The sequence below is a fragment of the Amblyraja radiata genome, chromosome 1 (assembly GCF_010909765.2).
Source record: "Amblyraja radiata isolate CabotCenter1 chromosome 1, sAmbRad1.1.pri, whole genome shotgun sequence".
NCBI classification, from domain to species: domain Eukaryota; kingdom Metazoa; phylum Chordata; class Chondrichthyes; order Rajiformes; family Rajidae; genus Amblyraja; species Amblyraja radiata.
The window spans coordinates 44,695,619-44,767,707 of record NC_045956.1 but is presented as its reverse complement, the minus strand read 5'-3'; the positions used below and the strand labels follow the sequence as shown (position 1 = coordinate 44,767,707).

The window sequence follows — 72,089 nt, the reverse complement described above, 5'->3', positions numbered from 1 at the left end:
AACCATGAGGAAATTGGCCAAGGCACATCCATTGCCCATGAAGATGAGCATAGGGATGAGGTGAGAACAAGACAAAGAATCATAGAGTGATACAGGCCCTTCGGCCCAACTTGCCCACACTTCCCAATATGTCCCAGCTACACTCGTCCCACCTGCCTGTGCTTGGTCCATATCCCTCCAAATCTATCCTATCCATGTACCTGTCTGACTGTTTCTTAAATGTTGGGATAGTTCCTGCCTCAACTACCTCCTCTGGCAGCTTGTTCCATGCACCCACCACCCTTTGTGTGAAAATGTTACCCCTCAGATTCCTGTTAAATGTTTTCCCCTTCACCTTGAACCTATGTCCTCTGGACACAAAGACAATTTTTGGCTGCATGAGGCATCAAAACACCATGGCAGGGAGAGAAGAAGCCAACGGCTGGAGGTATACATTGTACAAAGGAAGGCAGTTGTGTTTGTTGCAGATCAGTCATCCTGGTCTGAAGAAGGGTCCCGACCCGAAACGTCACCCATCCATGTTCTCCAGAAGTGTTGCCTGTTACTTCAGCACTTTGTGGGGTTGTTTAAAACAGCATCTGCAGTTCCTTGTTTCCACATCCCAGGTCGCAGTGTCCTGTTTATCATATTCCACTTTGTTAGCTGACAACCCAACAATATGAACATTGAACTCTCAATCTTTCCACCCCTCCTTTTTCCTGTCCACACCATTTCTCTTAGTATCCCACCCCTCTCCCCCTCCCACTACCTCCTCTTCCACCTACTGTATATCCCTCCCTGTCTTTCCATTTCACTCTTTTTCTTTCTTTTTCTCTCCTTATCTGACACCCTTTCTTCCCTTTACCCTTTGTCCACTCATTCTGCCAATCAAATCTCTCACCTGCATTCACCTATCACTTGCCATGCTTTGTCCCATCTCTTTTCCAGCTAACCCCCCCCCCCCCCCACCACCTCCCAATACAGTCCCTGAAGAAGGGTCCCGACCCGTAAAGTAGCCTGTCCATTCCCTCCACAGGTGTTGCCTGACCCCCTGGGTTACAACAGCACTTTGTGTTTTATTCAAGATTGCAGTATTTGCAGGTATTTGTGTCTTCCCTGGTCATGGGAATTCTTCAGGGCACTATGCTAGCTTCCATCTCCTTCGTATGTTTCATCATGTGACCTTACTTCCATTCTAAGGTCAGAATGATGGTATTTGCTGTTGATTTCACCATCTTCATTTCTAGTTGTAGCTCCTCAGCCAACAAAGTAGTCCATGCCTGCATTTGTCCTAAATACTGTCTATATCTCTCTTTCCCCGGACTCTCAGTCTGAAGAACGGTTCAATCCAAAACATTACCTATTTTTTTTCTCCAGAGATGCTGCCTGACCCACTGAGCTACTCCAGCTTTTTTGTCTATCTAGGGTTGTGAAGGTTGGTTCAAGAACCAAAAAGTCGCAGGAAAGTAGCTCGTTTCTGAACCTGACTTCAGACTTCTGTACTTCCTGCCTGAGCATAATGTGATTAGTGAGGAAACTTTCTACTTTCAAAAAAGACTCAAAGTGCTGGAGTAATTCAGTGAATCAAGCAGCATCTCTAGAAAACATGGATAGATGATGTTTCGGGTGTGAACCCTTCTGCAAATCTGTATCTGCAGTTCCTTGTATCTACTTTGCACAGTACATCAGTACAGGCTTGTTACTGTATTCAGAGACATACTGAATCTCTTTAGACTTCTAAGGCAAAGCGGAGAAGGATATGGTCCTACTGTGATCAAATGGGGTGGTCATCTGTCAAAGTATTGGAAATGAATTGGGACAATCGTGGATTACTAACAAAAGTACCAGACCCTTTAGCTAGCAACTCAGTGATGAATTATTCAAATTATATCAAAGATAACCTAATCAAGGCAATTGTGGTTGAGATTAGCTCGTCTTTCAATGAAGAATTCCTGTTGTGAGACTGTTGTTATTTTGTGCCTTGTATATCATTACAATTGTGATTGGGAACAATCAATTGCTTCCTTGTATTGTGTTAATTCTATAGATGAATCGTCTTCTATGCATCTCGTCTACCCATGAAGTAACTTGTAGTTCACTTGTGCTACACTCTTTGCATAACGAAGACATTGCTGTATTGAAACTACGGCAACTGCGGACTTGATTGACTCACTTCAATTCATGTCACGCGTTCTGACAATGTTTTTTTTCCTTGTCTTTGAAATCTATGGCGCTTTTAAGTCCTGGATAATAGCCAGATTAGGTGCGGAGTTCAACGGTAGTGAAATCATATCATTAACTCCTTACTCAAGGAAATGCTTTAAAAAAAAAAAACCAATAAAATGAACTGCGATGAAAAAAATCTCATATTAATGTTTCGAAGTCTTAAATTACATTGTAGCTTAAATGTGATGGGGTGGAGAGATATTAGAGTTGATAAACCTTGATGTTTTCGTTTTATTTATGGCGGCACGGTGGCGCAGCGTAAGTTGCCTTGTCCAACCATCTGTCTATCAAAACCACCCTTGCCTGTGTTCAACTATTACCTATGATAGACACAAAATGCTGGAGTAACTTAGCAAGACAGGCAGCAACTCTGGAGAGAAGGAATGGGTGACATTTTGGGTTGAGACCCTTCTTCAGACATTACCTGCCATGCTTTGACCTGCCCTCTTCTTTTCCAGCTTTCTTCCCCCCCACAATCAGTCTGAAGAAGGGTCCCGACCCAAGATGTTACCTATCCATGTTGTTCACACATGCTGCCTGACACGCCGAGTTACTCCAGTACTGTGTGTCTTTGTATAACTGTAACTCATTCCCTTTCACATGCTGTTTATCTTCCTGATTCTCCCGCCACTCACCTGGGGATGTATTCAAGAGAGAGTTGGATATAGCTCTTAGGGCTAACGGAATCAAGGGATATGGGGTGAAAGCAGGAACGGGGTACTGATTCTGGATGACCAGCCGTGATCATATTGAATGGTGGTGCTGGCTCGAAGGGCCGAATGGCCTACTCCTGCATCTATTTTCTATGTTTCTATAATGTACAGCAGCAAACTAACCTTACAACCACCCTTGAGAGGAAACTGGAGCACCTGGAGGATACCATCTGGCCACAATCTACGTACGGATAGTAACTAAGGTCAGGATTGAACCTAGGTCACTAGAGCTGTGCAGCAGCTCACTGTTCCACCCCCTCCCAAGAGACACGAAGCTGAGAGTCACTCACATCCTAGTGGTGTTTAGACCAGACCTGGAAAGGATGTTAGACTCTCTGCCTGCAGAGGGGTTTTAAAAGACAGCCCAGTAGTTTTGTGGTTGTAATTAAAAATTATTAAACCTTTTATTTAGCCAACTCAGTGAAGAAAGCCTTGCTGTAGTACACTTGGAATTATTTTAGTATGATTCAGGATCGATAAAATAGTGCAATGAATTTACTTCAGCAATTACTGTACACCTTGCATGACTTTTAGTTTAGTTTAGTTTAGAGATAGAGGGCAGAAACAGAATCAACGCCCCACCGAGTCCACGCCGATCATGATCCCCGTACACTAGCACTATCCTACACACTAGGGACAATTTACAATTCTGGAGAGACATAGAAAATAGGTGCAGGAGTAGGTAATTCGGCCCTTCAAGCCAGTTGATCATCCAGAATCAGTACCCCGTCCTGCTTTCTCCCCGTATCCTTTGATTCTAATAGCCCTAAAAGCTATATCTAACTCGAATTGAATCTGAGAAAACCCATGTGGTCGCAAGGAGAATATACAAACTCCATACAGACAGTGCCCGTAGTCAGGATCGAACCCAGTCGTGCGCCCTGTCACACGCTGACGTATGCTGTCCTGCGGGTGACGGCCGGTGACGCGGGTATATAATGCGGCGAGTTATCCATTACAAGTTATTGGTCCTTAGATTTATTGTAGATAAGTTCATTTCCAATGTGATTATTATACCTCGGTGTGACCTTCTTGTGTTGTGAAGGTGGGTGACGTGGAGTGTCGTAGCTTGACGTGACGGTGACGTGGAGTGTCATACAACTTGACGGTTTTTAGGGCGACTATAGGCGTCAGTCATTGGCGTTCGTAGTCGCCGAAAAAATCGCAAAATGGGACAGAGCCTTACGTCTTTGGAGTTTGGGAGGAAACCAGAGCAACCAGAACCCGGGTGTCTTGCGCTGTAAGGCAGCAACTCTACTGCTTCACCATTGTGCCGCCCAAGTTGAACAGGCAATGACGGCAAAGGGAAAGAGAAAAATTATTTAACGTTTCAGTTAGAAGACCCGTCATCAGAACTGGGAAAGGAAATAAGGAAGAAAAAGCAGCTTAAAGTTGCAGAGAAGGTGTAAGGAATGATGGATAGAACAAAGGGACAACCTGTGATAATGTGAGACCAGAACAAATGAGCAACGAGGGCACTTAGAGGACAATTACACGTTTCCTAGGCTAGGTGTGTCTAATAGCAAGACATGGCCAGTGGGTCAGTCTGTCAGAATGGAGAGAGGAAACCTGAGGCAAGATCACAGTTGGCTGATTTATAGCAGAAATGGTTGATTCTGAGACAGAGAAAGCGAATTACCAAAGCACTTTACAGTTCAATATCAAATTCTCCAACTTTAAATAACTCGCTACTCCTGAGGGTGGAATTTACGTGATGACTCCCTGACCTTCCATGGAAGTTACTGATGTTGGTCTCTTATTGATTCAATATCTCAGAGTTCTTGTGGCAGTCCAAGTGCTGAAAGAGGATTAGCAATATAAATGCTCGTACTGTATATATCACAAAATACAGTGCTCCAAGCTTGCAGTTTTTAAATAGGTTTAGACTCATAGAAGATAGATTGTGTGTGCACATCAAGGATTAAAAGCAGAACTTCATCCAAGTATTGTGAAGGGCCGGTCTAACTAGTTCTGCTGTGGGCTGACTGCTAATGTTCAATATTAATGCAAAATATCAAAGTACTAGGTCAATATAATGAGGCTTTTAATCTTCCTTGGCTCAGCATAAGACGTTGGAGTAGAGAGTAGGATCTGAAGAATTGTTCCTAATGCGGAGGAGGAATGGATGAGCAAGACCTGTCAGTAAATTGTATCTTGAGGCAAAAGGCGCTCCAGCCAGGAATATGCTATCTGGGCTTCACAAGAGGTGCAGTAACAGCCGATGCTCTCAGGAACCGCTATTTTATAGGTTTTTGCAATGGTGGAAAATGATTTCGCAGATTAATCTTTGACAAATCTATGATGTGTGTTCAGCACCGTGGCTACTAGATTCCTGACCTTTGGCCTGAAACCTCAGGATTGGATTATATATTTCCATAGAAAGGACAAGGATAAGATTGGTTTTTAAGCCACTGTTTATGGGTGATAACATTTTCTAGTGTGGGAAAGCTTTTAAAGATGTAACAGCAGCTGAACCCAATGCCCATAGTGTCCGCATAACTGCATAGTGATTGAAAACAAGCTCGGTCTGATACTACGGTCTTCTAAGATTGTTCTCTGATCGGTTGCTTTGTTCAAGAATTGACCAGGTCCAGCTAATGATCATGTGAAACCAAGCCACGGAAGAGTTTTATGTATTACCAACAAACTAGCTGCAGGTTGTGGTCAAGGTGGTCAAGGGGATGGGTAAAAAGGTAATTTGATTAAATTTGTGGTCACACGGGGATAACGCGGCAGTCAAATTACTGGCTACGAAATCAAAAGTCTGGATCAACAGTCCACAGACAGTTAAAATCCCATCAAGATAGCAAAATAATTGAAATTCAATTAATAATCTGGAATTTGAACAAACTATCTGAACTTAGTAATGATGACTAGGTATCAGAGGTTATGGGGAGAAGGCAGGAGATTGGGATTAGGAGGGAGAGATAGATCAGCCATGATTGAATGGCGGAGTAGACTTGATGGGCCAAATGGCCTAATTCTACTCCTATCAAGGGAGTCAAGGGATGTGGGGAGAAGGCAGGAACGGGGTACTGATTGTGGATGATCAGCCATGATCACAGTGAATGACAGTGCTAGCCCGAAGGGCCGAATGGCCTACTCCTGCACCTATTGTCTATTGAATATTGTCTATCACTTATGACTGTATGACCTTACAACTAAAGAGCCACTGGATTGGCATTAAAATCCATGTTAAATGTCATTCGGGAGAAAAAAACAGCTGTTCTTACCCTACATGCGTCTCCACATGTACCCTGTGTGATTGACTCTTAAATATCTTTGAAAATAGCCTAACAAGCCTCTAATTTGTAGGAAGTCGACCACCATCTTCTCAAGGAGCTATTGTGGATAGGCAATGAATTTGGCTTTGCTCGGTGATGCCCAGTTACCAAAAGAAGTAATGAATAAAACAAACAACAAAAGTGAAGATAGACACAAAGTGCGGGAGTAACTCAGCGGGACAGGCAGCATCTCTGGAGGACATGGATGCTGCCTGAACTCCAACATTTTGTGTCCATGTTCGCTGTAAACCAGCATCTGCAGTTCCTTTCTCCAAACAACAAAAGTGCTTGTCCCAAGGCAAATGCCTGGTATGTCTTCAGTACTTCCCCATAACTTGCTTATCCCAACCCAATATCATTGGTCATGCTGGTGTAATGAAAATGCAGGCCAGACAATGACTCAAAAGGTAAAGGCAGCAAAAGGGAGACACAAGGAACTGCAGATGTTGTACAAAAAAAGTGGTGGAGTAACTAATTGGGTCAGACGCATCTCTGAAGAGCATGGATGGGTGACATTTGAGTTTGGGGCCCTTCTTAAGGTTGCATTAAGTTAAGACTCCATGGAAATGTCCAGAAATCAGGCCATACTGAAAGATTCGCTGTGACATTATTTCATGTCCATGTGAATCCCCTGCTTTGGTTAAATGAGAGTATTTGTTAGACAAATTAGTGACATTAGCGTCCCAAAATCTATCCTCTCAGAACATATTGGGGTAATATCTCTCCTAGTACTATCTTTAAAACATGCGTGGTATAATGCTTCTAAGATTAGGTTCCAATGGAACGAGGATGTTGCCAGGACTCGAGGATCTGAGCTGTAGAGAGAGGTTAAGTAGGCTCTATTCTTAGAAGTGCTGAAGGATGAGGGGTGATCTTATAGAGGTGTATAAAATCATGAGAGGAATAGATTGGATAGATGCAGAGTGTCTTTTGCCCAGAGTAGGGAAATCGAGGACCAGAGGTCATAGGATTAAGGTGAAGGGGAAAAGATTTAATAGGACTCTGAAGGGTGCGTTTTTCACACAAAGGGTGGCGGGTGTATGGAACGAGCTTCCAGAGGAGGCAGCTGAGGCAGGGACTATCACAACGTTTAAGAAACAGTTAGATAGGTACATGGGACATGTTGGCCAGTGTGGGCAAGTTGGGCCGAAGGACCTGTTTCCACATGGTACGACTCTATGACTCTAAATTTCAGAATTGTAATATAATGCACAATGCAACTGCATAAAAGAGCATATTTGTACATGTGACTAAGGATGATTTATTCTATTTAGGTTAATTGTAGGTTCATTTGCCTCTGTAAAATTGCCCCTTATGTTGTGCGAGTGGGTACTGAAGTGGGATAACATAGAAATAGTGTGGTTGTCATGGACTTGGTGGACAGAAGGGCCTGTTTCCATGCTGTATCTTTAAACTATCTCTAAACTAAAAGATGAGAACTGAAATCAACAAGATATGTTCAAACTCTTGAATCCCTGCAGTGGGGTAATATTAGTTAATAGCCCATATGACACTACAGGTAAATGCTTTCCAAATTACAGGACTCAATAAATCACCTTGTCTGGGGATAATGTAGTTAGTTGATCATCAATCTCGTGGTCGCGGTTTTCAGCTTGAAGTTGGACCGCTCCCACACAACCTCGACTAACGGGGCATTGGAGACCCGCAATCCTTCTCCTACAAGTTAGATTTTCAGGCAGGAGAGTAAAGAAAGAATGTAGGATGGTTGAAGATAACAAATGAGGCATCTTGTGCAGCCTAATGCGGCTTTACTGGAATAGAAACACTGGTAATAAATCACCTGCCAAAGCGGATAATAAAACACTGCATCGGCCTCCATCAGACAGAAGGGAAAGTTTAAATGTTATTTCACGTTATGGCCATGTGGTCTACACAACTGACAGATTTAATATTGAATTCTATCATTATTTTCAGAACTTGTTGACTCCTGGTAATTCCATATATGGAATCTTACGCTTGTTCTGTTAGTAAATGCACAATTCTACTTCCTGAATCCCTGATCCTGCACAAGGCTTAACGAGAGTACAATTATATTGCAAATCTTTCCTAAACAAAAGTTTCCTCACGAATGTCAGGAGCGGTACTTTTTCTGAGCCTTTGTTAGAGCATGGCGTGAGAATACAGTAATGTGTTTTGAGTAAACTGCCGTTGGCCAGCAGCACATGAGCTCATATATTCAGAGCACTTGTGTTATAGCATGTGTGTCAGTGAGCACGAGCTGGGATATCAGACACTGCAACTTCCTCCTGCAGAAAGGTGCCTGGAGAGAGCAAGGGGTTGAGTGACGGTGGTTATCTCTCTAATAGCTGTCAGTGGGCCTTGATTGTCCCAAGCAGGCGACTGCCTGCAGTGCAAATCCCTGTCGTTGCGGTGAGTGGGGATGATTGGGTGACTATACAGAGACTCGAATTATAAAGGGACTCCAAGAGCCATCTGCTTTGAGAACACCTGATCAGTTGGTGCTGTTATAATCATCACTGCCGAACAGCACGATATTAACTGCGATGTGAATTTTTGGACAAAGTGATGCAGTAATACCTAAACCACAGTTCTAAATTTAAGAGATGAACTTGGTGGCCTGGGAAAGGATGCTGCCCCTGAACAGCGACATTCACGGATGTAGTTGTCCAAGAAGGTACCAGGGATGATAAAGTACTAAAATAGAATGAACTTTCCAATTCCTGGTGTTCTGATGATTGAAAGGCTTGGAGTTGGATGATCATCCGCTGAAGTAAGTTAATTAGCTTAAATGGTCTGCATGAAAATAATTGCTCCCAAGATGGTGCCCAACACAGGTAACTATTTGCCTGCTAGCCACAGAAGCAGATCTACAAACTCATATTACAATCGTGTCAAACTCTGAAATCTCTATTCCTACAGCAACATTTTTTACTTTAACTATGATACTTTGCTGGCTTTACCTTGCACTAAACGTTATTCCCTTATCATGTATCTATGGATCGATTGTAATCATGTATTGTCTTTCTGCTGACTGGTTAGCATGCAACAAAAAGCTTTTCATTGTACCTCGGTACATATGACAATAAACTAAACTGAATTGATCTGAACTTGGATCTGTCTCAAGGCATTTCGGGGTCGCTTGAGTGCTTTTAAAGTCTGAGTAAAACACAAAGTGGGTCCTCCAGCTGGGTTCCTCCAGCACTTGGTGTTTTGCTCAAGGTTTCACCATCTGCAGTCCTTGTGGCTCTGCTTTTGAAGTCAGGTGGAGTAGGAAATGGAATGTATTTTGTGGACACCGGAGTGTAGAGATGCATTTTGGAACGATTTAGATTGAGAGGTATGAAAATCAGTTGCAAGATCAACAATCAGGAAGATTCCCAAGCCACGGTGGATGCTGTCAGCACGTACATTAAGATGACTGAGCTTCCTACAAGAGTATACGAATTGGACCCAAGCTGGTTAATCAAGAGCTGACATAGTGAAAAGGGGCTATGCTATAATACCTGAGACCTGCGATTTTGACAAGTGGTTGATCATTGAATGCTTTATTAACTCAGTGGGCCAGGCAACATCCCTGCCGGACATATAGAGGAGACATTTCGGGTCGTGACCCATCTTGAGACTAAAGAAGATAGCGTCTCACAACGTCACCTGTCCATGTCCTCGAGAGAAACTGCCTGATCTGCTAAGTTACCACAGCACTTTGTGTTTTTTATTTTGTAAGACAGCAGTCCCTTGTGTTAATAGAAGGTTTTATGGTCTTCCCACTGTTCAAGATGAGATTTTTGTCAAGGCCATCTCAAGAGGTTTGCATCATACTCAGCAATGGAAAGACCAATGACTGGTGAATGGACTTGAGAACAAGAAGTAAATATTGGCCAACAGCGGGACGTCGACAGCTCTTTTGTCTCGATTTGGAGCCATGGTAGAGTGACTAACACTACGTTTCTGATCTAGAAGGCTCTAGGTTCAAGTCAACCCCAAGTACTTGCACTCTGAACTTGAGGTTGATAGTGCAGTCATTTATAATAGAGGGCTGCAGTTTTGGAGGTGGGGTATTTTGACTAGACATAAAACCAAAGTCTCATCTGCTCCATTGTATGCCATGGGCCCATTTTGACAGACAGGTTGGCTATCCTTATTAACCTCACTAATAGCTGTCCTTCAATTCACTTCACTCTAATGCACATTATGGCTTTTATAACTGGTTTGGAAGCTGCCTCTGGCCTAATTGGCTGTAGTGCTTCCTTCAATAAACACTTTATTGCCTGAATGACATCAACCGAAAATAATGTTAACTCTGTTTCTTTATCTGTGGTGAGAGGGAAAGTAGGATTTTGGTTTAATGATTCATCTGAAATTTGGATCCTCAAATATTGTATTTGGGTGACAGCTCTGATTTTGTGTTCTCACTCAGTGAAGGATGTGCAACCACAGAGACGAAGCTACCATCATTCTGGTGCAGAATATATACATACGAATCACAGAGAAGGAAAATAGGTGGTGTGATAACCTTATAATATTTGTTTATTATGAATCTGAAAGTGAACATTACTGGCGGAAATCCGTAGTTTGTTTTCCCATGAAGTTTTTAATCAGTTTTGTTATATTTTCATAAGTTCATTGGTTCAAGGAGCAGAATTAGGTCATTTGACCCATCAAGTCTACTCCACCGTTCAATCATGGCTGATCTACAGTATCTTTCCCTCTCAACCCCATTTTTCTGCCTAATCTCCATAACCCCTGACACTAGTACTGATCAAGAATATGTAAATTACCGCCTTAAAAAATATCCATTGACTAGGTCTGCACAGCTGTCTGTGGCAATTAATTCCACAGATTCGTCACCCTCTGACTAAAGAAATTCCTCCTCATCTCCTTTCTAAAGGTACGCCGTTTTAATCTGCGGCTGTGCTAGACTCTCCCACTAGTGGAAATAGCCTCTCCATATTCACTCTATCCAGGCCATTCACTATTCGTTCTTCTTCTTGCGTTTGAGGCAGCAGAAGTCCGCAGCAGGGTGATGCCATCCGGTTTGACATCCGTAGGTGCCCGCCCTAAAAAGGGCGCCTGCTCCGTGTTGGCGCTAGGCTGCGGCGCTGCTGCTGTTTCTGTTTGTTGTTGTTTGCCTGGCTGAGGTCAGTTGACAGTGCTCACCACAGGGAGGTCAACAACATGAGCCGAAGAAAACTATTCGGTATGTTTCAATGAGCCCCGCCACCCTCTCATCCCTTTAAACTCCAGCGAGTACAGGCTCAGTGCTGTCAAACACATCATATTTTAACCCAAATTTAATTCCGTTAACAATTATAATGACAGTGTAAAATACTGAAGAAAACAATCTAAATACATTGTGAAATAAAAGCAAGTTCTAACTCAGGCTTTACTTTGAGGAAGCCCCGGATGACTTCTGTGATGGGTGTTTATGCTTGTAAATGAATTGAGTTTGGAAAAGTTCCAATAGATTTATGGGATCAACATAAATCTCTCTGCTGCATTTAGCAACGAGATACCAATTGAACAATTTCCTTTTGTGAAATTATAAAGATAATTGGGATAGGAAATGGAAACGTTACATCAGTTTAGAAGTAAGGAGGATGGCGAAGGCTGGGAAACGATATCCTTTAAAGCAAAATGACTCGGTGCTGTAATAGGGAAAAGATTGATAATCTGGGAGAATGAGATAAAATGGTGCTGTTAGCCCATCTAGACAAATATCTGCTGATAGCTGTTCTTAGGTGTGACAAATCGGGGCACTGTCCTAGGCACTTTAATTCTCATTCCCATTCCTACACAAAACTTTCTGACCTAGGTCTCCTCCATTGTCAGATGCTAAACTCAAATTGGAGGGACAGCATCTCATATTTCACTTGGGCAGCTTACAGCCCAATGGTATGAATATTGATTTATCTCACTTCAGGTAGCCTCGGCATTCCCTCTCTCTCTCTATCCCTCACCCACCCACTAGCTTCGCATTTTCACCTTAGAAACAACTAATGGCCTGTTTGCTTTATCATCGTTACTTTTTTGCATATCTTTCATTCATTGTTATTTATCTCTCCACATCACCGTCTATATCTCTCATTTCCCTTATCCCTCACCAGTCTGAAGAAGGGTCTCGACATGAAAAGTCACCCTTTCCTTCTCTCCAGAGATGCTGCCTGCCCCGCTGAGTTACTCCAGCTTTTTGTGTCTATCTGCACTTTTACAATTGGTAATGCCAGCCACATTACAAATGCATGTGAAAATCTATTAGTATTTAAAACCCTACTTTCCAGTTAACACAAATGGGAAAATCATTCTTGCTGCTGCTTTGTAAAAGGAAATGTACTCTAAAGCCTAACCTTTGTTAAAGCTTATTTGGGAGAACTGCTGACCTGCGCAATGCATGAATGGTTTGTAACAAACAAGACCTGCTCAGGTGTTGACACTGCAGATAAACAAAATTGCTTCAAATGCATTAAATGTAAGCATCTACTCATGTCAATACAGCCACATGTATTTTCCTTAAACGTGCACAAATGTAAGACATTTACAAATTGAAATTGATGTTGGAATGTGGAGTGTATATGGGCAGTGCCTGATTCAGAGGATTCAACTGTTTAAGGGTTACTTAACTGCAGTATTCGATTGAGCTGTGGATTTGAACAAGGTATTTATACTCTGGTGTGCAATGGAGCTGAACCACAGATAGAGTCATAGAGTGATACAGTGTGGAAACAGGCCCTTCGGCCAACTTGCCCACACCAGCCAACAATGTCCCAGCTACACTAGTCCCACCTGCCTGCATTCCGTCCATATACCTCCAAACCTGTCCTATCCATGTACCAGTCTAACTGTTTCTTAAACGTTAGGATAGCCCTGCCCTCAACTACTTCCTGTGGCAGCTTGTTCCATACACCCACCATCCTTTGCATGAAAAAAGTTCACCCTCAGATTCCCATTAAATCTTTTCCCCTTCACCTTGAACCTATGTCCTCTGGAACAATCATGAACAATTACAGACATCACAGAAATAAGCTGATGTAATGTGTACTCAAAACGATCATCTTATTTAGAATCTTCCAGGCAATTTAGTTTCCAAAGACGGTTCAGGATTTCATAGTTGTGAAACCAATTTCAGAAAAACACATAATTTATTTCTCAGGCCACTAACATCCACCTTCCTATTGCTGCTGGTAGCCTGGATTTACATCCTCCAACCTACAGCTCTTTGTTCTGCAGTTTAATTGAAACTAATTGAAGTGGTTACAAAAGCAGCATATGCTGCAAGCTTGCTGTATGATCCTGAAACAAACATCCATAATAAGAGTTTGTATCATTGCACAAATTTGCTGCAGGCTTGAAAGTTTTATTAAATATAATTAATCATAGAATATTTCTTTACAGTCCACTTTTACGCATTTCTCAAACAGCCACACACAAGAAGATATACTGTAAGCTTTAGACTTTAGAGATTCAGTGCAGAAACAGGCCCTTTTACCTACTGAGACCGCACCAACCAGCGATTACCCCGTACACTAACACTATCCTACATACTAGGGACAATTTAATTTTTATCGAAGCCATTTAACTTACAAACCTTTACGTCTTTGGAGTGCAGGATGAAACCCGACCATCTGGAGAAAGCTCACAGAGTCACAGGGAGAACGTACAAATGCCATATAGACAGCACTTGTAGTCAGGATTGAACCCGGGTCTCTGGCACTGTAAGGCAGCAGCTCTACCGCTGTGCCGCTGTGCAGCCCCATGCTTCACAGGAGACCAGTGGATTAACATTGCCTCTTGCAATTCTTTGAAGGAGATCCAGATGGTGCCTCTCCACCCAACTCTCTTCCTGCATTCCTTCGCATTGAACTGTAACAACCTTTCTTATCTATCATTGCAACGTAAAAGATGTCACGACAACAATTCAAAAGGTGACTTAAGAATCTTACTGGCAAACATAAATTACCCAAGAGAGATAAGCAAGGAGTTTACTGTGAGTAAAGTGGCTACCATGTTTCTTAGATTACAACAGTGACTACACTTCAAACATATTTAATTGGCTGCAAAATGCTTTGGGACATCCTGAGTTTTCAAGAAGTATTGCATAATTACATGTTCTTTCTTTTGTGCATATTCCTGATCTTCAAAACTTCAGGGACTAATTACTACATTAATGTGGGTGATAATCAGAATTCTACAGTGCCTGTTTTTGAATTCATTGTGATGATTCATGAAGCCTAAGCTAATTTTCAATGATGTGGCTTTCCAGTCATGGAAACAAAAGTCCAGTTGTTAGTGGGCATGGTAACAAGTCTGTTACAAGTGATGCTCTGCACGGATTGAATTACATTTCCTAAGATACTTATATAATTCCATCTAGGTTTTGCTTCAGGAAATGTTGTACACAATTAGGGATATCATCCTCTTCTTTTGAACAATCTACATGACCGTGTAAATCCATTGCCTTATCATCTCCTCTCATCTGGTTTCTGTTGCAAGCAGCATATGCAGGATGGAGTAGCTGAAGTGGTAAGTGTTCCACTTCCAGAGCTATTGTACATTCAAGGCTGAATTTCTAGATCCTGGTCTTAATTTGTTACACTGAATCAATTATTTCCGAATGCTGCACTATTAGAAGGATGTGTTCCAAAGAGCCAAGATAAATACAAAGGACGGCATTATTGAGATGGGCTGAAAGGGCCTGTTTTTGTGCTGTATATTTAGAGTCATACAGCAGGCCCTTTGGCCCATGCTGACCAAGATGCCCCATCAAACTATTCTGATTTGCCTGCATTTGACACATGTCCCTTGAAATCTTTTCATACAGTTGTCCCAATGTCTTCTATGATTCTGTGATTCTTTTTCAAAAAAGGAAAATTTACTTTTTCCAAATACAGTCACAGTTGCACAGTTTAATGAGGCAGCTGCTTTGTGCATTGCATTGCTTTTCAATAGTTCAATAGTATTTTATTTGTCACATATAGAATCATGAGAGGAATTACAAAATCATGAGAGGAATAGACTGGGCAGATGCACAGAGTCTCTTGCCCAGAGTAGGGGAATCGAGAACCAGAGGACATAGGTTTAAGGTGTGGGAGGGGGGGGGGGGGGGGGGGGGGCGCAGGCTTTAATAGGAATCTGAGGAGTAACTTTTTCACGCAATGGGTGGTGGGTGTATGGAACAAGCTGACGGAGGAGGTATTTGAGACAGGGACTATCGATACAGGTACATGGATAGAACAGGTTTATATGGATATGGGCCAAATGCAGGCAGGTGGACAAGTATAGATGAGACATGTTGGCCGGAGTGGGAAAGTTGGGCTGAAGGGCTTGTTTCCATGCTGTAAAGACTCGATAATTTTATATGCAACTGCACAGTGAAATTCATTTTGCATATATTACACATTCAGGCACCACCATTATTGGCGCCATTATTCAAATTCCAAAGTCTGGTCAACAGCACGAGGTAACGATCGTTAATCGTATTTGGTGATTTCAGGGAAAATTGGACTAGTTGATTAAGTGATATGAAATTGGATCATACAGTGATAGCTGGAAATTGAATTTCATGTAAGTAGTTAAACATAATCAAGCGTGATCAAGATCAATAGAGTGATCAACAGTATATAATTGTATAACAGAACAATGAAGTTCTTGCTTGCCGCAGCTTTACAAGCACAACAATGCTACAACATGACATATATATATATAATAAACAACAATACAAAGAATTATCGCTAACTCTAGGTTATTTAGACCACAGCAGTGCAAGCCAAGTACGTAGTGTGACCTTTGCAAAGTCTAGAGTTGATCATTGGTGAAGGAGGGTCATGGTTATGGTTGTGCAATGTGGTTCAATGGCCTGGTATTTGATTGTGGTTGATGTGAAGATGCTGTTCTTGAACCTGGAGGTTATGGTTCCCAGGCTCCCATACCTTTTCCACATTGGCAGCAGTGACATGAGGCCACGGCCAGGATGGTGTGGGTCTTTGACGATACAACCAGTCAATATGCTCTCTCTCATGCACCTGCAGCAGTTTGACAGACTATTTGGCAACACGTTGGATTTCCTGAAACATCTGTGGCAGTGGAGGCGTTGATGATGTTTCTTTGTGATTGATTCCAATGTGCCAGTCCACAGACAGATCATCAGAGGTGTGCATGCCCAGGAACTTGAAGCTGTTGACTCTCTCCACCACTGTTCCGCCAATCAAAACAAGTTCATGGATCAGCTATCCTTAGATAACTATCAGTTAGATGGTGTTGGAGCTAGGTCTGGCTCTAAGGGGCAGATTATTATCTCAATGGGGTTAGATTAGGAACGGGGGAGGTGCAATGAGACCTGGGTGTCCTTGTACACTAGTCATTGAAAGTTGGCGTGCAGCTACAGCATGCAGTGAAGAAAACTAATGGAATGTTGGCCTTCATAACAAGAGGATTTCAGTATAGGAGTAAAGAGGTTGTTCTGCAGTTGTATAGGGCCCTGGTAAGACATCATCTGGAGTATTGTGTACAGTTTTGGTCTCCTAATTTGAGGAAGGACATCCTTGTGATTAGATGCAGCGTAGGTTCACAAGATTGATCCCTGGGATGGCGGGACTGTCATATGTGGAAAGATTGAAAAGACTATGCTTGTATTCACTGGAGTTTAGAAGGATGAGTGGTACTCTTATAGGAACATATACAATTATAAAAGGACTGGGCAAGCTAGATGCAGGAAAAATGTTCCCAATGTTGAGCGGGTCCAGAACCAGGGGCCACAGTCTTAGAACAAAGGGGAGGCCATTTAAGATGAGGTGAGAAAAAAGTTTTCACACAGAGAGTTGTGAATTTGTGGAATTCCCTGCCACAGAGGGCAGAGGAGGCCAAATCACTGGATGGATTTAAGAGAGAGTTAGATAGAGCTCTAGGGGCTAGTGCAGTCAAGGGATATGGGGAGAAGGCAGGTACGGGTTATTGATTTGGGACGATCAGCCATGATCACAATGAATGACGGTGCTGGCTTGAAGGGCCGAATGGCCTCCTCCTGCACCTATTATCTATGTTTCTATGTTTCTATAGAGAGTGGAGCAGAGGACTGATCATGAAGCTGTTGGGATCATATGGGCGAATGGTCCGCGCAGAGAATGTGCTCAATAGTTCAATGGTGCTGTATTGTTACGTGCACTGCACAGTGAAATTCTTTTTGCATAGATCACACATGCACAAGTCACCATAATTTGGCACCATTTGCAAAAAGTCCAAAGTTCAGTTCATGTGCTCGACATTCAGGAGCGATTCTCAATCCAGGTAAGCCACAGGCTGCTCCAGAACCTCCTCCGTCGACCTCGACCAGCTCAACCTGTGAACCAACGTCCCTCTCTTTGCTCAACCACTGTTGTATCCCGGGGGCGCCTCCTGCAGCCAACCTTGAAACGATTGCTGGAGGCAACGCCCCAGTCCCGTTCCCTATCGGCCCACTCCTCACATCTGTCGTCGCCAGCTGCTCCCTTCTCCCGACTCTCCAGTGTTCGGGGCCGAGCTTGACGGCTTCCGATCTTCGCCGCTGCTGCCCGGGGCTCACCGTATCTTTCTTTGCTGAATATGTTGCCAGAGATTGAGGTCTGCTGATGAGAATGTCGAGGATCTAATTGCATGGGCACAAGCAGGGACCAAGCTCCCTGAGTTTGACAATATGTTTAAAGGGGATGATGCTGTTGAACACTGAGCTCCATATTGAGTAATAACAGCCTGACGTGTGTGCTGTTGTTGTCCAAGTGATCCAGTGCAGAGTGAAGAGCTTATAAGATTGCACCTGCTGTTGATCTGTCACAGCAGTAGGTGAATTGTAATTCTTATTATGGCAGGAGTTGACACACATCATAAACATTCTCTCGAAACATTGTGTATGAGGGAACTGCAGATGCAGAGTCTGAAGAAGGGTTCCGACCCAAAACGGCACCCATTCCTTTTCTCCAGAGATGCTGCCTGACCTGCTGAGTTACTCCAGCATTTTGTGTCTATCTTGTGTCTATCAAAGCACTTCATCGCAATGGATGTGAGTGCCGCTGGCTGGTAGCCGCTGAGGCATGTTATCTTGTTCTCCTTGAGCACCGGTATTATGGATGTCCTTTTAAAGCTGGTGGGTTTGTTGGATCCTGGCAGTGAGAAGTTGAAGAGGTCTGTGGATCCCCAGCCAGTTGTTCCACACAGGGTTTATGAACGTGGCCAGATATACCATCAGGGTTTCCGAATGTTTACCCTCATGAAGGATCTTCTGATGTTGGCCTTTGAAGCTGAGATTACAGTGTTGGGGTGACTGTGGAGGCTCATGAAGGTACAACATTGCTCTTTTCGAAGCGAGCATAGGAAGTATTGAACTCATCTGGAAGTGTTGCGGTGCTGACTTTTCAACAACTTGGTTTCACCTTGTAGGAAGTAATAGAGTGCAAGCCCAGCCAAATAAAAAATGTTGCATCAGCAATATAATGACTATGAAACTACAGGACATTCAGAAAAGCCAATGTAATTTATGAATGTGCTTTAGGAAAGTAAATCTGCTTTATGTGTCCTCAGTTGTACCAATATAGTAGACGCCTCCCAGGAACAGCTTCTTCCCATGTCTTATCAGACTTCTAAAGGGTTCTACCATTAACTAGTTTGTAGTCCCAATCTTCCAATTTACCTCATTGTTGAACATTAGATTTTTTCTCTGGAACTGTAAGATGCTGAATCTATATTCTGCGCTCTTGTGTTTTTCTTTTTGCTTTACCTATTGGACCAGTGTGTGCTTTGATTGTATTAATCTATAGTATTATCTGTTTTAATTGGATTGCACACAAACAACACCTCTTCACTGTACAGTGACAATAATAAACCAATACCAATACTTAAAGTGAGTGCATACCTCTCTCTCCCATCTCCAGGCTCTATCTGAAAACAAATCATGGTCTTGTCATTTTCTTAGTGATTGAATGTCAGTTTAAATCAGGATACAATTAATACAAGTGAGAACCAGTCTTTAAAAAAATATTTGTTCATGTATAACTTGCAAGTAGAAATCAAACAGAGTATATTTTCAACAAAGATTGCAGTCTAACATTTCACAGTGGGAGTTAACTTTGGGGATCAACATGGAAAGCCGAAGACAGGCAGCATCTCTGGAGAAAAAGAATGGCTGACGTTTCGGGTTGATACCCTTCCTCAGACTTTGGGGATATACTTTGGACACGGATAAAGCTCCTATTGACATTTTACAAAGTTATGTTATTATACAAAGATACATGAAACAACTTATACTTTAAGAACTTTGAAAGTGATGTAAAATGAAACTCTCTGCTTGAGATCAGGGTAGGGATTAATTGGTCATCTGTCATGTTAATGCATAGTTAAAGATATATACCTGCCACTTTAAGGCATATTTATCCTGGTAATCAATATTGGGTTGTTTGTAAATCCAGGGAGCCATGTAAGGAGAATTATATTTTGATTTCCCGGGCATTGTGCTCTGAAGGTATCCACAGATGCTTGAATATTCCAAGTTGTCTTGTCAATTGAGATGTACTCTCATTGTAAATAAGTAATTCTACACCCAAAATGTTGACGTAAAATGTATGTAATTATAAATATGTGTGAAAACTGGCACAAGGGTGTACAGGCTAGGAGAGGAATGTCAGTTCGCTGGTCGATCCACACATCCATGGAAGGCGATGGCTGGAGGCCCTGCAACAGCCTGGTGCTTGCCTGGATCGGACACCATTCACGTGACCTGGAGTGCAGACTCGACTTTGAAAATTATGCCAAACATTGACACCTCGCATGCGGGATCAGTGGGCTATTTCTGTACAATTTTCTAATGGGGATTGTGCTTGGATGTAGCAATACTTTACTGGACTGTATGTAAGGAATATGATTTAACTGTGTGTTTGCACATGTAACAATAAAAGCATCATGGAACCACCATTGAACTTCAGACCATTGTGATCTCCCGACATCCTCTTTCTGAAGTCATTGATTCGGCCGTTGGTTTTTATTGACGTTGAACAAGATGTAGCTGTTTCAACACCACTCAACCAAGTGTTCTTTCCCTCTCCTGGATCCTGACTCATCACCACCCGTGATTCAGTCAGTAACAGTGGTGTTGTCAGCAAATTTATAGATGATATTGCAGCTGTGCTTTGACACACTTCCATGGTGTAAAGAGGGTAGAGCAGGGAGCAGCGTAACCTTAAGGTACACTAGTGTTGATGGTCAGTGGGGAGGAGATGTTGTTTCGGATCCACACTTATTGAAATTACATTGTAGACTATTCATTTAATACAAACAAACTTAAATCCTGATTAAAACTGGCATTCAATCCCTTAAGAAAACAAAAAGATCGGCATTTGTCTTTAGTCTCTGATATTTTAAGTTTATATCTGCAGGCTGAATAAAGATTAATTCCAGTTTGAACAATGGTACATTAGGAATTGGAATATTTTAAAAATAAAACCACAACAATGTCAGTTTCAAGTAGAACCACAACAGCTGTATATTCTTGATATTAGAACCTTTGGAGTAATATGAAATTAGCACTACCACTAATAGCCACTGACTCATGTTGTTAATGAGAAGACTGGTGCCAGATGCAAAGCGAAATAAAATAGCACTATTAAAACCATAGTAATAAAGAAATAATTACAGTAATTCAACCTTTCTCTTCTCATTAATTATCTTGGGCTTGGATTTAATATGGCACTACAATGATAGCCCAGATAGGTTGGGCAAGAGGGGAATAGGGTGAAGTTAGGAATATGGAATTAGGGCAGGTTTTTTCATGAGAATAAAAATTTGGACAGAAATCTTGTATGCATTCAAATTTATGCACTTTAAGATTTGCACATGCAAGTTAGGGGAAATAAGTTCCATTACACAGCCCTCGCTAAAGTTCATCGTAGATTTTCACTAATTTTAGGGTTTTTTCCCCAAAAATCCCACATTAAAAAATGTTAATTGATTGAAAGACTATACAGCAGATAATTGATATCTTGTAGTCCTTTGTGCTCGCACGAAAAATGTAATTAAAAAAATGAAATAAATTTATCACAGCAAAAGGCATCACATTACACCTTTATGTGGAATGATGGAAACATCAAATATTAGATGGCAAAAGGTGAGAGGGGCAAACTTTAAAGGAGATGGGTGAGGGAAGTTTTTTTACACATTGGCTGATGAGTGCTTAGAACGCACTGCTGGGGTGGTGGTTGAAGCAGATACATTAATGGCATTTAAAAGACTTTTAGACGGGCACATGGAAATGCAGGGAATGGAACGATATGAGTTACGTGCAGGTAGGTAAGTGATGATCTTGGGTTGATGTTCAGCAGACATTGTGGTCCGAAGGGCCTGTTTTTGTGCTGTACTGTTCTATGTTCTAAATGTCAGATGAAAAGGAAGACACTTATATTTTGAATGTCAAAGAAATGCCTCTGTCGCCAGCAATGTTTCAAAGCAATCCCTAAGTATGATTAACAATAAATAACAAAAGCAGGATGGATTTCTTTACTCTAATAGCTTGGAACCCCAGCAAACCAAAATTAAAAAAATCTACAACTGTGTGTGCCCATTTCACTCAGTTTGACACCTTGAATCACCATCCAAGTGCTCCTGGCCTTATTTGAAAAGCTGTTGACACGTTTTCGATTTCCCACCTAAATTCACATGCCTTGGTTGGGATTTGAGTAAAATCTTTGGCTCCGGTGAAACTTCATATGAGCAGCAACCAACCTGATCAGATTTAAAATTAAATCCAAATACAAATGCAGCAGTGATGTAGGGACTGAGTACTATTTAGCAGTGAGATTAAAATACAAACTGAAAACATAATTTCTCTATTGAAAGGTAATGTTCTTTCTGCATCATTGAGGTTATTTCCTCCTTGTTAGCTGTTGCTGCCAATGCAGATTCTTAAGGCTTGTCTTAAGTGGACATCACACATCCTAATGGTCAGCAATTAAACCACGGATCACCACTTACTTGTTTGGAATAAATGGTACAAATTACAATGCATGGTAGCCTTTTATGTGGGAGAGCCATTTTTTGCAGAAGCCGTTTTGTTATGTAAAAATGCATCAAATAAAGGAACTGGTTTTGTAAAGTTATCTTTAATTAGAGATCTAACCTTTTGCCTGCCTGGCAAATTGCTGGGAGTGCTGATATGAGAGGTGGCCATTGTAGGAATAAGTGTTATCTCAGTGTAACATTCAAAATGATATAAAGGCTAATGTGATCTGCAGCACATTTAGTTCAAAACCTTATGGAATTGTGTAGTTCTCGAATTATTTGAATATGAACTCTTTTTTCAAATGTATTCTTATAAAGATCACCCAACCAGTACATCAAACGACAGATGGGAAACATGAGCCCTCCACATTATATTTATTTTATGTGCAGGAAGTCACTGATATGAATGAGTTAGAAGAACAGATTGATCAGCCATGATAAATTTATATTTAAAATTAAGCAAGAATGATCAGAAGGTCAAACATTGACTGAAATGACTCTGAACCACATGAAGGAAATCTAAAAGTGCACTTGATACGATTTTGAAAGGCACAAGGTTACTTCAAACACCTGCTAAGGCCACGAATGCTGAAATTAATAGTGAAGTCCTTTTGTTATATTTAACCTTCAATTGGAGACATTGACGTGATTGAATACACCACTTTGGTTCAAACAAACATTATTTTACTCTCCAATAGGTGGAATTCCTACCTGGAAAGACTAACAAACAAACAATGGGCTGTCTTGATATTTATTTTTGAGTTGAATTGAGTTTTGTTTGTCTACCGAAGTACAGTGGAAAGCTTGTGTTGTGTACTAACCAGTCAGCGATAGACAGTACATAATTGCAATCGAGCTATCCACAATGTACAGATACATGATAAAGGGAACAATGTGAATAATGTTTAGATAAAGTCCAAGTCGCAAGTTAAAGTCCAGTAAAGTTGGAGATTAATGGGCAAAATTAGGGTACATGGTATTGGGGGTAGAGTGCTGACATGGATAGAAAATTGGTTGGCAGACAGGAAATAAAGAGTTGGGATTAACGGGTCCCTTTCAGAATGGCAGGCAGTGACTAGTGGGGTACCACAAGGCTCGGTGCTGGGACCGCAGCTATTTACAATATAGATCAATGATTTAGGGATTCAAAGTAACATTAGCAAGTTTGCAGATGACATAAAGCTGGGTGGAAGTGTGAACTGTGAGGAGGATGCTATGAAAATGCAGGGTGAGTTGGACAGGTTGAGTGAGTGGGCAAATGCCTGGCAATTGCAGTTTAATGTGGATAAATGTGAGGTTATCCACTTAGGTAGCAAATACAGGAAGGCAGATTATTATCTAAATGGTGCCAAATTGGGAAAAGGGGAAGTACAAAGGGATCTGGGGGTCCTTATTCATCAGTCAATGAAAGTAAGCATGCAGGTACAGCAGGCAGCGAAGAAAGCGGATGGCATGTTGGCCTTCATAACAAGAGGAGTTGAGTATAGGAGCAATGAGGTCCTTCTGCAGTTGTATAGCGCCCTAGTGAGACCACACCTGGCGTATTGTGTGCAGTTTTGGTCCCCTAATTTGAGGAAGGACATTCTTGCTATTGAGGGAGTGCAGCATAGGTTTACAAGGTTAAATCCCGGAATGGCGGGAATGTCATATGCTGAGAGAATGGAGCGGCTGGGCTTGTATACTCTGGCGTTTAGAAGGATGAGAGGATATCTTATTGAAACATATAAGATTATTAAGGGTTTGGACATGCTAGAGGCAGCAAACATGTTCCCAATGTTGGGGGAGTCCAGAACCAGGGGCCACAGTAAGAATAAGGGGTAAGCCATTTAGAACGGAGACAAGGAAACACTTTTTCACACAGAGAGTTGTGAGTCCGGTGGAATGGCGGTGGTGGCTCGAAGGGCCGAATGGCCTACTCCTGCACCTATTGTCTATTGTCTATAAAGTCTGATCAAAGATAGTCTAAGGGGCTCCAATGCGGTAGATAGTAGCTCAGGAATGCTTTCTCTAGCTGTTGATAAGATGGTTCAGTTGCCTGATAACAGCTGGGAAGAAACTGTCCCAGAATCTGGAAGTGAGTGTTTTTTACCTATTGTTTGATGGAGAGGGGAGAAGAGGGAATGTCTGGGGTGCAACTCATTCTTGATTATGCTGCTAGCCTTGACCGAGGCAGCGTGAGGTGTAAATGGAGTCAATGGAAGGGGGTTAGTTATGAGCCTATGTTAAATCAGCGAAGTGCTGTTGTCAGTAGCTCCACTTACTGGGAAATTGTTCAGCATCCAGTATTAGGTATTTAATACACAACTGGGAGAATGAAACATCTTTGTTTTTTTTACTTACATTTACAGGTTAAGCATTTTGAAGAGAAGGAAATGACCCTTCTTCAAATTGTTGATGTTGCATTGAATATTTAATTGATGCCTGCGCATCTTGAAAAGTCCCTGTTACATTCAAGAGCTGGAAATAAATAAAATACAGCTCAGTTTCAATGTAGACAATGCATAAGCAGTGCCTGCATATTCAAAACCCTTCACCTATACACTGTATGAGCTGAGAAGTTGGCTCCCTGGAAGTTCCAATTTTGCCAACCGCTCCCCCAACTAGTCACCAGCAATCAGGCAGCAATCAAGACGACAGCAGGACACATGCAGATGTATCTGAGAGGCATTCACGGGAATAACGTGTCGGCATTTATCAGGGGATGACAAACAGCCTAAAGTCAACAAGGAAATGGTGTGACACAGAGATAATTATGGATGTATTGGCTATGACTAAGAAGATATTAATTTGCTCGACAGGTTTAGCAGGACTCAGAAATCACGACAAAAGCAACCGATGCTGTCTGAACTCCGTGATTAAATGATTTGCTCTGTTCAATTGAAACAATTTATGCTATGTACCGTCATTGTTTTAATTAAAAGAGCACATGGGCAATGACATTTAAAAGGTTTGATTGAAGACGCAAAGAGGCTATAATGATGTTACCGCTGCAGACTGATGCAACAGTCACAGGATGGATTGCTAAGGGGATAATTTTATATTTCTAAACAACAATTTTGAGGTTTTTGTACTTTAGTATATTTGACTGGTTCTCGGGGTACAGTGGGCAGCATGGTAGCGCAGCTGCCTCACAGCACTGGGTTTGATCCTTTCCTCAGGGGCTGTCTGTGTGGAGTTTGCATGTTCACCCCGTGACCACGTGGGTTTCATCCACATACTATGGTTTCATCCCACATCTTAAAGACATGTGGGTTTGCAGGTTAATTGGCTTCTGCACATTGCTCCTAATGTTTAGGGAGTGGATGCAAAATTGGAAAAACATAAAACTAGTGTGAATGGGTTATCGATGATCAGCATGGACTCAGTGGTCCAAAGGATCTGCTTCCATGCTGTATCTTAAAATAATCATGTATCGTCTTTCTGCTGACTGGTTAGCATGCAACAAAACCTTTTCACTGTACCTCGGTACACGTGACAATAAACTAAACACAACTCAAACTCAAACTCAAACTTAAACTAAACTAAACTGAACTAGAGTGAAACTACTATGATTGTTCAGTGACTGATATGCCACTGGATTTTATTTACAGCTTTAGGAGCTCACTTGCAAGACCATATTTATTTTGACCAGGAACAGTCTTTTTCTGGAAAGTGTTGCGCTAATGCTTGATGGCCCAACCCAATTTTCCAACAAGGTTGTCAATTTTTCAGTGGAAAGCATAAAAGGCTGGAAATGATTGCAAGGCAGTTTCATATTACATCTTAAAGCACAAGGTGAAGTTCAAACAGCTTCTAATCATCCAAACCCTGAGATGGAATTACCAGCTTGAAATCATTCCCTACTACCTGTCATTAATAATAACCTGGCAAAAATGTTTCATCAGAACTCTCCTCAGTTTTGGAACTGGTGTAAGGATTTTTCCAGTGACAAACACTGCCGTATGTTTGGCACGTCACCGGAAGCCTACTGCTTCCATACTTGCTCTTGGCTTGATAGTGCTGATCTAAAATAGTAGTGAGCTGATAATGAATGTGGTCTCACAATGCTAGATACAGTGTAAGTGACTCTATTCTTTCGAAGCAGCATGAGTTTCTGTAAAACCTTTCTCCAAGTTATTGCAATCTTCTTAAAAGTAATTATATAGACCTTGAATAGATAAGAATAACAGAAGGGGAAGTCCTTCTTACCTGAGCTATTTTAAAACAAAAATATCCTCTGTGTTGTATAACGTGCAGGCAATTTAATTATTTGTCTCAGCTCTCACATCAACAGACCCTTCTGGGCCTAATCACAGGCTGTATTTTAAGAGGGAACGACAACTTAGGGGTGACACTGTGGCGCAGTTGTACAGTTGTTGCCTTACTTCACCAGAGACTTGAGTTCGATCCTGGCTACGGGTGCTGTTTGTACAGAGTTTGTACATTCTCCCTGTGACTGTGTGTGTTTTCTCCAGGTCCCCAATTTCCTCCCACACTTCAAGGACATGCAGGTTTGTAGGTTAATTGGCTTTTGTAATTGTCCCTAGTGTGTAGGATAGAGCTAGTGTACGAGTGATCATTGGTCGGTGCCGGCTCAGTGGGCCTAAGGTCCATTTCCACACTGTATCTCTAAGCTAATCTAAACTAAGAGAAACTTGATTAGAGCATTGCTGTTAATAACTGGATTTGCATTTGATATTTGCCACATAGCGACATTATTGAAGTTGCTAGAAAGGATAGTGTCTGTATGGAAAATAAATTGTCAGAGTTAGAAGCCAGAGCTATGTTGAGTGGTTGTCTTGCGGAATGACTGGTTCTTTTGCCACAGCTGTGTGGTTATTTTATAATTGATGAGGAAAAGAGAACCCACATGTCATAGAATCACACAGCACAGAAACAGGCCCTACTGTCTACCATGTCAATCAAGTGCCCAATTATACTAATCTGAATTGTCTACACTTGGCCTACAGCCTTCTATGCATGGAAAATTCAAGTGCACCTCCAGAAGCCTGTTAAATGTTATGAGACTACCTGCCTCCACCATCAGATTGCTACCACGCTCTGAGTGAAGAAATTCTTCTTCAGATCCCTCTTAACCTTTTCCTCCTTATCTTAAACATTGGCCCTCTAGTTTAGTTTAGTTTCATTTTGTTTAGAGATACAGTGCAGAAACAGGCACTTCGGCCCACCAAGTCCATGCTAACCAGCGATCCCCACACATTAACAGTACCCTACACACACAAAGGACAATTTTTTAAAAACATTTATACCAAGCCAATTAATCTGCAAACCTGTACATCTTTGGAGTGTGGGAGGAAACTGAAGATCTCGGAGAAAACCCACGCAAGTCACGGGGGGAACACACAAACTCCGCACAAACAAACACCTGTAGTCAGGATCGAACACGGGTCTCTAACGCTGTAAGGCAGCAGCTCTACCGCTACCGTGCCATCCTAAGTGTCCTGGACACTTTTGCGTTGGGGAAAATATCCACTCCTCTCATAATTTTGCGTTTGTTTATTATGTCACCCCTCAACTAGTACTGCACGAAACAAATCAATCCCAGTCTATCCAGTCTTTCCTCATAATTGAAGCAATCCATCCCAGGTAACATCCTTGAGATAATAATAATAATAATAATAATAATAAATTTTATTTAATGGGCGCCTTTCAGACATCTCAAGGACACCTTACATAGTAATCGGAATAAAAACGTATAATCGGAATATAACAAGTAAAAAAGACATCACAGAGACACAAATTAAAAACAGAATTCAATCCAAAAACAGAAAATCAAAAACACAGTGTGAAGAGAGAGCAGCGGCAGCCAAAGCGCGCCAGCGTCCACTCTCTCTTCACGGCAGCCATCTTGGACACAGACCTACAGGACTACAATTTGACAAAAAAATCATCCCCCCACAGTGGATAGCACTGTGGAGGAAGGCACAATGTCCAGTCCCCACCCCATGTTCACCCCAAAGTCAGGCCTATTGAGGCCACCGCAATTGCCTCTACGGAGGCCCGATGTCCCTGGCCGTTCTCACCGGGTGGTCTTGCCCCAGCGTCGGGAGAGTCCTTTCGGCGGCTGGGCCACCTGGAACGCCGCTTCCTGGTTGAAGCCCGCGGCTGCCGAAGCCGACAAGGCCTTCTCCTCAACACCCTCTGCTGTGCAGTCAGGTCCTTTCTACAACATGGCAACTAGACAAAACTGCACACACTATTCCAGCTGTGGCATAACCAATGTTTTATAAAGAACACAAGGTGCTGGTGTAACTCAGCGGGCCAGACAGCATCTCTGGAGGACACGGATAGGCGATGTTTTGGATTGGGACATTTAACCTGTCTATGCTCTCCAGAGTTGCTGCCTGACTCGCTGCCTGACTTTGTGTTCTGCATAAGATTCTAACATCTGCATTTCCTTGTGGCTCAATATTTCATAGAAGTGTGCCAAGATCTTTTGGCTCTTCAAATGTCAATAATACGACCCAAAGTCGAGATATTTCAATGGTGCACCTACAGTTCACAGTCCACCTGGTTGCAACATGCATTGAGTAGCTTGAACAGAAAACTGGTCAGAAAATTCCGCAGGAAATGTTGATCTTTTTCCTTTTCAGGACCTGAACAGAGAAGGAATATTGTTCTTAGACCCATAGAAAAACTGCAGTCTGTTGCACCTTCACCTAAGGCACTCCACAACTCCATTGTATACAGTGAGACAGCTCCACATAGGTACCAGTCAATTAAGGGTCATTTTCAAACTGTTGTGCAGAACTTAGAATCTATCTAGTGTCCATAATTTGTTCCATGGCTTAATGCTGAATATAGTCAGAGAGTCATAAAGTCATAGAGGGATACAGTGTGCAAACAGGTCCTTCGGCCCAACTCACCCACACCGGTCAACAATGACCCAGCTACACTAGTCCCACTTGCCTGCGCTTGGTCCATATCCCTCCAAACCTGTCCTATCCATATACCTGTCTAACTGTTTCTTAAACAATGGGATTGTCCCAGCCTCAACTACCTCCTCTGGCAGCTTGTTCCATACAGCAACCACCCTTTTCGTGAAAAAGTTAGCCCTCGGATTCCAATTAAATCTTTTCCCCTTCACCTTGAACGTATGTCTGGTCCTCGATTCCCCTACTCTGGACAAAAGACTATGCATCTACCTGATCTGTTCCTCTCATGATCTTATACACCTCTATAAGACCTCACCCCATCCTCCTGCGCTCCATGGAATAGAGACCCAGCCCACTCAACCTCTCCCTATAGCTCACACACTCTAGTCCTGGCAATATCCTTGTAAATATTTTCGGAACCCTTTTCTTACCTGTAAGTAATTCCCTAGGGGCGCTGCATTGATGGTGCCTCTGCCTACAGCCTGTCTGTTTTTTTCCCTTCTTTTTTTATTTTAGTTTGTCTAAACTGTTTGTTTTAGGGTTACTTTAGCTTTTCTATGTGGGGGAGGGGGATACTGTTTCTTAGTCGCTTCCTGGCGGGGATGCAACTATTTCTCCGATTCACGTCCTCGCCCCCCCTCCTCGCGGCCTATCAGCTGCATCGGAGCAGCCTTTCCTACCGGAGACCGGGGACCGGACCAGAGCTACAACAGCGGCGGCGCGGCGCTGGATTCACCGTGGAGCGGGCGATAACTACCTGGTTCGCCGTTTGGAGCATTGGGGGCTGCAGAGTCGACATCATGGAGCTGTGGTTCGCGGAGCTCCCGACAAGGGCGGCGCTGATCGACATCGCGCTGGGGCCCTTTGCCGAGGGCCGCCAGTGTTGAATCTCCGCCCGGCGCGGCCTGGGGACGTCGGGAGCTGTGGACTCCAGTGGGAAGCGGCCGATTTGGAGGTCCAAGCCGCTGAGGTTGGCCTCCAGTCCCGACGTCGGAGAGCCAACATCCCGGCGAGCGGGCCTGAGCCGCGGGCTGCCCGTAGCGGTGACTGCGGAGGGCTCCGGAGGCCCCAACCACGGGTGAACATCGAGGAAGAGACTGACTTTGGTGCCTTCCCTCACAGTGGGAAACTTTTGATTCTGCTGTGTGGGGATGTTTCATGTTCAACTCTACCGTGTGTTGTGTTCTTTATTTTATTGTATGGCTGTATGGTAATCACATTTCACTGTGCCAACTGGCACATGTGACAAATAAATGTATCTTGTATCTTGTATCTTGTAACATGGTGCCCAGAACTGAACACAATATTCTAAATGCCCTCACCAAAGTCTTATACAACTGCAACATGCCCTCCCAACTTCTATACTCAATACTCTGACTGATGAAGGCCAGAGTGCCAAAAGCCTTTTTGACCACCTGTGACTCGACCTTCAAGGAACCATGCACCTGTACTCCGAGATCCCTCTGCTCTACAACACTACCCAGAGGCCTACCATTTATTGTGTAGGTCCTGCCCTTGTTCAACATCCCAAAATGCAAAACCTCACAATTTTCTATATTAAATTCCATCAACCATTCCTCCGCCCACCTGGTCAATTGATCCAGATCCTGCTGCAATTGTTCACGACCATCTTCACTATCTGCAAAACCACTAACTTTTGTATCATATGCAAACTTGCTAAGTAGATGACAAACAGTAATGGGCCCAGAACAGAACCCTTAGGCACACCACTAGTCACAGGCATCCAGTCTGAGAAGCAACCTTCCACCATTACCCTCTGCTTCCTTCCATGGAGCCAATTTGCTATTCATTCAGCTATCTCTCCTTGGATCCCATGCAATCTAACCTTCCAGAGCAGCCTACCATGCGGAACCTTGTCGAAAGCCTCACTGAAGTCCATGTCCACAACATTTAGAGCTCTGCCTTCATCAACCTTTTGGTCACGTCTTCAAAAAAATCAATCAGATTTGTGAGACACAACCTCCCACATACAAAATCATGTTGATTATCCCTAATCAGCCATTGCCCATTCAAATGCCTGTATAACCTATCCCTCAGAATACTCTCTAGTAACTTTCCAACTACAGATGTTAAGCTCATCCGCCTATTGTTCCCAGAATTTTCCCTGCAGCCCTTCTTGAAAAGAGGCACAACATTTGCCACCCTCGGATATATCAGATCAGGCCTTGGAGATTTGTCTACCTTCAAACATGACAGTACCTTCAGTACTTCTTCGACAGTAACTCTGACTTCTCTCAAGACACTTCCAGTGACTGCACCAATTTCCTCCATCCTACTGTCTTTCTCCTCAGTAAATACAGAGAAGAAATACTAATTTAGGACCTTGCTCATCTCGTGTGGCTCCACACAGAGGTGACCACTTTGATTCCTGAGAGGTCACACTCACTCTCTAGTTACCCTTTCCCCCTTATGTATTTATAAAATATTTTGGGATTGTCTTTAATGCTACCCACCAGAGCTATCTCCTGACCCATTTTTGCCCTTTTGATTTCCTTTTTTAGCTTACTTCTTAGCTTCCAAAACTCCTCCAGGGATGCACTTGATCCCAGCTGCATATATCTGTCCCATGCTTCCTTCGTGATTTTGACTAATGTCTCAATTTCCCTCGTCAGCCAAGCTTCCTTACATTTGCCTGCTTTGCCCATCACTCTAAAGGGGATGTACACATCCTGAGCTTTCTTCAGTACACTTTTAAAAACATCCCACTTTCCCATCTAATAACCTGCTCCAGTCAATTTGAGCAAGACCTTCTCTCATATCCTCAAAGTTGACCTTATCCCAGTTGAGCATTTTAACACATAGACCCTCTCCATCCCTATCCATAACTATCTTAAACCTAATCGTACTGTGGTTACTGGTCCCAAAAGGCTCCTCCACACACACTTCATGAACTTGCCCTTCCCAATTTCCCAATACTAGATCCAGCGTTGCCCTCTCACGTGTGGGTTTCTCCACATACTGCTTAAGAAAACTCTCCGGAACATTTTCGAGGAATTGCACCCCATCTGAACCCTTCACGCTATGATTTTCCCAGTCAATATTGGGAATTTTAAAATCCACTCCTACAACAACCTTATTTGACCTGCAGCTGTCCCTTAATTCTACAACACTACCCAGAGGCCTACCATTTATTGTGTAGGTCCTGCCCTTGTTCAACGTCCCAAAACCTGCACATTCCCTTAATTCCCTTTTACTATTCGGGGGTCTGTAGTGCACCCCCAACAAGGTGATCATCCCTTACTTGTTCCTCAGCTCCACCCATATAGCCTCACTAGACGAACCGTCCGTAATGTCACCTCTGAACTCTGCCGTGACATCCTCTTTAACCAACAATGCAACCCCTCCTCCTCTTTTCCCTCACCCCTGTCTCTCCTGAGGCTCCTGTATCCCAGAACATTGAGCTGCCAGTCTTGCCCTTTCCTTAGCCAAGTTTCAGTCATGGCTACAACGTCCAAGCTGCTCGTACCTATCCATGCCCTAAGCTCATCTGTTTTACCCGTCAGGCCCCTTGCATTAAAATATGTACAGTTTAAACCAACCCTCCTTCCTCGCTCTCCGCATTTCACCTGCCTATTCTGTCCACTAACCTTTCCCACACCATCCTCCATTCCAACGTCTGGCCTTTCACATGCCTCTGTCCTCCACGAGATCCCACCCCCTAGTTTAAACCCTCCCGTGTAGCATGAGCAAACCTGCCCGCTCGGATGTTGGTCCCCCTCCAGTTTAGGTGCAACCCGTCCCTTTTATACAGGTCACCTTACCCCAGAAGAGATCCCAATGATCCAGAAATCATAATCCCTGCCCCCTGCACCAACTCCTCAGCCACACTATCATTTCCCCAATCTTGCTATTCTTACCTTCATTAACACGAGGCTCTGGAAGCAATCCTGAGATCACTACCCTACTGGTCCTGATTTTCAGTCTTCTACCCTATTCCGTAAGTTCTTGTCGCAGAACCTCCTTCCTCTCCCGAAAAAATATAATTTGCGCCAACATGCACAACAACCTCCGCCTGCTCCCCCTCATTCCTGAGGATGCCATGCAGCCACTCCGAGACATCCTAGACCCTGGCACCAGGGAGGCAACACACTATCCTGGAGTCTCGCCTGCTGCCGCAGAATCTCCTGTCCGCACCTCTGACGATGGAGTCTCCAACCACTATGGCTCTGCCTGACGTCATTCTTCCCCGTTGAGCCCCAGCACCAGGCTACCACTCAATCTTGTTGTGTCGTCAGCTCCCAAGACGGTGTACCTGGTTTCAGTAGGTACAGCCACCAGGGTATCGTGCACTCCATGTTTTCTCCTCTTTCTCACAGTCACCCACCTTCACTCTTCCTGTATCCTTGGTGTGACAACCTCACTGTAGGTCTTGTCCAGGAAACTCTCATTTTCCCAGATGGACCTGAGGTCACATGCATCACATGCACAATTTGTTAAATAGACTGGCTGCTTTCTTAACTGCCCCTATTCCAGATGGGTCATAATTCTCAGTCCACCCAACCACAGAATGGGACATTAAAAGGGTTAATGACAGGTTAACCAAAAAACAATACTTGCTCTCTTTAGAGGCCCAGTTTAAACCACCATATTTCATTGAATAAAAGATTTGTCAGAAGTGGTACAAGATCCCGTCAGTAGGATTACCCCTGATTTGAACCTTACAAGGAAACTGAGTTAGGTCACTCTGCCCTCCAACCTGTTCCGCCCTTCCATTGGGAAAATAAAATCAATCTGTATCTCAATTTCATTTAACCATCTTGGTTCTATATCCTTTAATGTACTTGTGTGACAAACAAACTATCCTGCCTGGTTTTGAGAGTTCCTGTAGAATGTAAGGTGAACTCTTTGAATCACTTCCCTCTGGAAGGCGACTCCGGACCATCAAAGCCGCCACAGCCAGACATAAAAACAGCTTTTTTCCCACGAGCAGTAGCTCTACTCAATAACCAAAAGTCTGTAGCCTCCTTTTGCTGTGGTATTTTATTTCATCCACATGTTTAAACTATAATGTTTTATTCTTAATGTTTTAATGTTTTATGTTTTATTCTTGATGGTTTACTGTATGTCGCATTGTTACTTGCGAGTGGAGCACCAAAGGCAAATTCCTTGTATCTGCACATACTTGGCCAATAAACTTATACATTATGATACGTCTGAAGAAGGATTTCGGCCCAAAACGTTGCCTTTTTCTTTCGCTCCATAGATGCTGCTGCACCCGCTGAGTTTCTCCAGCTTTTTTGTGTACCTTTGATTTTCCAGCATCTTAAACTTATACATTAATTCATTCAACTTTATTCCCTTGTGCTGCAATAAAGTGTCGTAATACAACACAACGATAGTGGCATGTGAGAGGCTTTAGAATAGGCGCATGGATATGCAGGGAATGGAGGGATATGGATCATGTGCAGGCAGTTAAGAGTTGGCCTTGGCACACACATTGTGGGTCAAAGGGCCTATTCCTGTGCTGTTCTCTGTTTTAACAAAACAATCAGCCTGCAATGAAGACTAACAAACCAACAGAAGAAGATTAAAAAAAAATTGCACATTTTGGGCATATCTCTGCAAAATATGTCTTAACAAGCATGTGCAGAAGCCGCCATGACCCAAATGGATATTATCGTAGCGCCTAGAGTCTCTCTTAATGCTGGAGCCTCCAGTGCTCCAGGTCCGTTTTGATATCACATCATGAATTAGATGCACAGCAGACAGGGTTGGGGGAGACACGTTAATATTTCAGGCACAATTTCACCTTTAACAAAGTCACCTTTCACAAAGTCCCTGTTCCATAAATGTCAACTTGCCCTATGCCTTGATGGGTGCCGACTTATCGCTGCCGCGTGTTTCTTTCCCCCCACCGCCTTTGTTTTAATCTAACGTCAGTGGTATTTTTGCTTTTTTAAATTTGGATTATCTTTCCTAATTCTTCATCCGATTGCAGTGAGAATTCAACCCTAGATATCACACTGTGAAACCATCAATCCAACTCCATAGAAGAAGCAAGTTACAGATTGCCTTTATTGTTTGACAGCACAGTAAACCAAAGCAATGCTCGCACCGGCAGGAAGATAGAAGAATTGACACCATAATGATCTTAAAGGTCAAATAACAAGATTTCACTGTAATAAGGGCACAGGCATATATTATTCTTTTTAGAAATGATATATCAGCTTTAACAGCACTGAAATAATGTTACACTTCTCTTTTTTTTTTTAACACCATTTGATTTAGATTTCCAAGTACTTCCCGCTGTGGTGCACAGTCAGTACGACTGAGACTGATAACAGCTCCAATCAAACTTTGCATGCATTTGATATGATCAATGAAATTCAGAGGGCTTTGATCCTTCAAGACCTTTTAATTTTTGTCAACATGAATCTTGTATCCGAGTGAAAGAGCAAAGCAAATTACAAGAGAGGATATGTGATTTTGAAGCAACTTGTAGAAAGGGGTTTAAGAGGCAGCCAGTCATATAATGAGAGAGTAGAAATTAAACTTTATGTGACATGCATTCGAAAGCAACTAAATAAAGAGATGGTTAATGACGGTCGTGTGGCTGAAGTTGATTTTGTCCACATAATTGACACTGTGAAGATTGTTATCTGGACGATAAAGCCCCTGTCTCACGGTGCAAGTCCACCCACGAATGATCCCGAGTGAAAGAAAAAATCAAATTCGTGGTTGTCTACGAGATTCCAAGTTTATGTTCACGAGTTTAAACGAGTTCCCACGTGTATGTCTAACTTTGCCGTTTACTTCTCATTTCTGCGATGTACCAAGTTCCTCTCCCGAGTTACTCTTGAGCCAACAATGACTACCGACGTGTGGAAAAATCATCACGTGGATAAAAATGTCATGCAGTTTTTTTTACTATAAAAAGCCTCCCATGACCATGGACAGAACTTCCCCGATGATCAGCTTCTCCGTGTCTATTATGTAGCCGCATGCTTCTCCTGTCGTGTAATTAACCGCTTTTATCAAATCCTTGCCTATCATTGCTACAATGCAATAAATGGCATTTAAAGTACTTGGCTGTCAAAAAAAACGCAAAACGTAAAGATGTTTAAGAAACGGACCGAAGGGAGAACTTCAAAGCTTTTGTAAATCGATTAAATTCAGGTAGAAGTTGAACTCAAGATTTAAATCCCCTGAAAGTTAGGTTTCTTAACACAGGATAGATGTTCTGCCAGAACGGAGTTGCTGAATAAAACCGTCTCCCATTTTCCTCCGTTTCTTGCATGACCTCGGCTTGCCAGCTTCATTTCAAACTCCGTGATCTGTGTAATGTATATATGTGTAAAATAATAAACTGACCAAGAAGGTCCAGTGTTCTGATCTGTTAGTTTAGTTTAGAGATACAGAGAAGAAACAGGCCCTTCGAACCACCGGGTCCGCGCCGACCAGCGATCCCCGCACACTAACACCTTCCTACACCCACTTTGGACATTTTTACATTCACCAAGCCAATTAACCTACAAATCTGTACGTCTTTGGAGTGTGGGGGGATCTCGGAGAAAACTCACGCAGGTCACGGGGAGAACTTACAAACTCAGTACAGACAGCACCCGTAGTCGGGATCGAACCCGGGTGTCCGACGCTGCATTCGCTGTCAGGCAGCTGCACCACCTTGAATGAAGGCCTGTTTTTTAAGTATCAAATAAAGGAGCAAGAAGGTGGTCAAGGTGGAGAAAGTATAGAGGCCAATGGCCAGGTAGCCCAACTCGCAGGAGTACAGGTCCACCATGACGATGCCGTGGCCACGGTGGGCTTTGGGGGAGGTGCAGGTGACATCGGTGACCAGGCGAGGGATGTAGACCATGGTCTGATTGATCCACCACACGAACCACCTGGCGTCGCAGGTGCAGAGAAAGTGGTTGCCGCTTAGCCGCAGCTCCCGAAGGTGTTTGATGACGCTGTCCGGGAAACTGGAGGCCTGGATGGTCTTCAGGTTGTTGTAGCTGAGATCAAGGTACTGCAGGGAGGTCACGTCCCACAGGAAGTCCTTGGTCGGCTTGGAGATCTGGTTGCGGGTGAGGTTGAAGACGCAGGGTCTGGGTGCAGTTGGATAGCATGCGAGGCACCGCGGTAAACAGGTTGCTACTGCGGTCCAGCAGTTCCAACCAGCCTAGCAGGTAAAGCCTGCCCCAGTTGAAACTCCACAGCTGGTTATCGCTCAGCAAAAGCTCCTTGAGTAGCGGGGGCAGGTGGTCAAACACGTCGTGCGGCATGAACGCGAGTTTCTTCCCCTAATAATCCACTGCTATCTGTGTTCGAGAGCGAAAACTTGCAAAGGGCATGCACGGTTCCTCGCCAGCGAAGATGGACACAGAATGCTGGAGTAACTCAGCGGGACAGGCAGCATCTCTGGAGAGAAGGAATGGGTGACGTTTCGGGACGAGACCCATTACTTCTCTCCAGAGATACGGCAACAGCACAGCACAAAACCAGTCTGAAGAAGGGTCTCGACCCTAAACGTCACCAATTCCTTTTCTCCAGAGATGCTGTCTGCCCCGCTGAGTTACTCCAGCATTTTGTGTCTATATCCCATGGCTTATAATGTCACCTCACCTTGTCAAATCATATCTGAAGAAATGTCTCCTCGCTGGCTCAAACATAATCTATGTAGAACTCACGTTTCTCTCTGCTTCATATACGTGAGAATTCCCTCAGTATGGTCACTTTTCACGCGTCTCACCCGGTGTTAACCCTTCCCATCAATGCTTGAGCCCCCATCTTCGCTCAGTACCTTCAGCTTCATCGGCGGCTCTCTCCCATCGAAAGTATCCAAGTTAATTTCAGACCCCTATCCATCCATCCATTCATTCATTTTCCATTAAGATCTGACTAATCTTCAACATTTCACTTCTGGCACTCAGGCCAAACCCACGGTAGACTCAAGAGTCACTACGGTAAACTCACGGGCCACTATGTTCTTACAACGAGTTTAAATGTTTCAAATTTTAACTTCAAGTGTAAATTTGACTTGTGGAAATCATTAAACATGTTTAAAATTTTTGAAGAGTTAACAAGTTTCCCGGGTACCTGCCATTTGCGCCACGAGGTGCTAAGTTGCGTCCACGAGTTCCGACATTCCCGCTACGTTAATTGTACGTGATTACCACGAGTTTAATTTGTTTTAAACTCGGGGTCACTCGTGGGTCGACTTGCACCGTGAGACAGGGGTGAGACAGGGGTTTTAGGCTCACCTGAAGTTAGGCTGCAGGTGAAGTGAGGCTTCAATGACACAACTTGCCAAACACAGGTCTCCTGATTCACTTCAGTACATTTCTCTTACCGGCCCTCAGATAATTCTGATCGACAATGGACAGATAGATCAGCAGGGGAAAGAGTAGGGTTGATAGTTGATCTTAGCTGCACTTCACGTGTGTTAAGGAACTTTACTTTTCCAGGCACTCCAATCACTTCAAACTTCATGTTATTTTTCTGATTGTAACACTCCAGGCTGTCTCCAAGCCTGGTGTCATTATTCACTGAAGTCCACCTTCTCAGAAAGATGCTCGATCTCTGATTATCAAACAAAAATAACTTGCTGCTTGTTTCTGGGTGATTCTCTGTATACCTGATCATTGCTAAAGCTGCTGGCATTTCAGGTCCTCTTAGCTTTGATCTGTGAGATTCACATTCAGTTCAGTTTAGTTTAGTATATTGTCATATGCACCAGTATGCAATGAGATTCCTTGTTCACATGAAGCTCACAGAGTAAACAGTATATACACAGTAATGATAAATTACACAATATACACAATGACAAATGTAAAGACTGCAGTTAAAAAAAAATGAAGTAGTGCAAAAAATATTAACGTACAATAATGAGCAACTGAATAAGGTAGAGTTAAGAGCAACAGTACGTGGCAGCACCTCTGGGAAAGGAGTGTGAAGGAGGTGACTGGTTCAGGTTAGTTTAGATTAGAGATACAGTGCGGAAACAGGCCCTTTGGCCTACCAAGTCCGCACCGACCAGCGAATACCACTCATTAACACTATCCTACACACACCAGGGACAATTTTTACATTTATACCAAGCCAATTAACCTACTTTGGAATGTGGGAGGAAACCGAAGATCTTGGAGAAACCGCACAGGTCACGGGGAGAACGAAAAAGCTCCGTACAGCCAAGCACCTGTAGTCAGAATCGAACCCGGGTCTCTGGCGCTGTAAGGCAGTTGGTCTACCGTGCTTGATATCAATGGGGAAGAAAGTATTCTTAAGTCTGGATGTCTGAGCTTTCAAGCTCCTGGAAAAAAGAAGAGAGAATATCAAATGTCCAGGGGGGCAGGCATCCTTGACTATACTGAAGGTGGAGCAGATGGAAAGAAATGATGAGCCTGTGATGGGCTCGACTGTGATCATTACTCTCTGCAGCTTCAGAGCAGTTACTGTACCAGCCTGAGATGCATCCCAACAGAATAGTTTGTATGGAGGATCTAAGAAGTTCGAGAGAATCCTTGTGGCCATGTTGAATATTCTCAGACTCCTAAGAAAGTATGTATGTTGTATTGCTTTCTTGATCATTGCATCAGTGTGAAGAGATCAGGTTATGTAGCTTGTGATATTGATGCCTAGGAACATGAAGATGTCAAACATCTCAACGTTGCTGTTCAATGGTTCTTTTTTTGTTCAGTTGAGGTAAATTATTACTATACATAAATACAATCCCAGATTAAGTACATAGTGTATAGAAATAGCCAACTGAGACCATATCTAAGAGTTGGCAGGTTTTAGCACAATTTTACAGTCCAAGTTACAGCTGGCCATAAAGGCCCATTGTACTGGTCACCTCGATCCAGTGAACCATCGTTCCTCCCCTCGCCTGGCCACCTTTCACCTTTTGTGACCTGGGGGCGCCTATTGCAGCCGACCTTGAGGATGCAGAAGATAAGACACCAGTTCTTCTTACCAGCCTTTTGTTCTTGCGTGTGCCAGTGCTGACTCCCTCCACCCTCCTCTCTGGTTCTCTTGTAAGAGCGGGGTGGCCTGAATCCCCAGGCGGGTTTCCCGGTTCCGTGGTGGGCGAGCCAGCCCTGCTTCTGTCTTTCTGCCGCGTGGTCTGATGATCCTTCTGCTGCGTGGTCCGATGATAAGAAACATGGTTGTGTTCATCCCCTGGCTTTGTTTAGTAACAACTAACTCTTTCGCTTTGCTGATGTTAATGGATAGGTTGTCGTCCTGACTCTAGGACACAAGGTTCTCAATCGCCTTCCTGTATCAGCTTTGTTAATCCGGCTGACACAACAGTGATATAATCGACAAACTTCAAGGCTGCATTGCTGTTGTACGTGGCTACAGTCATGGGTGTTCAGGGAGTAGTGCAAGGGGTTGAACACACAACCCTGAGGAGCACTCGTGTTGAAGGATAAGGTGGTGGAAACGTTATGACCAATTCTAATTAATTGAGGTCTGGCAGTCAGGAAGCACAGAAGCCAGTTGCAGATGGAGGCCCCAAGGCTGATGTCCAGAAGATTAGCAATGAGTTTAGAGAATATTATGGTGTTGTAGGCGGAGTTGTAATCCACGAATAACATCCTAACATAGGTGTTCTTATTGCCAAGATGATCCGGAGCTGAATGTAGTGCAAGAGATATAGCGACCTATAAACCTATTTTTCCTGTACACAAATGGCAAAGGGTGTAGATTATGGCAGAGGTTATGGACTATTAACAATCTTTCAAAGCCCATTGTTACAGTCCATATTAGAGTAATGAACTTGGCTTGTGGAATGATGGAGGTTACTATGATGCAGATGGGGACACTGGACTGTTGAAACGAGAGTTGAGGATTTCAGTGCAGACTGGCAGGTTGGTGCACAAATCCAGGGACTCCATCTGTGGCTGTTTTACGAAGTCTACCTTCATGAAAGCAGGTGTTACTTCTGCCACTGAATGTATAGTATGGAGCCAATAGAGGATGTGGGGACATGCCTCGGTGGAACATGTTTACCTGTTCAAAACGGTCGTAAAAGACATTGAGATCATCCAGTGTTAATGCCAGAGATCGTATCCAATTTCCGTTTATAGCCCATGATGGGATTCAGATCCTATCGTAGACGCCTTGCATCTGTTTCATTGAATTGAACCTCCAGTGTGTTTTGGAATTCTCTTTTGGCCTCACAAAGATAATACTTGGCCACACATTTATCATCACTCACACCCAGGAGAATTTTATTTTTGTCCTTGATAAACATTTTTTTTCCTGAAATTATTAAAGCATGAGGGATATTCGGATGCCTATCAACGCTGACATGTTAGGACGTGCACACACGGTCTTTTTGGAAATTACCAGGATCTAATTTGGCATCCAATACGTATCCTGGGTAGATTGTTTTATGAAACTTGACCTTCCGTTCAAATATTTGATCTCTAAAATTGACCGCAGAAGTTTAAGTTTCTTCCCAAAACTTTCTGCTCCAATTTTTCTTTACGATACTCAAATAAATTATGAATTTGAAGTGAAATTATTAATGATTTATAGATTAATATGGTTTAATTTCTTTTATGAATTATTGTCATTTCAGCCATAAAGTGATGAGGGATAGTAATAAAATCTTTATAGTAAAGATTGAACATAATGATTTAGGTTATTATCAATCTGAGTGCCATTTATTTTACACATGTTTTGTTCTCTTCAGAACATTTTATGTTAACATGGAAGGATCTATAAACAGGAGTACTGTTTCAAAGATTCTGCTTAGCAATACATGTCCACTTATTGCTTCAGAAATCTGACGTGAAATTGGCCCAGGTTTTACAATAACACCTACTGTTAATTGGACCTGCTGTTGCTTGATTAGATATTGAATTATTTGTCTGGCAAGTTGCTAAAAGTTCAAGTTAATGACAGCACAGTAAAAGAAGCAAGGCGTCTGGGACTTGAGTGAACAGTGTATGCATCTGTGCAATCCCTTAATCCATCAGATGGGAGGTTTGCAACTGTAACACCATGCAAATTAGAATGGAGAATTCAATGTTAAAACTGGTACTCAAAGAAAAGGAAATAAGAAAGGGGAAGAGATGAAGGAGCTGTGCTTACATCAGGGTGATGTGATTGACTGGAGTGGAAAAATTGAGATGGTCAATGTCACAGCGGGAATTTGCAATGAAATGATCTACAGAGTAGGTGCAACAAATGTGCAGATATTCAAATTAAGAGCAGAAATTGGCACTCCGTTAATAACAACAGTTAAAAGACATTTAGACAGATACATGTATAGCAAAGGTTTAGAGGGATATGGGCCAAATGCGGGCAAATGAGATTATCTTTAATGGGACGTTTTAGTCGGCATGGATGAATTGGGCTGAAGAGCCTGTTACCAAGTTGGTATGACACAATGATTCAGCTGATTGGAGACCTTAGGATTTTACATTCGAATAATTTTGAACTCTTTGCTCAATCTTTGCTCAAGACAAGACACAAATTGCTTGAGTAACTTAACGGGTCAGGTAGCATATCTAGAGAACATGGATAGGTGACGCTTCGAGTAGGGACCCTTCTTCAGACTAATTGTAGTGAAGGGAGGGAATAGAAAGGTGGATGAGAGAAGGGGCAGGTAACAGGTGGGTACAGATGAGAAGGGATTTTGAAAGGCAGATGGCGGGACAAAGGCCGGAAATGAAAAGATTATCCCAGACAATACCTAGAGATATCTGTGGAGAATTGGGAAATTTCATAGTAGGGCCATGATTACATTTGAAAGAATGTAGAAGAGATGTACCAGGACGTAATGCTGAAACTTTATTAGATGCTGGTCAGGCCGTATTTGGAATATTGTGAGCAGTTTTGGGCCCCATATTTGAGGAAGGATTTGCGGGCGAGCGTCCAGAGACGGTTTACGAGAATGATCCTGCAGATGATTGAGTTATTGTATGAGGATTGTTGAAGGCTCTGGGCCTGCGTTCGCTGGAGTTTAGAAGAATGAGTGGGGGATGTCTTTGAAACTTACCTAATAGTGAAAGGCCTAGAAAGAGTGTATGTGGAGAGGTTGTTTCCCTGTCTTAGACTGGGGGCGAGGGGTAGTAGAGCTTCAGAATAAAAGGACATACCATTAAAACAGAGATGAGGAGGAAGTTATTTAGCCATAGGTCAGTGAATCTGTGAAATTCGTTTCCACAGGCAGCTGTGGAGGCCAAGTCATTGTGTGCTTTTAAAATGGAGATTGATAAGTTATAGATTAGTAAGGATGTCCAAGGTTACGGGGAGAAGGCAGGAGAATGGGATTGAAAGACTAAACCATGCCTTCATCTCCTCCCGACTGGACTACTGCAACTCACTTCTCCTTGGCATCAGCTCCACCTACATCAACCGACTCCAACTGGTCCAGAACTCAGCCGCCCGACTCATCACCCACACCAAATCCTGGCATCACATCACTCCAGTCCTCAAACAACTTCACTGGCTTCCCATCTCCCACCGGATCACCTACAAAATCCTGGTCCTCACCTACAAAGCCCTCCACCATCTGGCCCCCCGATATCTCACTGACCTCCTCTCCCCCTACCAACCCTCACGGTCCCTCAGATCCACATCAGCCGGTCTCCTTTCCATCCACAAGTCCAATCTCCGCAGTTTTGGGGACAGAGCCTTCTCCAGGGCAGCTCCCAGGCTCTGGAACTCCCTCCCCCAACTGATCCGCAATTCCGTGTCCCTCACCATCTTCCAGTCCCGCCTCAAGACCCATCTCTTCACCTCTGCCTATCCTTAGCCCCACGTCCCCCTCCCTTTTCATCTGTGCTTGAATTGCCTCATATTGTGTTTTGAATTGAATTCTGTCTTTAATTTGTGTACTAGTCATGTCTCTACTATTTATTTCATTCCGCTTACATGTTTTTCCTCTACTTGCTAAATTTTTGTAAGGTGTCCTTGAGACTCTTGAAAGGCGCCCATAAATAAAATGTATTATTATTATTATTATTAAAGTGAAAAATAGATCTGGCATTATCAAATAGTGGAGCAGACTCGATGGGCCAAATAGTCTAATTCTGCTCCTTTATCTTATGGTCTTATAGGATGCTGCCTGGGATGTAGCACTTCAGTTATACTAGATAGGCTGAGTTTGTTTTCCTTGGAGCAGGGAGTCTAAGGTGAGATCCTGATGGAAGTATAGAATATTTTGAGGGGGACAGATAGAGTAGACAGTGGGAAACCTTTACTCACACCTGATATATCTAACACTGGAGGGCATACGTTTTGGACAAGGCGATGTGGTTTAGTGGGGATCTGAGGAAGATTTCCTTTGTTCTGAAGTTGATTGCAGTCAGGACTACACTGCTTGAATGGATGGTGGAAGCAGGTACTTCCATGACATTTAAGAAGTATCTGGACAAACACTTGAATAATAAAAGCAAATAAGGTTTTTGGACCAAGTGCTCTAAGGGGGATTATTTTTGATTGTCAAAAGAGTCAAGAGTATTTTATAGTGTTTTAAGAGTGAATCTGAAGAAGGGTCTCGACCTAAAACGTCACCCATTCCTTCTACCCAGAGATGCTGCCATTCCCACTGAGTTACTCCAGCTTTCTTACTTGATGGTTGGCATGGACCTGGTGAGCTGAAGGGCCTGGTTTTAAGCGGTTCTAAGATGCAATGACTCTTTGTTGATGAATCTTCTTAATGGCACTGTCAGGAGGCAGAAGGCCAATTACTGTTCTTGCACCCCACTAAAAGATTAGACGATCATAAACAACAAATATTGAAAATGTAAACTAAGCATTAATTAAATGCAGAGCTAGCATCCTGTGCTATAAGCTTTAAAGTAGGTGCCTTTTAATGCTCATTATTGTTTCTGCCTTGCCCAAGCAGTAACATTGCTTTGAAGTGTATTGATTCAAATGTCCTCCACAATGATATACATTTTTTTTGTTTTTTTGTGATTTTTTTTTTAAAGGTGATCTTTTCTATAGTTAGCGGGAATTCATGGTTTACATGGAAGTATGAATAAAGTGGTGAAGGGCAGTAAAAGAATATTATCATATTTTGAATTTAATAGTTCACATAAAGTTGCATTGATTTCATTTTCATCTAAATGTGTTTTTTTTAATGTATTCATTCCCTGGAAATGCCTGTCTTGATTGTCCATTCCTAATTGTCCTTGAACTGAGGAGCTAATTAAGAATCAATTATAATAGTCAAACACATAACTGCTTTTGGAATCATATATTATCCAATGGTCTCCAGATGAATGATCTAGGCCTCAAGATACGAGTCCAATAATTTAACAATTATGATACCCTAACATTTTTCATCCGCAGTGATTTCCCATTCTATGCCCTCCTGCTTAGTGAAAACTAGGCGAGGGATTGTTGAACTTCCTGCTGTGCCACATTGTTAACTTGTTGTTTTGAAAGGAGGAAGGTCCTTTTATACATTTGGACTTGACTGCAGCCCAAAAGATCTAGCAGAAGAGAAGGAAAGTTTTCCTCGCTTGCTAGATTTACAGGGTGTTGGTGGCAGCCAAGCATTTACTTTACTTTAGAGATACAGTGCGAAAACAGGCCCTTCAATGCACCAAGTCTGTGCCAACCAACGATCACCCCGTACACTAGCTCTATCCTACACATGAGGAACAATTTACACTTTACAGAAGCCAATTAACCTACAAACCTGTACGTCTTTGGAGTGTGGGAGTTATCCAAAGCACCCGGAGAAAATCCACGCAGTCATAGGGAGAATGTACAAACTCCGTACAGACAGCACCCATAGTCAGGATCGAACCCAGGTCTCTAGCGCTGTAAGGCAGCAATTTTACCGCTGTGCCACCGTGCGCCCAAAATTATATTTAATTTTAAAGGGTATACTAGATCAGGAAACAAGAGTCTTTTTTGCTCCCATCCACTGTTATTGTCTCCTAACCGAGTCCAGTATTTTGCTCACCTTGATTTCTCTGGAGTGAATCTGGAGAGTGGAATATCAGTTAATGTATTGAGAGGGAAGTGCAGCACACTGACAATAATGTCCAGGCACCTGGCTTACAAACTTGCAAAAAGCAAACTGCTGGAGGAATTTAACGGGTCAGGCAGCATCTGTGGAGGGAAATGCACAGATTACATTTATGATCAGGATTCTTAATATTGTCCCTCCACAGATGCTGCCTGACCCGTCAAGCTCCAGCAGCTTGTTTGTTTACTCAGGATTCCAATATCTGCAGTCTCATGTATCTTGTAGTGTAGTTTCGAGATACACCGCAGAAACAGGTCCTTTGGCTCACCGAATCCGTGCTGACCAGCAATCCCCGTACACTAGCTCTATCCTACTAAGGACAATTTATCATTTTTACTGAAGCCAAACCTGTACGTCTTTGGAGTGTGTGAGGAAACTGGAGCACCCAGGGAAAACCCATGTGGTCAAGGGGAGAACGTACAAACTCTGTACAGACAGTACCCACAGTCAGGATCAAACCTGGGTCTCTGGCGCTGTAAGGCAGCAACTCCACCACTGCACCACAGTGCTGCACCGGCAAATCTCTTGGGGAAATTGACCTTATTTTCATCAATTGCTGAGGAAATACTGGAAGCTAAGTCGAATATTCTGGTCACGCAGTATTAACCACAGACATTTAGTTCTCTAAAATTATTTCTCTTTTCAGTACTTACAAGGCCTTGAAGGTAAAAGTTTAACATTTGACCCCAATACTTCCGAATTGATAGCCTAGCTATTGAACAGACCAGCAGGAGAAAATGCTGAAGGTCATCTGTTGCACATCATCGCACATCTTCCTGACTTATTTAATTCTGCAACTGGATTTATTCTCTAGTGCCTGAAATATGCTTTGGACCTGCGCTGGCTCACTATGTCCACTGAACTTGAAGATCCAAGATCATGTTTACTGCGATTGTGCGTTGCTTCAAGAACTCGCTGTCAGCCTTCTGTTCCTTCAGATGGTCATGGAATTAAATCTGTCTTTTTGTGTTTTAAGACAAGATTTTAAAGCCTCCTGTCATATTATAAATCTGTTATCGATTGGAACGCGGTCCTCAATAAAGTGATCCCACCACCAACTAGTCTTATGGTGACAGCTGGGCTAATTGCATTTTTTATTTCCTACAGCTCCTTAGCCAGAGAATTTGAGGGGTCCATGCACGCTTTTCAAGATGACTGTATGGTAAAAAAGAAGCAAATAATGAGCTGCATTGTACAAAGAAATGGGTTAGTTCTGGGTCCTGCTTGAGATGGGAATTAACGTACCTTGTGCTTGCAAATTAGGGACTGCATGCCTATTGAGAAACACTTTGCATTTTGGTTTGTCCTGTAGTGTCACATTGGCTGCGTTCTAGAAAACCAGGCCGACAGGCAATCTCGCAGAGACTCTTAAAATAAATTCTATGGGCAATAGTTTACATTTGTTTAAAAATAATTATCTGAATGTGAAGTTGAGGAGCAAGGTGATTTCCCTTCATCTCACGTTAAAACTTCAAAACACTGTTGAACCACATTCATCCATCCACTTATCCCATGCCTAAATTCTACTTCTTATTGATTACCCCTGCCATATTTCTCAGTCTGGCAGTACCAGAACCCTTCTCAATTAATATAATTACCCGGCTTCTTGATCAATGTCAGTAGCTTCCTTCCCAATCGATGCAGGTGCCTCCCTTCTCAGTCGATGTCAGTAACCCTTTCTCAATTGCTGCCAGCATTCCCATCCTTTTTCAATGGATGCTAAAATTCCCCTTCTGAATGGATGCCAATAGATCTCCTTCTCAATTGACACCAGTACATTTCTTCTTAATCAATGCTGATATCCTCCCTCATTTTCTCCTGCTGTTGCACAGAACATGCTGTCTATTGCAACTCAGAATATTTAACTGAGACAGTGAAAATGGACCACTGTACATTAAATTCAACACCCTATTGGGAAATGCTTATAGGTTCAAGTCTGGGCACTAAACATGGGCCTCATTATAACTGCTTGTTGGGAGTAGAGAAGTATCTCAGGGGAGAAGATGTAAAATATAAACTTAACTTCAAATGTTGCAACTGTTAGTGACTAACGAACACTGAATAAAATAGTTGAGTAAGCAATCATAGAATGGTACAGCTGTCAAAAGCCAATGAAAATTTACAATTAATGCCATTAAGAGTTCTAATGAATTTTATTCAGCTGCAGGGTTATCATTATCATATAATTCGTGCATATTGTACTTGGTATTTCACGCATAATCAAAGAGCAACCAGTTTCAAAAATAACCTACAGTTTTGAGAGCTGTATTTCTTCAGTCAAATGTCTGTATTGTTCTATGTTATTAAGTATTTCTGTGCTATGTAATCATCATAGGGGATATGGATTTGAAGACCTTCAGCATCGCTCATATGGACAAATGGCAAACTGAAGCAGAAAAAAATTGTTTTCTCAGAGTGATTAAGCTGGTGTCATTACAGCAGGCCAAATATGAAGGAGCGTGAAAGAGAGTTGCTCATTCACATTCTTTCACATTCTTTCTCCATTTTAGGACACTGTAGAGTTGTGTCCTGACAGCACCAGAGACCTGAGGTTGATGCTGACTATGGGCGCTATCTGTGTGGAGTTTGCACGTTCTCCCTGTGACCACGTGGGTTTCCTCTGGGTGCTCCAGTTTCCTCCCACATTCCAAAGAGGCGCGGGTTTGCAGGTTTATTGGCTTCTGTAAATTGTCCATAGTGTCCCTAGTAAGATAATGCTAGTGTATGGGTGATTGCTGGTCGGCGTGCTCTTGGTGAGCTGAAGGGTCTGTTATCAAACGATATCTCTAAACTAAACTAAATTAAACTTAGTCCAGAATCTTTACATTGACCTTAGCAATAAGAACACTCAATTCCCTCCAATAACAGACAATACTAAGGACTTTTGATGTATACAGTGTCTTGTCTATGGTCTTTGTCTGTTCTTTTGCACTATGTATTGTTGGTGAGATTTGTGATTTATGATGTGGTATGGATGCACTTTATTACTGTGATCTGTGTTGTTATTAATGTTAATGTGACTAAAACAGTGTACCATCATGTACCGAACCCAAATACCACCAACCCTGGTCGTGTGGCAAATAAAGATTCTATTCTATTCTATTCTTAAGGCCTATGGCATCCCACTGCCTTTCGGCCCAGTCTGGAGGGCTGCCTAGCTCAGTGTGAATGCAGCAATCTTTCCTAATTTAAATGCAGAACGTCCTTAAATGCTGAAGATAGACGCAAAATGCCAAAGGTCTCAACGCGAAACATCACCTATTCTTTTTCTCCAGAGATGCTGCCTGACCCGCTGAGTTACTCCAGCATTTTGTGCCTATCTTCGGTGTAAACCAGGATCTGCAGCTCCTTCCCACACATTTTGTCCTTAAATGCTATCTCCTATCTTATATCATTCTTCCACGTTTCCATGGCCAGGTCATTTCCTGCATGCCTGCAAGTCACTATTCACACCTGCGTAAGAGGAGCAGGATGGCTTGAACTGCTACTGGCCACTCAAGGTATTGGCCCCTATTGATATGACAATGAACAAGCGGATGGTCCGGGCAAAGCAGCGCGATTGTTGAATGCAGCGAGTGGAATGAAACTGGTTTGCTGAGAGCATTACAATTAAAAGGCACAAGCCAATTGTGTATTACATTTCCTGACCTGTTTCCAGGCATCCATTACGCATTTCAATGTTACGCCTTCCCATGTTACACCTTTCCATGTTACACCTTTCCTTGTCTTCTTGTGTAATGGTGAACATGCCAACTCAATTACTCTCTTTTGTGGCTACCGTGGAATCGTACAAATCTGACTTGAGTTGTATGCTCATCTCATTGCCACTACCAATATAACTGCTGTTTTGATAGAGCAACAATAGGTTTTAGCAAGACCTAATCCGGCAAGACAGCTTAGAAGGTAGTAAGAGGGGTGCAAAAAAGTTTGATTAAAGAGACAGTGTTTGTAATATGTATAATTAATGCCAAAAGACACCCTTCAAGAAGGATCAATCATCATTTATATTCTGCCTTTCATGACCAGAATTTTCAGGTTGAGCACACCTTCAAGGGCCTGTCTCACGTACGTGTCCTTGGCATGCAAATTACGCGACCTTGTCGTCGCGTTGAGGCGCACGGGCATCATGTGGCCGCGCGGGGCCGGTCTCACTGAGAAGCACGGAGGGGTATGTAGTTGTGCGCGACATCGCGCGGGGCTCGGAATTTTTGTAGCAAACAAAATCTTCGCACGCCAACGACCTGTCGCGTAACTGACGGCCAAAGTGGGACAGGCCCAAGACCCTGGCGCGATGCAAAGTCTCACCTTCAACAGCAGCAGAAGCAGGCAAACGATCGCCGAACTCGGCCTGCGGCTCACGGCCGTTGCGATCCGGATCCGCCACCACTCCTGCTCCCAGAGCGGGGCCAAGAAAATTGAAGATAGACACAAAATGCAGGAGTAACTCAGCGGGACCGGCAGCATCTCTGGAGAAAAGGAATGGATGGCGTTTCGGGTCAAGACCCTTCTTTCAGACTGAAGAAGAGTCTCGACACGAAACGCCACACATTGCTTCTCTCCAGAGATGCTGCCGGTCCCACTGAGTTACTCCATCATTTTGTGTCCATCTTCAAATGATGTCACGCGCTCCAGACGGCTGTGCAGACGCATGAAGTTGTGCGCGACCTTCGCGGGACCGTCGCGTAATTAGCGTGCCAAGGACACGTAAGTGGGACAGGGGCTTTACGCTTTAGAATTTAGAGATATAGCGAGCAAACAGGCCCTTCAGCCCACTGAGACAGCGCTGACCAGCCATCACCCTGTACACCAGCACTATTCTACATCACAGGGACAATTTCCAATTTTCTTTTGCCAAAGCCAATTAACCTACAATCCTGTACACCTATGGACTGTGGGAGGAAACTGGAGCACCCGGACAAATCCCATGCACTCACAGGTAGAACGTACAAACTCCATACAGACAGCACCTGATGTCAGGATTGAACCTGGGTCCCTGGCGCTGTAAGGCAGTAGCTCTACTGCTGCACACCTATTGAAATACAGTCACAGCTCATTGTAAATGGAGGCAGCACCCAATTTATGCAAATATGATATCCTAAAGCATAACATTAGATAAGTAGTTGGAATTTTTTTCCTTGATTTTGGTTGAAACAAATTCTTCCAGGTAACTGCCCTGGTTTGAATATTCCCAAAGAAAGTTTACATCATAGGGGAAAAAAGGTTGTGGTAGAAATATTAGTTTAAAGGAGGTATTTTTGAAGACTGGAAATACCTACCCAGTGTTAAGTAGCAGCCTAGATTATTTATGGGTCCTGAGGTTTGAACCTGTTTTTGACATAAATCAATCTGGTTCATACATGGTGATAAACCTTCTAGCCATGTTTTTTGTCTACAACATATTGTTAAAGAAGACCATAGAATTTCCATGCCCCTGCTGCATTAGTGTAGTTTAGTTTAGTTTGATTAATTTAGTTTAGTTTAGTTTAGTGATACAGTGTGGAAACAGCCCCTTCGGCCCACTGTGTCTATGCCAACTGGCAATCCCCGTATCCTACACACACTAGAGACAAGTTATAATTTATCAAAGCCAAATTAACCTCCAGCGTAAACGTCTTTGGATTGTGGGAGAACACCAGAGCACCCAGGGAAAACCCACGCAGTCATGGGGAGAAAGTACAAACTGTACAGACAGCACCTGTAGTCATGATCGAACTGGGGCCTCTAGCGCTGTAAGGCATCAACGCCACCGCTGTGCCACTGTGCCGCCCAGGGAGATCCCAATCTCCACACTCAAGGAGGGGGCACTTTATTGACTAATTCTAAAACCCACTGAGTCAGGTAGGGCAGGCATTGGCATTTCCTTACTTTGCAAACTTTCCAAAGTGCAGGCAATTCATATCTTCGCGGAGGATTCTCTGCTCAATCAACATGCCTCCTGTGGTCGTGTTCTTCGCCAGCTTTTCCTAGTACCTCTGACTCCATGGAACACCCTTTCACTCCCACCTTCCTTCATTGTAACATCCATTCATTCATTGTTAATACTTTCCCAGAGATGTTGTTAGTACAATGCAGTTTTACTCGGGGAAATCCAACGGTATCGTTTTGTGATCATCTCAATTGAATTTGTTTCTCTTTATGCAACTTTCACAGCAGTATTAATAGGGAACAGATCAGATACATGCACCAGCGTATGCTTTTACCCAGCATAGGGGAATCGAGAACCAGAGAACATAAATTTGAGAGATGGATAACTTTTTGTAGGTACATGAGGGGCAACTTCTTCACACAAAAGGAGGTAGATATATGGAACGAGCTGCCTGAGGAGAAAGTTGAGGCAGGTACTATCACAAATGTTAAACATATTTGGACAGGTACATGGATAGGAAAGGTTTAGAAGGATATGGGCCAAATGCAGGTAGATGAGACTAGTGGAGCAGGGGCATCTTGTTGGCGTGGGCAAGTTGGGCTGAAGGGCTGTCGCCATGCTATATGACTATGACTATTGGGATGATTGCTGTTTCAAACACTTTTTAATGCTACAAATTGACATCGAAAAATTCATTTTCTCCAGTTCCTTATGTTAGTGTCACAGATGAGCATATATAGTTAAGTACCAGCAAGGAAGTGATTTTATAATAACAATAAAGCTCACACTATTGGTTTTAATCAGTGGGACTGTTGTAAGCAGTTTAGCCTGTGCAAATTTGCAGTTTGTTTTGGCAGGTTTGAGGAAGATTTCATCAGGAGCTGTAAAATAACATTAATTTTTAATTTAGATGCTACGTGACTTATTCTGATGTGTACTTTGGCTTAATTCCTTTGGGTCGAGCACCTTCATTTTTGAGGAATTCTGTTGAATGAGAAAAGCTTTTCAAGGTCTAAACTGTGGCTGAAGGAAGAAGGTTGAGGAGGAATGGATAGAAATTAGGGTAAAAGCTAGTCAAAGTGCTGCCTTGATTTAGTTGGCCAGGAACGAAGCCTCCTGACCATTGTTTAGCTGATGAACTTAAAGTAGGAATGACAATAGATGTCGTGTGCATTCCTACCAGGCACTGCAATGGTGGAATTGCTGATAGACCGTGAAACGTAATACCACAGCCACTTGTTTTCTTCTGTAGACATAGAGACAATGAACTGCAGATGCTGGTGTACAAAAGAAGACACAGAAGGCTGGAGTAGCTCAGTGAGTCAGGTAACATCTCTGGAGAACATGGATAAGCGAAGATTTGGGTCTGGACCTCTCAGATGTTTAGTTGAAAAAAATAAAACTGCATAACAAGTGTGAGTCACATGAATTGGTCCAGAGCCTTCACTAGAAGACATTAGTGTAAGAAGGAACTGCAGATGCTGGTTTAAACCGAAGATAGACACACAAACTTGGAGTGACTCAGCGGTCCAGGCAGCATCTCTGGAGAGAAGGAATGGTTGACGTTTCAGGTCGAGACCATTCTTCAGATTGGGTAGGAATAAGGGAAATGAGGAATATAGATGATGATGTGGAGAGATAAAGAACAATGAATAAAAGATATGCAAAAAAGTAATGATGATAAAGGAGACAGGCCATTGTTAGATGTTTGTGGGGTGAAAATGAGAAGCTAGTGTGACTTGGTTGGGGGAGGGATAGTGAGAGAGGGAATGCCAGAGCTTTCTGTGTAAATTGTTCATTTCTAAGCTAACCCCCAGTCCAAGTTTCAGTAAAAACATTGAATCAAGCACTTGAAACAACTAATCTTTATTTTAACAAAATTACATTACAGTTCAACCACTGTACCTATCCCACCGTGGGTTTGATCCTCATGTCTGCCTGTTCAAGCCCTCTAGGCCTCGCTCAGACAGAAACACTCCAGATGTTCATGCAGTCCCAAGCGCTCTCCCAGAAGATCGACGTTGAACCTCGTGGCAGCAAACTTTTATATGTCCCGGGACCTCGAGGGGCCGAACCACATGTTGGTGGTCTCTTAATAATCCAATTACAGATATCAATTAACCCCATACATAACAGACATTTCCCTAACCCAATAATACAGCAGCTCAATACATTGTATTCAAACCGGACTTTGCAATGAGATGCTGTTCCTCCACTTTGCATTTAGCCTCACTCTGACAATGGAGGAGACCTAAGACAGAAAGTTCTGAGTAGGAATGGGAAGGAGAATGGAAGTATCTGGCAACCTGGAGATCAGGTAGGTTCAGGCGAGCTGAGCGAAGGTGTTCAGTGAAACGATCGCCCAGTCTACGTTTGTATAAGAGTCCACATCTTGAACAATAGATACAGTAGATGAGGTTGGAGGAGGTGCAAGTGAACCCCTGCCTAACCTGAAAGGACTGTCAGGGTCCCAGGATAGAGTTGAGGGAGGAGGTATAGCGACAGGTGTTACATCTTCTGCGGTTGCAGGGGAAGGTACCTGGGGATAGGGGTGGTTTAGACAATAGACAATAGGCAATAGGTCCAGGAGTAGGCCATTCGGCCCTTCGAGCCAGCACCGCCATTCAATGTGATCATGGCTGGTCATCCACAATCAGCACCCCATTCCTGCCTTCTCCCCATATCCCCTGACTCCGCTATTTTATATCGAGCTCTCTCTTGAAAGCATCCAGAGAACCTGCCTCCACCGCCCTCTGAGGCAGAGAATTCCACAGACTCACCACTCTGTGAGAAAAAGTGTTTCCTCGTCTCCGTTCTAAATGGCTTTCTCCTTATTCTTAAACTGTGGCCCCTGGTTCTGGACTCCCCCAACATCGGGAACATGTTTCCTGCCTCTCGTGTGTCCAAGCCCTTAACAATCTTATATGTTTCAATGCGATTCCCTTTCATCCTTCTAGACTCCAGGGTGTACAAGCCCAGCTGCTCCATTCTCTCAGCAATTAACCTTGTAAACCTACGCTGCACTCCCTCAATTGCAAGAATGTCCTTCCTCAAATTAGGGGACCAAAACTGCACACAATACTTCAGGTGTGGTCTCACTAGGGCTCTGTACAACTGCAGAAGGACCTCTTTGCTCCTATATTCGATTCCCCTTGTTTGGGTGGGAAGGGATGTTAACCAGGGCGTTGTGGAGGGAATGGTCTCTGTGGAAGGCGGAAATGTGGCTAGTGGTGGGATCCCGTTGGAGGTGGCAGAAATGTTGGAGGATTATGTGTTGTATGCGATGGCTGATGGGGTGGAACTTAAGGACTAGGGGTACTCTGTCTCTGTTGCAACTTGGGGGAGGGGGAGCAAGGACGCAGCTACGGGCTACCGAGGAGACACGAGTGGGGGCCTCATCTATGATGGGAGAGAGAACCAGGTTCCCTATAGAATGAAGACATCTCGGATGTCCTGGTATGGAACTCCTCATCTTGGGCGCAGATGTCGCAGAGACAGTGGAATTTCGGAGTAGCGGATAGAGTCTTTGCAGGAAGCGGGGTGGGAACAAGTGTAGTTGAGATAGTTGTGGGAGTCAGTGAGTTCGTAATAGGCATCAGTCAGTCTTTTTCTTGTGATGGGAACTATGAGATCAAGGATGGGGAGGGAGATGTCGGAGATGGTCCAAGTAAATTTGAGTGCAGGATGAAAATTGGTAGTGAAGTTGATGAAGTCCATGAGTTCTGCATGGGTACAGGAGGTAGCACCAATGCAGACATCAATGTAACGGTGATAGAATTCAGGGATATGGCCAGTGTACACCTGGAACAGGGATTGTTTAACATACCCTACAAATTCTAAAAGGTTTGACGGTGGATATGCAATGGAAGGCATTTAAATACTGCATGGATGAACTACAAAAATTGTTCATCCCAGTTTGGCAAAAGAATAAATCAGGGAAGGTAGTGCATCCATGGATAACAAGGGAAATCAGGGATAATATCAAAGCAAAAGATGAAGCGTACAAATTAGCCAGAAAAAGCAGCATACCAGAGGACTGGGAGAAATTCAGAGACCAGCAGAGGAGGACAAAGGGCTTAATTAGGAAAGGGAAAATGGATTATGAAAGAAAACTGGCAGGGAACATAAAAACTGACTGGAATAAATGGCAAAGATTAATCTAGATGTGACCAAGGCATGGATTCTGTAGCAGATAGGTAGATTCGACCAGAACCATTTACAATGTATGTTATTAAATGTTTTCAATTTATTTTTATATTCCTTTTTTGTAAATGACTTACATCACTCTTAACAGTTTCTATCTTTCTCTGATTATTGGAGCCATTTAAAGCTGTGTTAACAGCCAATAGACTTTGACTGGAGCCAATTTTCTTCGAAGATAGACACAAACTGCTGGGACAGGCCGCATCTCTGAAGAAAAGGAATAGGTGACGTTTCGGGTCGAGACCCTTCATTAGACTGAGGATTCTTCACGGATTCTTCCCCAGCTTTGCCTGTTGCCATGGGCTGTTGAAGGCTTTCTGGGGACAATCCCTGAAGCCCGCAATCTCTTATGCCTCTCCAGAAGCCTCTTGGGTGAAGAGAATCGACCAGATTTATCCTAAATTACATGCTAAGGTAGGGACAATGGGTGGCAATTATGGACAACAGATTCATTTGTCACAATCTGGACCATCATGGCAAGTGGAGGATCACAGTGTTGGTGCTGGGATTAGAGAGTTAGAGCTATTATTTTGTAACTGCTGGAATGTGGAGAAGCAGGTTTTGGTTGTAATTTCCATCTCAAATGCATTTAATTGCATAGGAATAAGTTAGTTAACCTCGTATGGATCAGATTTAAGGGACAATTCATTTGAAATTGAATGGAGCTTGGATTTGATACAGCGCTGTATTATTCCATTGCAGTATTATCGACTTATTCATACAAGCTGGTAAGATAAAACATAGGCCCTTAATTCAGCTATTCAATTTCCAATTGTGTATTTGCCTGCAGTAATTTGATTTCTTGGTATCATTCAGATGGGAAGTGAACTAGATGTGACTGTCATTCCAGGCAATAGAAAAAGGAATGTCTCTGATTTAAGAGAAACTTTCCACAGCAAATGCATATAATTACACAGGAACAAAGAAGTAGGCATATGCTATTTAGCCCAATGAACATGTTCTCCAGTTGAGTGAGAACACGGGTGACTTTATTTCATAAACCAATCTCTCCCTTCTATCACCGAACTTCTATGGTTAATCTAAAATGTATTAATCTCAGACTTAAAATTAACAGTTGTCATTTGTGGAAGAGGGTTTAAATTTCTATCAGTCTCTGTGTGTAGAACCATTTCTTAATTTCTCTCCTGAAAGACCTGATTCCAATTTTTTTTTTAGATTAAACCCTTTGGTTCCAGGAGTGTAGAGTTCTTTGTGAGTAATACATTACTCCTTGAAAATATATAAAGCTAGTTTAGGGGGTCAAGCAGTATTTACAGTAGTTTAGCTAGCATTTGCTCTAGATTCCAGCATCTGCAGTCTTGTGCATCACTAGAATACTAGCCGGGTCAGTAATGCTCCTTGCTGCTCTTGGGAATAAGTTAAAATGGGCTGGTGAGACCACACCTGGCGTATTGTGCGCAATTTTGGTCTCCTAATTTGAGGAAGGAATTTCTTGCTAATGTGGGAGTGTAGCATAGATTCACCAGGTCAATTCCTGGGATGGCAGGACTGACATATGAGGAAAGAATGGATCGACTGGGCTTGTATTCACTCGAATTTAGAAGGATGAGAGGAGATCTTATAGAAACATATAAGATTATAGAAACATATAAGTCACAGTTTAAGAACAAGGGGTAGGCCATTCAGGACTGAGATGAGGAAAAACATTTTCACCCAGAGAGATTGTGAATCTGTGAAATACTCTGCCACAGAAGGCAGTGGAGGCCAATTCACTGGATGTTTACAAGCGAGAGTTACATTTAGCTCTTAGGGCTAAAGGAATCAAGGGATATGGGGAAAGAGCAGGAGGAACGGGGTACTGATTTTAGATGATCAGCCATGATCATATTGAATGGTAGTGCTGGCTTGAAGGGCAGAATGGCCTACTCCTGCACCGATTTTTCTATGTTTCTATGTTTCTAATATTTACCAAAGCTACCAAGAGGCATGTTGAGACTTTACTTTGAAGATACCTTGTGGAAACAAGCCCTTCAGCCAACTGAGTTTGTGCCTACCAGCGATCACCCCATACACTAGGACTATCCTACACAATAGGGGCAATTTACAATTCATTTTACTGACAATAGACAATAGGTGCAGGAGTAGGCCAGTCGGCCCTTCGAGCCAGCACCGCCATTCAATGTGATCATGGCTGATCATCCACAATCAGTACCCCGTTCCTGCCTTCTCCCCATATTCCCTGACTCAGCTATCTTTAAGAACTCTATCTAACTCTCTCTTAAAAGCATCCAGAGAACCAGCCTCCACTGCCTTCTGAGGCAGAGAATTCCACAGACTTACAACTCTCTGTTTTTCCTCATCTCCGTTCTAAATGGCTTACCCATTATTCTTAAACTGTGGCCCCCTAGTTCTGGACTCCCCCAACATCTAGAACATGTTTCCTGCCTCTAGCATGTCTGAACCCTTAATAATCTTATATGTTTCAATAACCTTCTTATCCTTCTAAATTCCAGGGTATACAAGCCCAGCTGCTCCATTCTATCAACATATGACAGTCCCGCCATCAAGCCAATGAACCTACAAACCTGTACATCTTTGGTGTGTGGGAGGAAGCCCAGAGAAAACTCACATAGTCACAGGTAGAATGTACAGACCCCATACAGTCAGCACCAGTAGTCATGATTGAACCCAGGTCTCTAACGCTGTAAGGCAGCAACTCTACCGCTTTGCCGCTGTGCTGCCCAACTTATTTCTGCATTTTCTCACTTCTCATGTGAATGTAGAAATCTCCTGGATCTTCAGCATTGGTTGCTCAATATTCTAGGGAAGACAATGGATTTTGTTCCCCCAAATATTGACTAGCATTAGTCATGTAAGGCTGCACAGCTGGTGGAGATGTTGACTCACAGTGCCAAGACTCCTCGGTACAATCCTGCCTCGGGTGCTGTCTGTGTGGAGTTTGTGTGTTCGTCATGTGCCAGTGTAGCTTTTTTCCAGGTGTCTCAGTTTCCTTTTAGGTCGCAATGAAGTGTGGGCAGATTAATTGATCACTGTAACTTGCCCCTGGTGTATGAACGGTGGAATCTGAGGGAGAATAGAAAACACATTTATTATTGTAGGATAAATGTAAAAATGTGAAGTTTGTCAGTGTAGACCATTGGCCTGAAGGGCCTGCTTCTGTGCTATACCCCTCTAAGAACATATCATTAAGATGTGAACATTTGAGGATTAGTAAATACTAGATCAAGTGCAGACCCATTGGGTCTGCTCTCCCAATGGTGTGGTCCCCTAATGTAATATTCCACCACTCACCCGTTCCCCCAATGCAACTGAAGTCGTTGCTGAACATAAGATTCCAGCACTCCCCAGCCTCCCTCAGCAGTGGACTTAAAAAAAAAATCCAATGGCACCTCCCCTGCCTGCTGCAGCAGTTCCAATTGCAATACCAATTGGCCTTCCCCCTCCTGTTGAAATATCCCATTGTGGTGAAATTCAGAGTGTTCCATTCTTGCAACTTTATATCGATGTGTGTTGGAAGTTGGGAGGAAGGATTTTAACAGTAAAAATCTTGTTAAAGTTGGCATTTTTAAAGCTTTAATCGCGAATAACTTCGGAAATATAGGTGGAAATGCGATGGGAATATCGCCACCATGGAAAAAATGTAAGTAGGATGTGTGAAAATGGGAAGGCTGTGGCCTAGCATTTGGAAGAAGATAGAAATTAACCAGATTGACACAGAGACACACACACAGAGACACATCGTGGGCACTAGCAAGACTTTTAGTTGTGTATAGATAGATTCTCATGTTTTCCTTCATTACCGTTCAGGTATTTTTTGCTCACAGTTCACCTTAGGAGAATAATATAGTCCATATAACAATTACCATATAATTAAAAAAAAAATTCTATGCAGACCTTATAGGTGACATGCCTGAAGCCTTTTTTTTGTTTTTCATGGAGAGTCGTAATGGGGTTGCCCTCACCGACTAACATGTCCCATGTACACTAGTCCCACCTGCCTGTGTTTGGCCCATATCCCTTTAAACCTATCCTATCCATGTACATGTCTAAATGTTTCTGAAGCATTGCGATGGTACTTGCTTCAACTACCTCCCCCGGCAGCTCGTTCCATTCACCCATCACCCTTTGTTTGAAAAAGTTAGCCCTCAGGTTCCAATTAAATCTTTCCCCCTCACCCTAAACCTATGTTCTATGTTTCCCTTTTTCACATTCAGCCTACAAATCAAATAGTCCACATCTGTTGAGTTAGCACCAGATGCACGCCACAGCTTGCTTGCTGGTCTGTGATGCTGAATCCACATTAAGGTCGAGGTGGCGTGTTCTATTCTTGCCCTGAGCAGATTCAGAGCGGAGCACACAGCTGCTACTTTATGACGTTACCAGCCAGGATGACATTACATCAACCACTTCTATTTGCCTTTCAAGAACAATGTCTTATCCAAGCCAACTTCAAATTGAATAAACTTAACCATTTCAAAATAAATAAAACTTGATTGTCATCACTGTAATCAAATAAAGCAGTTAAGATAAACAGCCACTTTCAATTTGATTCATTAAATTTAGTTGTTTATCTTACCTGCTCCATTTAATTTCGAATGATGTTGTTTATTGTGGAGCTGCCAATAGCTTTGGGGGCTTGAGATTTTAAAGAAATTGGAAGATCAATTGTTCAGTGCTCTTCTAAATGTGAAGTTGAGGTACATGGACCAGGAAGGCAACTGGTTGGACCCTTGCTTTTAATGTCAGCCACCTTTGCCCCTGCCACATCCTGCTAGCCTCCCCCTTAGCATTAGCTCCGTGGATGATTTCTCCATAGTTTTCCTTCTATTGTCAAACTCCATACTTCCCAAGGTCCAAGTCATTCATAGATCTATACTCTAACACCTTCCCTGCATTGTAAGATAGTTGCCTATGTCTCATCCTTACTGAACTTAAATGTTGATGCCATGTTCCCAGCTGCAACTCTCTCAATCACTCTGGTGCAGTCCAGGTCTGTATGACTCCAATTCAAAATTTGCACCTAACACTCCTACTAGCCATTTAGCCATTGTTCTGTCTCATTGCTTCATCAGCAGCTGTTCTTCACCTCTGGATTGAGTTTACGAACCCATTTCCCCAGTTTATGCATTGCTCTGGACTATAAAAGCTACAAAAAATCTGCCTTTTCACTCACTCTTAAGTTTTGATGCATCACGATTGCACCAAATTGTGTTTCTTGATGCAAACTGTGCCACAGATGAAAAAGTGATGGGTTAGTTGGTGGCAGTAGTTTACCATTGGCACTTAAGTGTTTCCAAAATCAAATACTGTTGATGCCTGGGTTAAAGAGAGAAGGAATTGCTTAAAACCACCAATAATGGAACATGTCAGGAAACCAACTTCACCCTACCAAATGATGACCAAATGTAACAAATGTCCATTAAGATTTAAATAAGGCATGTTTTGAATCATTTAAGACTTGTATATTCCTCTGTCCACTGGAGGAGTCGGCGAGGGGGGACCACAGTTAGGGGTGGTGGAGATGCTCCAGACATGCCGCCTGACCCGCTGAGTTACTCCAGCACTTAGTGCCTTTCTTTAGAAGGAACCCCTGGTACAATATAGAATGTCATAAAATATAAGATGTACGATTGAACAAGCCTTCAGCTTGCTAACAGAAGACCCTAGCTTTTTGAAACACATAAACGTAGAAAAGAGGTGCAGGAGTAGGCCATTCGGCACTTTGAGCCAGCACCGCCATTCAATAGACAATAGACAATAGGTGCAGGAGTAGGCCATTCGGCCCTTCGAGCCAGCTACGCCAGTAAATGTGATCATGGCTGATGATCCCCAATCAGTACCCCGTTCCTGCCTTCTCCCCATATCCCCTGACTCCGATATTTTTAAGAGCCCTATCCAGCTCTCTCTTGAAAGCATCCAGAGAACCTGCCTCCACCGCCCTCTGAGGCAGAGAGGCAATATGATCATGGCTGATCATCCAAAATCAGTAGCCCGTTCCGGCTTTTTCCCCATATCCCTCGATTCCCTTGGCCCTAAGTACTAAACCTAACTCTGTCGCGAAAACGTCCATTGAATTGGCCTCCACTGCCTTCTGTGGCAGAGAATTCCACAGATTCTCAACTCTCTGGGAGAAAAGGTTTTTCCTCATCTCAGTCCTGAATGGCCTACCCCTTATTCTTAAACTGTGACCCCTGGTTCTGGACTATGTGTTTCTAAACCAAAATTGCACATAATACTCCAGATGCATAATAAACACAGATGAATAAATCAGGAGTACAGTACAAATTCAGTTTGGATATCTAGAATAGTGAAAGTGTGAAGAGTTATGTTTAAGGTTGTCTGGTAGCTGGAGGTACAAAGTGCAGACCTTAGATTTTGTTCTCCAATGGGTTTGGCATTGAGAGAGACCTTTGGATGTTACAAATGTCTTCCACCATCAAGGCCTCCAAAGATGATCACGGAATGCATCCTGGATTTTATCAGGATTTCTCTGCCTGTAGTTCACTGTGTAGTTGAATGATAACTTTAAGTGGAATATCATGAACTTAGAGCATTCGTTCAGTTTCTCTGTAACTGAAAGACTGAAACTAAAAAACTTAATCATCAACAAACAAGAAGGTTATTTTGTTATTTTGTCATTGCTGTTTAATTGTTTAATATGGGTGCTTGTTCTACTTGCATTAGTTCAGTTATTTTTGATATTACATCAATTCATAAAACATAGAATAGTGAAAGTGTGAAGAATTATGTTTAAGGTTGGCTGGTAGCTGGAGGTGCAAAGTGCAGAACTTAGATTTTGTTCTCCAATGGGTACAACACAGGAACTGGCCCTTTGGCCCACAATGCCTGTGCTGAACATGATGCCAAGTCATTGATTTGAAAGAGCTTTGGGAAATTGTAAGGTGCAACTGGGTATATGTTCTAAATGACACACACAGTAAAACGCATGCATAGGTATGAACACATATCGTATATGCACTCACATGCATTTACACAGAAGTGCATACATATTTCATTGACATTGACAATAACATTTTAAATTGAATTGATTTCTTTAGATGGACAGATTTTTCTCATTCCATGCTGATTTCATACTGCTGCTGTTTGTCTATCAAATCACACACAAAATTGCAATGCCTTATAAGTAATGCCAGCAAAGCTACCTAATTCCATGAAAATGTTGTATTCTCAAAGTTGGCATCATAGCCTCAACTTCCTGTTGCTCAAATCAATTTAATTAAAGATGGATTATTTAATCTGTTTTCTTAATTTAAGCAAATCATGAGACCTTTCAAATTATATCAGTTAGCTCTGAAGATGTAAGGTTTAGAATTCACATAACTGAATCTATTTTAGTGACTGTGTTGAACTTGGAAAAAACTAGGAAATCCTGGCTCTGCATCGATAAGAAGGCTGACGGGCAAACATTTGTTTTGGCTTGCTATTACTTTCTTAGCTTGCAATCTATATTACTAAATCTCTGATCTTGACCGCTTTTGGCCCACTGTGCTGCGATTTCCGACAGAACGGCGCCACCTACAGCCGTCATTTTTGGCCACCTCGCTCAGAGCCCCCCTCCGCCTTAAGGGTGCGGAGGATTTTTCCCAATGATGACAAAGGCACTTCTTACTGCAAATGGTGGCTTGGGCGCTTTGGCTTGAAGTTGAAAGGCACTACTTACTGCAAATGGTGGCATGAAGTTGAAAGGCACTATTTATTGCAAATGGTGGCTTGGGTGCTTTGACTTGAAGTTGAAAGTCACTACTTACTGCAAATGGTGGCTTGGGTGCTTTGGTTTGAGGTTGAAAGGCACTACTTACTGCAAATGGTGGCTTGGGAGCTTTGGTTTAAAGTTGAAAGGTACTACTTACTGCAAATGGTGGCTTGGGAGCTTTGGCTTGAAGTTGAAAAAAAATCTCCATTCTCTCTGCTGCACCTGCTGTAGGGAGGGGGAGGGACTATAAAACCAGGAAGTCGTGTGCCTCAAAGTCTCTGCAAGGTGGATGAAGCCAAGGGTCACGTCTCTCTGAGCTCTGAATAACACTGAACAAATGTCTACACAACTGTGAGTACCCTTAATGTGGTTTGAAATTGAAAATATGGTTTGTTTGAAGTAAAACGGCACTGCCTGCAAATGGTTGTTTGGGTGCTTTGCTTGAAATTGAAAGGCACTACTTACTGCAAATGGTGGCTTGGGAGCTTAGGCTTGAAGTTGAAAGGCACTACTTACTGCAAATGGTGGATTGGGTGCTTTGCTTGAAATTGAAAGGCACTACTTACTGCAAATGGTGGCTTGGGTGCTTTGGCTTGAAGTTGAAAAGCACTATTTACTGCAAATGGTGGCGGGTGATTTGGCTTGAAGTTGAAAGGCACTTCTTACTGCAAACGGTGGCTTGGGTGCTTTGCTTGAAATTGAAAGGCACTACTTACTGCAAATGGTGGCTTGGGTGCTTTGGCTTGAAATTGAAATGCAGTACATACTGCAAATGGTGGCGGGTGATTTGGCTTGAAGTTGAAAGGCACTTCTTACTGCAAATGGTGGCTTGGGTGCTTTGGCTTGAAGTTGAAAGGCACTTCTTACTGCAAATGGTGGCTTGGGTGCTTTGGCTTGAAGCTGAAAGGCACTACTTACTGCAAATGGTATCATGAAGTTGAAAGGCACTACTTATTGCAAATGGTGGCTTGGGTGCTTTGGCTTGAAGTTGAAAGGCATTTCTTACTGCAAATGGTGGCTTGGGAGCTTTGGTTTAAAGTTGAAAGGCACTACTTACTGCAAATGGTGGCTTGGGAGCTTTGGCTTGAAGTTTAAAAAAATCACCATTCTCTCTGCTGCCCCTGCTGGAGGGAGGGGGAGGGACTATAAAAGTAGTGTGCCTCACTCAGTCTCTGCAAGATGGATGAAGCAAAGGGTCACATCTCTCTGAATAACACTGAACAAATGTCTACACAATTGTGAGTACCCTTAATGTGGTTTGAAAATGAAAATATGGTTTGTTTGAAGTAAAAAGGCACTGCCTGCAAATGGTTGTTTGCGTGCTTTGGCTTGAAGTTGAAAGGCGCTACTTACTTCAAATTGTGGCTTGGGAGCTGGTTTAAAGTTGAAATGCACTACCTACTGCAAATGGTGGCTTGGGAGCTTTGGCTTGAAGTTGAAAGGCACAACTTACTGCAAATGGTGGCTTGGGTGCTTTGGCTTGAAGTTGAAAGGCACTACTTACTGCAAATGGTGGCTTGGGTGCTTTGGCTTGATGTTGAAAGGCACTACTTACTGCAAATGGTGGCATGTGGTTGAAAGGTACTATTTGCTGCAAATGGTGGCTTGGGTGCTTTGGCTAGAAGTTGAAAGGCACTACTTACTGCAAATGGTGGCTTGGGTGCTTTGGCTTGAAGTTGAAAGGCACTACTTACTGCAAATGGTGGCTTGGGTGCTTTGGCTTGAAGTTAAAAGGCACTACTCAAATGCACTTCCTGTTTGCATTGTATATTGATTTTAGTTAAAACGCTACCACTTACGGCTGTGATTTTTGGCAATCTTACTCAGTTCCCCCTCTGCTGAGCAGGTGCAGAGAATTCTTCCAATCAATGAAAAATTAAAGTGTTATTAGTGTTTAAAACATGTTGAGAATCTCTCTCCTGTCAATCTTGACCTGAAAGCCACACTTTTCCGGTGGGAGGGGGAGGGGTTATAAAACCCAGAAGTGTGGGTGTGGCAGTCTCTGCATGATGGGGGAGGGAGAGGTCATGACTCTGTCTGAGCTGTGAATCAACTGAACACACTGAATGTCTACTGAACTGGGAGTTTGGTGTTTTGTGTGGTTTTATGATGGTTTCACCCTGCATGAAATGGTATGAAGCTGCATTTGAATTTGCTGGCCTGGGACCCTGCCTGAAGTGGAATGAAATTGCACTTGAATTTGGCAGCCTTGCACCCTGCTGAAAGTGGTATGAAACTGCACTTGAATTTGGTGGCCTTGGATCCAGCTTGAAGTGGTATGAAACTGCACTTGAATTTGGTGGCCTTGCACCCTGCTTGAAGTGATTGGAAACTGCACTTGAATTTGGTGGCCTTGCACTCTGCTCATAGTGGTAAGAAACTGCACTTGAATTTGGTGGCATTGCACTCTGCTCATAGTGGTAAGAAACTGCACTTGAATTTGGTGGCCTTGCACCCTGCTTGAAATGGTAGGAACATGGATTTGAATTTGGTGGCCTTGCACCCTGCTTGAAATGGAATTTCAAGGAATAGTCATGAGTCAACTGCCAGCCCATCAGCCGTGAGTGAGCTGCCAGCAGATCAAGCTTGAGGGACTGAGCTGCCACCCCAAGAACCCATACCAGCACTCCAGAAAGCCCCCCCACTGGCCACCAATATTGGAATTGGTGGAGAGGTGGAATATTGCGTAGGGGGACCAGCCCTCCCGTGTGAACATGGGACCCAATGGGTCCCACTTAGTCTAGTAAATTATTAAAGTCCTGGAGTAAAGAACTTATGACTTTGTGCACCTTTTCTTTTTTTTTAAGTTATTAAAGTAATGGATAATGCAAGTGAATGAAGCAAAAATCGGTAAGTTAATAGGAGGCCAGAGCAAAGAAAGTTAAAGCAACAGAGGTCAGATTGCAGATTGCAGATCCATTACCACGTTCACTTATCACATCATATGTTTCCTCACAACATTGACATAATTTTAATGGAGGTTGGGTGAAATGAGACCCAGAATCATAACAGTTAGACCTCATTATATTACAGCATGTGGCGCATATCTTCCAAACACTGGCAGCTTCACTACTTGATCCCACAACGACAATGGCTCGTAGATTAGTCATTATCGTTCAATTATATGGTGAATGACGCACAAAGAGACAAACAGCGGGAATTAGAGACATATCTGCTCAGACCAATTTACCCTCACAGCTTTGCTCAAGTAAGAAAACCTTCATTGCTGCCAGCTCGTGACTGGTATGAATATACCAAACTGAACTGGATACTGTTTCTGTATGTAAGGGAAACCTTATTAACGTGATGATTTTATCTAAAATCAACCCTACCTGGTCAAAAGTAAAGGTTAATATTTAGAATCATCAAAGTGGCAGCAGAATTGGAGAGGATGTATTCCCTCCATGAAATCTTCCTTCATCCAACCATCTATATAACTAAATATCTCATCATGACCACTTCTTGTCTGCGCTGTATATTGATTTTAGAAAAAATGCGACCGTATATCGCAATGATTTTGGTCCATCTTACTCACAGTCCTCCTCCGCTGAGGCAGCCCCGAGGATTTTTCCGATCGATGAAAAATAAAAAAGTTATGAGTGTTTAAAAGAAATTGAGATTAGCTGATTGGTCTTCTCGCTTGTCAATCTCCATGATGAAGGTAACACACCTTCGGGGGGGGGGGGGGTGGCAGGACTATAAAACCCCGGATGCCTGGACATGAGTCAGTCACTCTGGAAGATCGTGAGGGAGAGGCCACAACTGTGATTCTATGCTGTGAATCAACTGAACTGTGAGTCTGCAATGTACTTGCAATAACTGATTTGTTAGCCCTTAATGAAAATGAAATGAGTTGTTTGGCCTGCCCTGTGCTTGAAACTGCAATGGAAATGGAAATGAATTGAAAATGCAATGAGTTGTTTGGCCTGCTCTGTGCTTGAAACTGCAATGGAAATGGAAATGAAATGAAAATGCAATGAGCTGTTTGGCCTGCCCTGTGCTTGAAACCGAAATGGAAATGAAATGAAGATGCAATGAGCTGTTTGCCCTGCCCTGTGCTTGAAATGGCAATGGAAATGGAAATGAAATGAAAATGCAATGAGCTGTTTGGCCTGTCCTGTGCTTGAAACTGCAATGGAAATTGAAATGAAATGAAAATGCAATGAGCTGTTTGGCCTGCCCTGTGCTTGAAACTGCAATGCAAATGGGAATGAAATGAAAATGTAATGAGCTGTTTGGCCTGTCCTGTGCTTGAAACTGCAATGGAAATGGGAATGAAATGAAAATGCAATGAGTTGTTTGGCCTGCCCTGTGCTTGAAACTGCAATGGAAATGGAAATGCAATGGAAATGCAATGAGTTGTTTGGCCTGCCCTGTGCTTGAAACTGCAAAGGAAATGGGAATGAAACGAAAATGAAATGAGTTGTTTGGCCTACCCTGTGCTTGAAATTGTAATGGAAATGAAATGAAATGAGTTGTTTGGCCTGCCTGAAACCACTAATTTCAGCCCACAAGGCCTCTATTAGCCGAGAAACCTGTCCCTTTTGCCCAAAATGCCCATATTAGCCCAGGGGGAGCATTTTGGCCCAAAAGGCCCGTGCCAGGCCAGGAAAAGTCCAGAAAAAGTGCCTTTTCACTGAGATTTCACTGAGATTTTTTTTAAATAGTCCCTTCGGCCCATCAGGCCTGTACAAGCCCAGGAGGAGTCCTTTAGGCCAATAAGTAAGTATTCCCCCTACACACCCCAGTATTTTTCTCCCTCCCTTCATTGGCTCCCTGTGAGATCCAGGCCAGGATAAAAATTCATTGCTGTGATCTGCAGAAAAAGATGAAAAATGTCTAAAATTGATTCTCCACCCTCTCCCCTCTCTCTCTCTCTCACTGTGTCTCTCACCTGTTTTGGGCAGAATTTCTGGCAGTTTTTGAGCTGCCAGCTCACCAGCCCTGAGTGACTGAGTTGCCAGCCCACCAGGCCTGAGTGACTGAGCTGCCAAACCACCAGGCCTGAGTGACTGAGCTGCCAGCCCACCAGGCCTGAGTGACTGAGCTGCCAGCCCACCAGGCCTGAGTGGCTGAGCTGCCAGCCCACCAGGCCTGAGTGACTCTGCCAGCCCACCAGGCCTGAGTGAATGAGCTGCCAGTCCACCAGACCTGAGTGACTGAGCTGCCAGCCCAAGAATCTATTCGGCCAACAATGTCCATAGTAGCCCTCTGGAAACCAATCCCTTTGGCCCACAACACCCATACTAGCATTCCAGAAAGCCCCCCCCCCTCCCCCCGCCCACTGGCCACCAATATTGGAATTGGTGGAGAGGTGGAATATTTCTTTGGGGGACCAGCCCTCCCATGGTCCCACTTAGTCTAGTGTCTAGTTAAATTGGACACAGGGAACTGCAGATGGCTGTTTATTTTTAAAAAAAGGACAAACTTCCAGAGTAACTCAACGGTAGCATATCTGGAGGAGGTGGATAGGTGACATTTCGAGTGGGGACCCATCTTTGGATTGATTGTAGGAGGGGAAAGGTGGAAGAGAGGTGAGCCTTTGATATATCTTAGCAAGTGATAGGTGGAGACAGGTGAGGGGGGTTTGTTTAGCAAATGGGTGGACAAAGGCCAGTGATTAAAAGAAGACAAGACTGAGATGAGGAGAAAAGAGGTGTGAAATGTGAAGCAGGACAGATCTAAGCCGCTATCCTGCTCCCTCTTCCCCAACTCACCATCCTCGTCTACCTATATCCCCTCATCTGGCTACACATTTCATGTCTCTTCTCTCCTTATCTCAAGGCCTTTTGCCTTATTTTCATTTTTGGCTTTTGTCCACTGTCTGCCGAACAAAATCCCTTTACCTGTAAGGCCACAAGTGCTGGCCTAACTCAGCGGATCAGGCAGCATCTCTGGAGAACATGGATAGGTGACGTTTCGGGTCGGGATCTTTTTCAGATTCACTTTGTGCCCTTTTGTGTAAATCAGCATCTGTAATTCCTTGTTTCTACATTTTTTAAAATTTATTAGAAGTAGACATATTATAAAATGTAGTTACATATTATAGTAAAAAAAAAAAAACTTTTCATATACATCAGTCATACATTATTAAAATTTCCATTATCAATTACTTCTGATTCTAGTATTTTATTTTTTATAGAAAGCGAGAAAAAGAGAGGGTAGAAAGTTACAAATAAAAAAGAAAGCAAAAAAAAAACAAAAAACAACACAACAGAAAAACAAGGGAGGTGGAATGGGTTACCTGTAATACATCAATGGAGATAGGTTCGTAGGTTATAAAGTATAGAGTATAGTTTTTCATCTGTTCCTGAGTTCAAGTTTCAGCTGGGTCCTCGTGCTGTGCCAATCTATCCCTTCAGATAGTTAATGAATGGAGCCCAAATTTTATGGAAAAGATCTTGTTTGTCCATTAAGACAAGTCTAATTCTTTCTAAGTATAGGGTCTCCGACATTTCCGTAATCCACAGTTTAATTGTGGGGGTTGTAGGGCCTTTCCAAAATTTTAATATTAATTTTTTTCCGGTTATTATACTGTAATTGAGGAAGTTTCTTTGGTTTGTTGTGAGTGTTAAGCTTTGTTCTGATATTCCAAGTATTATTAATTTTGTGTCTGGGTCCAGTTTTGTATTAATAACTTCTGAAGTTATTTCAAAAATATCTGTCCAGAAATGTTTAAGTTTTATACAGTTTGCAAACGTATGTGTTAAATTAGCCTCTAAATGTAGACATTTATCACAAATAGGAGAGATTTGTGGGAAGATTCTATTTAGTTTTATTTTAGAGAAGTGTAGTCTATGTAAGACCTTGAATTGTATTAAAGTATGTCTGGCATTTAATGAACATGGATGTATTTGTTGTAAACTTTCGTCCCACATATCTTTCGTGATAGGATGACCTATTTCATTTTCCCATTTATATCTATATGGTTCGGTCGGTGGTACCTCGTTATTTAGTAGGGTGTTATAAATATAAGCTATTAGTTTTTCAGTATTAGGATGCTTGTTCAGACATTCATCAATAATTTCTGATTCCCTATTCCTGTAAACTTGTGTATTAGATTTAACATAATCTCTAATTTGTAGATATCTGAAGAAATTATTTGAGTGCAGTCCATAATTCAGTTGTAACTCTTGAAATGAAAGAAAAGTACCTTTCCCATAAAGATGTCCTATATTTTTGATTCCATGATTTTTCCATTGTGTGAAACCTTTGTCCATAAAGGATGATTTGAATAAAGGATTATTTACAATGGGAAGGCAGAGTGGTATATTATTCAATTTTAAATCTTTTTTTATTTGTTTCCAAATTCGTGTTCCACTATGTATTATGGGGTTTTCTTTATAGGTTTTTTTGTGCAGTTTTGTGGGGGCAAATATGATCGGTCCAATTTCAAAAGATAGACAGTCTTCCTTTTCCATCATTAGCCAATCTGGTTGTTGGTCCATTTCTTCCAGCCAAAAATTCATGTTTTTAATATGGACTGCCCAAAAATAAAATAAGAAATTTGGCAAAGCCAGACCTCCATTTATCTTTGATTTACATAAATGTTTTTTACTTATTCTATGATTCTTATAATCCCAGACAAAACTTGTAACAATGGAGTCGACTTTTTTGAAAAAAGTTTTTGGGATATATATCGGAATTAATTGAAGTAGGTACAGCAGTTGCGGTAAAAAAATCATTTTTATAGCATTAATTCTCCCAAGCATTGAAATGGGGAGTGTTTTCCAGTATTGAATATTCTTATGTAGTTTATTCAGTAAGGGTTGTTTCTACATTTTGACTGCCCCTCACCTGTACGTTGCTGTTTGACCTGCTGAGTTGCTCCAGTACATTGTGTTTAGTTCACACTTAGTTAATCCTGGTGGATGAGGAATTCTGAGCCCATCCAACGTGCCATCCACCACTACCAGTAAACTCTTGCCACGGTAGTGAGTGTGGATTCTATGCAAACCACAAAGTGTTGAAGGAACTCAGCAGGTCAGGCGGCATCTCGGGAGGGAATGGGTACATGTCATTTCGGGTCAGGACTCTTCTTCAGACTGATAGAAGTAGTGGAGGAGAATGCTGGAAAAGGAAGATGAGGGACAGGACAAGTCCTGACAACTGACAGGTAGATAAAGGTGATGGAGGTTTGATTGTCAGTGGAAGGTGGATTCAATTTTGTGAGCGCCATGAATGTGAGAAGCTACTCATGGAAGAAAAATATGCCATTACATTATCAAATGTAAAGGAAAGAAACACGGGGCATCTAGAAAGATTTGTAATTTCACATGCAAGAATTAAAT

At 42.8% G+C, this 72,089-nt stretch overlaps 1 long non-coding RNA gene across 1 annotated transcript; it reads right to left on the bottom strand.

Annotated features, from left to right (window-relative positions):
* Positions 1-33,163: 33,163 nt before the first annotated feature.
* LOC116971483 lies at positions 33,164-55,440 on the bottom strand. The gene is made up of 3 exons (XR_004411508.1): positions 55,341-55,440; positions 43,579-43,585; positions 33,164-33,177 (listed from the first exon to the last, which is right to left on the bottom strand). It is a non-coding gene; the product is annotated as an uncharacterized LOC116971483 (long non-coding RNA).
* Between the last annotated feature and the right edge of the window lie 16,649 nt (positions 55,441-72,089).